Source organism: Temnothorax americanus, unplaced genomic scaffold (genome assembly GCF_048541705.1).
Source record: "Temnothorax americanus isolate GAGA-0224 unplaced genomic scaffold, ASM4854170v1 Scaffold86, whole genome shotgun sequence".
NCBI lineage: Eukaryota > Metazoa > Arthropoda > Insecta > Hymenoptera > Formicidae > Temnothorax > Temnothorax americanus.
In genome coordinates, this window is record NW_027509809.1 from 75,725 (window position 1) to 146,235 (window position 70,511).

Below are 70,511 nucleotides of genomic sequence, written 5' to 3' on the forward strand. Positions count from 1 at the left end.
AAATTCGATAAATAAATCACGAATAGCCGGTGGCGGGGTGTCGAGATTCATTTAACAGAACTAATATTACTGCGGACGCGAGACACCCACGGAGTATTAATCGGGTCTCTAGTAAACCCGCTGAAGGTTCTATTCTCAAACAATTAATAATATGATATGAATAATATGAATAATAATAAGACGCTTAATATCACTCACGAGAGTGAGGTTCAACGCAAAATGTCGCGAGAGAAGGGTACGTCACGCTTGGATTGCGTGGAAACCACGTCCGGGACCGTACGAAAACTCTGTCGCAATGGTATCTTAACTTAACGCGAGATATTCGACTCGGGCGCAACGGGAAGGCGCCGAGTCATTTAACCAAGCAAGTCGCGATATCGCTAATAATGTTGGGCGCCAGGTGTGGAGAAGGCCACACCACCTTTGACTCGAAGTGCGTATCTCATATCCACGGAACGCCAGGAAGAACTACGCAATTAACATCTAAACGCACGAAGCGTGTGAACGCCGGTAATTTCTTAACGCGAGTATAGGACGCAACGCAAGTAATACCGGACGCAAAGTTTCTCAACGCGAGAGCACAATTATCAACCCGTAATAACGAAAGTCGAACACCGATCGATACGCTAACACCGACGCTCGAACACCAGAACTCCCCGACGCGAAGAAACGGAACGCAATTGACGAACTACCGGCCCGTATGCGGCCGTATACCAAGGTCGCGAGGACAACGCAATATACTCGCGATACCGAACTCATTAACGCCTATCGCGATCTCCAGGGATTCGCCACAACGCTTGTACCACGGTTCCGCGGCCACGATACCATCCCGAGGCCCTTCGCTCTCGTTATCGATCGCGAAATTACACTCAATCTTAACCGACGTTATCCCGAGCGAGAGCGTGTACCGGAGGGCGGTGTCGTGGCTTTACATATCGCGATTTACGGGCAACCTCACCGGGAATACGCCTCCTCCTGGGCTCCTCGCCGTCGCCTTCCACCACGATCCTCGATCCTCCATACGAATATCGAAATACCCGACTCGGGGTGGCTATCGCGTATCTTACAAAACGATTCTCGCCGACGGACGACCAGAGAGTGAAAACGCTAGACCCGCTCGATTGCGGAATCGATAAGGTACCCCTTCCTGAGGGGCGCGCGAGCCAATCGGGCGCGAGCTTGCAAGCCCGCGGTGTCCCGGCGCAGCGCTGTCGATACGAGATCCTTCGGGGGCGTGCAGCGGTCCCTCGGCGGCGTGCGACTCCTCAATTCTGTCCTTAGCAGCGGACGGAATTCGGTTCTCGCCGGTGTGTCTCCGGTTTGACCCTGGGGCGGTGATCAGTCACCCCGTAGGTCGATGTTTTGTAGAGATCCTTCGTTGCAGCCGGGTGTTCACCCATGCGCTTGGGGCCCCGCTATCGGCGGCCTCGTCCGTCGCTGCCGTACGTGCCGCCCGCCTGCCGCGCTGCTCTCGCCAGCCCGCGATCTCTGCTGCTTCCGCGTTTGCCACCCCTCCCGGGTCATCGATCGTCCTTGATTTTCCTCGCCACGTACTCCCTCGGCGGTGTGCCGTGGTGTGGGTGAGGTGCCGCGCGTATTACATTGCAAAAAAAAAGGAACGTCATCAGAACGTGGAAACGCAATTAATTATGACCCCTGGAGATCTCGCCGTTGCCTCCCTGGTCCGTCCCCGGGCGCGAAATTCCGCGTCTTGTGACGGCGGCGGGGCGCCGCGACGATGCGGCGAGCCGCAACGTCACAACACCCCACCCCAAGAAGAAGCATACCGGGCGCGGCTGCCCCGTTTAGCCACTCGCCCCCCCGGGGGTGACCATAGGAACGCCACGCAATCGAGATCTCCAGCTCCGGGCCTCAGGACAACGGAACGAACACAAGTAGGACATCACAACAGAACTAAACAAAAAAACTGTCGCTGGAAAAAAAGAAATTACTAGCTAATTCTATCCTAATAACCCTTAGGCCCACCCCCACGCCTTGTAGAACCTCGGAGATCGTAATCCGGGAACGCAATCCATTATCTCCCCGTTACCCCGTTTCGGACCTGTCCACGCGGCGCGGTCGGACTCCTGTACGACAGCCTACGACGGCGAAATGCCTCCCGCTTGTTGTCGACCGTCTATCCAAAACCAAACCTAACACCAAGGCGGAGGAGTTACCCCCCTTTTGGTCGAGTACGCCGGCAGTACTCGGCCATAACTTGCCGGGTCGTTTTCGACCAGCGGCCCTAAGTTTCGCTACGCCGCCCTCGGCGAGCATTCCAAAACCAACCTAACGCGAAATGACGTGTCGACCGCAGAACGAGAGCGCGAATATGTTCCATCGTGGCCCTATTACGTACGGTCGGACCGGCGCGGTATCTCGGACGCGACGGCCGTTCACGGCGGGTTTCCTGCGATACGGAAATTGACGAAGGACGGAGGTCTTTGGGTGGGTTACGAACTTCGCTTACAGCTTGCTTACAGCAATTTATTTACACACAAAAAGACACTTAAAAGCGTGAGCCCCAAAATACTAACAAAGGAAGAGCGCGAATATTATTCATAATAAGGTTTTAGATCCTTAATATGAATTTTTCCGATCGAGTTGCCTAATGAATCGGCAAACTCGTATACAACTGGCGACATAATTTTTCGTACGGAAAAGGGGCCATGAAATTTGGTAGACAATTTCGCGGAAACGTGCTGAGCGGCGGACGATAAGACGTGCTGTCGTTTCAATACGCGGTCGCCCACCACGAACTGGCGATCTCGCCTACGCAAATTATAATATTGGGTTTGTTTCATTCGAGCCGTCTCTAAATTTTCGACAATCCATGTCCGTAACTGTTGGATCTTTTCCATTCTTTCCCTCCAAAGGGTAGGATCAGAGGTCTCCACCGCGACAGCTTCGGCTTCCCGTCCGCGAGATAGATTAACAGGTTGAGGTTCCCTCCCGAAATTCAGAAAAGCGGGTGTCGCCTGCAGCGAAGTATGGTGTGCGGAATTGTACGCGAAACGAAACTCGTTAATATGTTGGTCCCATTCGCGGTGGTCCCGTTCCAAGTAAGCGGTAATCATCGTTTTCAATACGCGATTGACTCGTTCGACAGGGTTCGCTTGTGGGTGATACGGCGGTACCGTTGTGTGTTGAATGCCGTACTGTTCCGCTAACGTGTGCAATTCTCGATTCAAAAACTCGGTGCCGTTGTCAGTTAACAGGACGCGCGGGGCTCCCCAACGAAAAATAACGAGGTCTTCGAGAGCCTCTCTGATTTTCTTGCCGGTAGCCTTACGTAACGGGCAACACTCGATCCACTTCGTGAAAAGATCCTGCGCCACGAGAAGATATGCGTGCCCTGATTTACTGGGCGGGAGTGGCCCCATTATATCCGCGGCAACGACCGTCCACGGAGCCTCTATTACGCGTTGACCCATTAACCCCGCGGGAACATCTTGCTCTACTTTAGTCCGCTGACAAGTGTCACACCGGCGCACGTACTGGGCGATCTCTCTATACATCCGCGGCCAATAATATCTTGTCGCGACACGGCGGTACGTCTTCTCGACGCCCAAGTGTCCGGCCTGAGGCGGATCGTGGTTTTCCCGAATAATATCCCCCCGCGAGTCCTTCGGCACGACTAATTTCCATCGATTAAGGTCCTCCACGGTTTCGTTTATTACGGGGTGAGGTCGGCGAAAGTATAGCTGATCTTCCTCTACTTTCCATCCCGGGAATCTACGCGGTTTCTCGAGAACTTCTCGGAATCGTCTAACATACCAGTCATCGTCAACCGCGGCGACAGCGCACACCTCGACATCCTGCTCATATATTCGCGAAAGCGCATCCGGCACGTGGTGCATCGCACCTTTCCTATGTTCGATACTGTAGTCGTACTCGAGAAGTTCGAGGGCCCATCTGGCTAGACGTCCGGTAGGATTCTTTAGGTTATGGAGCCAGCGTAGACTGCTATGGTCCGTAATAACCGTGAAGCGATAGCCCTCGAGGTAGGGTCGGAATTTCTTAATGGCCCACACGACCGCTAGGCATTCCTGCTCGGTTGTCGAGTACTTTTTCTCCGCGTCGGACAGGGCTCTACTCGCGAAAGCCACCACATGCTCGTGACCGTCAATCTGCTGTGTTAGCACAGCGCCTAGACCCACGGAGCTTGCATCTGTTTGCAGCACAAACGGCACGCTAAAGTCCGGGCACGATAGGGTTGGCGGGGAGGTCAGACACTCCTTTATTGTGTCGAAAGCGGACCTTTGTTCTTCGCCCCATTCCCACACCTGATTCTTTTTAAGTAACCGCGTTAACGGTTCGAGAAGAGTAGCACACTGCGGGATGAAACGACGGTACCAAGAGGCCATACCGATAAAGCGGCGTAACTGTCGGAGGTTACGCGGCGCGGGATATTCCCTAATCGCAACAGTCTTGTCGGGATCGACCTTCAAACCCTCCCGTTGGACTAAAAATCCGAGGTACTTTACTTGCGAGCGACAGAATTTACTTTTCTCAGGATTAATCGTTAAGCCCGCCTCGCGAATACGCGCGAAAACTCGTCCCAACCACTCGAGATGCTCTTCGAAAGTTTCGGTGGCCACGACGATATCATCCAGATACGCGAACGCGTAAGGATCCATTTCTGGTCCAATTAAGCGATCTAATAACCTCTGAAAGGTGGCGGGAGCTCCCGTTAAGCCAAACGGCATTCGCTTAAAATGAAATAAGCCTTTTCCCGGTACCGCAAAGGCCGTGATTTCCTTGCTCTTTTTTGATAACGGGATCTGGAAGTAAGCCTGGCTGAGGTCGATGGTCGAAATATACCGTGCCTTACGCAGTTTGTCTAAGATCGCGTTCATATACGGTAGTGGGTACGCGTCCTTTTTCGAGACATTGTTCACGAGTCGGAAATCTAAACAGAAGCGATACGTCCCGTTAGGCTTTTTAATCATGACGATAGGCGTCGACCACTCGCTCTGCGACGGCTCTATTATACCGGCCTTTAGTAGGCGATCTACTTCCTCGTAAATGGCTTCCTTTATTTTCGGTGACACGGGGTAACAACGTTGCCGAATTGGAGGGTGGTCCCCTACATCGATATTATGCTCGGTCAACGTGGTGGCGCCGAGTTCCTCTGTACTTCCCGCAATTTGTGACTTTAGGAACGATTGTAACTGTTTTTCTTGTTCGGGAGTTAACTCGCTTAGTCCGCAGCAAACGAGAGGCGACGCTTCTGGCTTTCGCGTCCCTTCTCCCTCCCCCGTTTGACCTAGCTCGATATCCACGCTGTCATCTCCGGCCACTATCACTCGAACGCTCGCGAGAGAGCTAGAAGATCCCTTCTCGAAAGGGTAAGATCGCGAGGAATCTTCAACGAAATTCCAAGTACCGTTCGCGAAATTGATATTCACTCCGAATGCCGTCAGGAAATCCACACCCAAGATACACGGTAACGCTAATGTCGGTAGTGAATAAACTCTCATGTTCAATGTTTTACCGTGCACGCTAATCGGGACCCTCACTTCCCCCTTTACTCTCGCCGTCTGATTGGTCGCGGTCGTCACGCGCCTGCCGCCGGCCGGATTGAACTTGAAACCGAGCTGCTTAATTAAGGCGATAATTTCCGGACCCGCGAACGTACGGCTAGAACCCGAGTCTACTAAAGCGCTGATCTCAAATCCCTTGATTTGGATGCGCAGAAACTTGAGAGAGGCCGAGCCTCCCTGTTCGTTAAACGCGCTATACGCGGCATCGCGGTGCTCTATCGGTAACGACTTTTTAGGGGCGGAGGGGTTAGGAGTCGGGTCGCCCCTGGTTTGCGACTCCCTTACTCGTTTCCCGAACACGTCGGGCAAGTGCGGGTGGTGTATTCGGCCCTTCCACACCGATAACAGTGTTTACGCGGCGGGGCCGTGCAATCACGCGCGAAATGCCCAGTCGAATCGCAATTCCAACATTTTGCGGCCTGCGTCGCGTTTGCGGTGACCGATGAGGTGCTCGGCGCATTCGCCGCAGATGCGGCAGTCACGGCCGGGGTATTCTTATTCGGCCCGCGGGCATTGGCCCTCCTCGCGCCCGCCCCTGCTCCGCTCGAATTTGCGTTAGTCACGCCGAGAGCAGCCACGGAATCGCGATGTTGCCCGCCCCCCTGTCGGTTCGCGCCCTTCGGCGCTCGGTAAGCGAGATCTGGGAAGAAGGACCGTTCCGGCGGAGGCGGAGCACGATAATTCTGTGCGGCGCGGTAGCTAGCTTCCGCACGCGCAGCCCATTGCTCAAGCGCGTCCATATTGTCTACCGCGTCCCGAGGTATTAAAGTCTGCAACCGGGGCAGCATGTGTCGGTGCGCGTACCCGACCTTCTCCTCCTCGCGCCACGGCGGCGATAACCGATCGTAAAGGGTGTTTAAGCAAGTCAGGAAGTCCGTTACGGACTCCTGTTCCCCCTGTGTTCGCCGCATAATTTCGTCGCGAAGGGCGAACTGAAAATCTGGGTTTCCGAAACGTGTACGCCACGCGGTTTTAAACGCGGCCCATGTCGTCAGCCGTTCCCTCTTCCCGCGAAACCAATAAAGCGCTATACCTGAGAGAAAGAACGGGAGACATCGTAAAATATCCTCATCAGCGACCGGAATCAATTCGCGGCCCTCCTCAACGCGCAACAGAAACGTTTCGGCATCCTCTCCGCGCGCGCCCGAAAACTTTAAGTCCCATTTCCGCATGATATTATAAATGGTCGTCGCGGAGTTTTTGCCCGCCTCGTGAGAGGTTCGATGCACGTGATCCCGGGAAACGCCCGAGTGATCGAGGTGCGAAGAGGCAACCAACCCCGCGGACGGACTATCCGGGCGGGTGTCCCCCACAGGAATCTCAAGGTATCCTGCATTAACCGGATGACTCGCCTCGGCCCCCGTCAGCTGTATTAATTCGACGTTCGTCGCGCGGTTCGATTCGAAGTCGGCCCCACGGTTCGACTCGGATGCCCTTTCGGAGCCGCCGCCGCGACGCGCGGTCGTCAGCAAGCGTAACAAGCGAAGCGCCAGCTCGGGATCGGACCCGTCGGTGGCTAATCCGCGTCGACTCAATTCGGCGATCCGTTCCTCGCGCGTAGCGTGGAGGATCCACTCATCGGTAAGCTCGGTGGAATTCATTTCGTCGTTCGAAATTATTCTCGAAAGCGAAACCTATATTCCGCGCGAAAGCTACGGAATGTTACCGTATTTCCGAAAGAGAATAACACGCGAACAATAACACACGAACAATAACACTCGCGAAAGGAATGTAACGGTAACGCGAAGTAGGCAAACAGTTTTTCTGACGCGATGGTCCGCTCGATGTAAACACCGAATTCCGGTGTTATCGCGATCGCACTTTCACCAAATTCCAACGCGTCACACGGCACCGAATAATATCTCCGATTTACCGAGTAACCCACCCGAATACATTTACTTCACTAATCAATTTTCAAATAATATTTCCCACAAAGCTGCAAGAAAGAGGTTAGACAAAACATAATATGGCACAGCACAATTAAATAATATCGCAATCAGAAATATATCATATATAGTATCGCATCAAAACATGAAATAGGAAAGGATTAATTCTTTATTCCGACAAACACAAGGAAACGAAATCAGCAAGTAATCCGCGAGACTCTTGTCACCCGCACGAAAATATCGTAGCGCCGTACCGAGCCCTTTACGTGCCTTTCGGCGATCTTTCGGCAGCCCCACGTTGGGCGCCAAATTTTGTCACGACTTTTTGCACTCCCGGACCGCTCCGGGACGTGAGCCGGATCAAAAGGACTTAGGAGAGCGGGATGGTTGGCCTCTCCAGTGACTTCCTCGCACCTCCGATACTCCACGAAATGTTCCGAATGTTGGACGCGTACCTTCGCGTCCACGAAATCGCGAAACCTAAACGAGACGCAAGACGAAGTGTGGAGGTGCGTGGAATCGGCTAGCTTGACCTAATCACAGGCGGGGTTAATGAAGGGCGGCGCGGTACTCGGCGGGGTGACACGTTAATTTCATACTCAGTCAGATAACAAAGAATATAATATTTATTGAGTACTGGTTGTCGGGAAAATAACAACGTTTATCCATCCGGCTTCGATCAAACACAAGATAATTTCGATAACTAAATCAAGAATGCCGGTGGCGGGGTGTCGAGATTCCTTTAACAGAACTAATATTACTGCGGACGCGAGACACCCACGGAGTATTAACTGGGTCTCTAATAAACCCGCTGAAGGTTCTATTCTCAAACAATTAATAATATGATATGAATAATATGAATAATAATAAGACGCTTAATATCACTCACGGGAGTGAGATTCAACACAAAATGTCGCGAAATAAGGGTACGTCACGCTTGGATTGCGTGGAAACCACGTCCGGGACCGTACGAAAACTCTGTCGCAATAATATCTTAACTTAACGCGAGATATTCGGCTCGGGCGCAACGGGGAGGCGCCGAGTCATTTAACCAAGCAAGTCGCGATATCGCTAATAATGTTGGGCGCCAGGTGTGGAGAAGGCCACACCACCTTTGACTCGAAGTGTGCGTCGAATAACCACGGAACGCCAGGAAGAACTGCGCAATTAACATCTAAACGCACGAAGCGTGTGAACGCCGGTAATTTCTTAACGCGAGTATAGGACGCAACGCAAGTAATACCGGACGCAAAGTTTCTCAACGCGAGAGCACAATTATCAACCCGTAATAACGAAATTCGAACACCGATCGATACGCTAACATCGACGCTCGAACATCAGAATTTCCCGACGCGAAGAAACGGAACGCAATTGACGAACTACCGGCCCGTATGCGGCCGTATACCAAGGTCGCGAGGACAACGCAATATACTCGCGATACCGAACTCATTAACGCCTATCGCGATCTCCAGGGATTCGCCACAACGCTTGTACCACGGTTCCGCGGCCACGATACCATCCCGAGGCCCTTCGCTCTCGTTATCGATCGCGAAATTACACTCAATCTTAACCGACGTTATCCCGAGCGAGAGCGTGTACCGGAGGGCGGTGTCGTGGCTTTACATATCGCGATTTACGGGCAACCTCACCGGGAATACGCCTCCTCCTGGGCTCCTCGCCGTCGCCTTCCACCACGATCCTCGATCCTCCATACGAATATCGAAATACCCGACTCGGGGTGGCTATCGCGTATCTTACAAAACGATTCTCGCCGACGGACGACCAGAGAGTGAAAACGCTAGACCCGCTCGATTGCGGAATCGATACGGTACCCCTTCCTGAGGGGCGCGCGAGCCAATCGGGCGCGAGCTTGCAAGCCCGCGGTGTCCCGGCGCAGTGCTGTCGATACGAGATCCTTCGGGGGCGTGCAGCGGTCCCTCGGCGGCGTGCGACTCCTCAATTCTGTCCTTAGCAGCGGACGGAATTCGGTTCTCGCCGGTGTGTCTCCGGTTTGACCCTGGGGCGGTGATCAGTCACCCCGTAGGTCGATGTTTTGTAGAGATCCTTTGCTGAAGCCGGGTGTTCACCCATGCGCTTGGGGCCCCGCTATCGGCGGCCTCGTCCGTCGCTGCCGTACGTGCCGCCCGCCTGCCGCGCTGCTCTCGCCAGCCCGCGATCTCTGCTGCTTCCGCGTTTGCCACCCCTCCCGGGTCATCGATCGTCCTTGATTTTCCTCGCCACGTACTCCCTCGAAGGTTTGCCGGGGTGTAGGTGAGGTGCCGAGAGTATTACATTGCAACAAAAGAACGTTATCAGAATGTGGAAACGCAATTAATTACGACCCCTGGAGATCTCGCCGTTGCCTCCCTGGTCCGTCCCTGGGCGCGAAATTCCGCGTCTTGTGACGGCGGCTGGGCGCCGCGACGATGCGGCGAGCCGCAACGTCACAATATATATATATATATGTTTTGTCTAAACATAAATATTTATATAATATGAACAACCATATCTCTCTCTCCATTATAATTGTAACGTTCTGTTTTCATATGACAAAGATTTAATTGACTATTTTTATAGACTTCTCTACAAAGCTTTTCTACCCAAAGGCAAATTAACATATTCAAAACCTTTGTCATATGACAAAAACAAAACAAGATAATATTAGCATTTCCTTAATCTAAAATCTCCTCGGTGCAGTGCATGTTTTTATCTTAGTTCACTTACAGTACACTCTTCAGGAAAACTGTCAGGTACATTGCACAATCCTTCGACATAGTCTTTTCCTATAATTCCTAGTACTCGTTTATCTAATTCAGATAATTTAATATTTATTGGATTATTTCCTGTCATTCTTCTTTCTTTTCTTAGTTTTTGTATTTTCTCAGAAACTTTTGATTTCAAATCTCTCCATGTCTATAAAAAAACTTTATTACTATTCAAATATAAAAATGCTATCAATATATCACATACTTACAGTCTTCCAGGACTTTACATCTTTTCCTTTTCCCTTGTTTGACAACATATTTATAGATCTTGAGCTAACTCCTCCCAGCTACCTCTCAAATTTTCATTACCATGTAGTGTGGTAAATTTTCCTGAGGCAACATGTGGATTCCGCTCAAAATATGCTACCATTGCTTTAATTTACCTTTGCGTGGCACGCCCTTGCCTTTTTGATTGTCTGAAAGAAGCATTATTACATTAATATATTTATTATAATCGACTTCACTGTCAAGAAAGACATTTCCGACCAAAGATTTTGGTCCGCCCCCCGTTGATGTAATATAAATAATTTTTAATTACAAACTGCTACCTAATTGGCTGTATTCAATTGCCAATTACTTGTCAGTTAAGTCGATTATATTAAATATATTTCTTTATCATTAGTTTACAAACTACATTTGTGGTCCATTATTACATTACTTTAAAATGTTAAAATATAACCATCTCAATCCCCTAACCTTCTTATGATTAATATTTGCATAGTTTTAAAACTGTAAATAAAGAATTTTATATATGAATTATGTACATACATTGACAGATTTCCATAATTTGGGCTGCGTTCCAATATTCACTACGGGTACTGAAAATCTATAGCATAATACACGTGACGTGAACTATAGATTTTTAGTACTCGCAGTGAATATCGGAACGCAGCTTTGATCATGATAATTTAGTTATGCATAAATAATAACAGTACGTTTTCTTTATGAAAATACTTACTCTGTCATATTGTGTTCTCGTTAAGTTTACAATGTTTAGCAATCATCAACATCAACCATCAACTTTCTTACCTTATGGAAAAGAACTAGCGAGAAGAGAATTTGATTGGTTACATACCCTTATAACTCGTTTCGCTATTGTTCGGTTACGTTACCGGCGCTTGCACTATAAGTGACATGTTAACGATAAAGCTATATTCTGTAACTTTTGCTAGCGACGGATATCGATACAGAATAGATTACCGACATTTCGTTATAGTGTCGATACGCTTCCTTAACGATAGCGACACCGTCGTTATCCAACGTTAACGAGTTACAGAATAGGCCTACAGGTTATAACAACACGATCGAGCTGCGAGCACACGGAACGAGCCCACGGAGCACACCGAGTAGATGACTGTTAGCGCCAACTAGTGGATTAGTTTCGACGGCAACAAAATGCGGCCCATTTTATCGTCGTGATTTGACTCAGTGTCACCCCCCTGCTCACCGCCGATCGAAAAGGTCTCATATTATTTAGCGGTTGTCGATATAGTTGAGCGATAATGATCGCATAATGATAAACGCGCTTAGTCCGAAACGCCGACACAGAGTTACGGCGATAACCCGTATTGGAGGCACGGAGGAACATCCCCCGGACCCAGTACGCGCGTCCATGAGGTGGGCGCCGAGAAAATCCTAAGTTCTCGGAAAAACTATCTTCTCCAGGGAGAATGAGATTCAACCATCTCCCAAGGACCTGGGATACCCTCCCAGGGGGTCGGCGTCAAGGCCCGGTGAAATCCCCGGGAAACGCATCTTCTCCAGGGAGAATGAGATTTAACCATCTCCCAAGGACCTGGGATACTTTCCCAGGGGGTCGGCGTCAAAGCCCGGTGAAATCCCCGGAAAACGCATCTTCTCTAGGAACTAAAGGGTCCAACCGTCTCTCCAGGACCTGGGACGCCCACCCAGGAGGGGGACGGCGTCAAAGTCAGACGAGTTTCCCGGAAAACACATCTTCCCCGGGAACAAACGACGGAATCCGTCACGAGAGGACCTGGGACACCCGCCTAGGGGGTCGGCGTCAACGGCCGACGACACCGACGTCACCCGGACGTCATCTACAGGAAAAACACCCGAATTCACTATCAGGGGCATTTCCGAGGAGGTGCGCAAGGGTCGGCGTCGTCCGCGTCGAGAAATTTCCGGGAGCGGAAACCTGGTGCAGCAGTGCCAAGGAAGGAAGGTTCTCGCACTGCGTTGCGCGTGGAATTTTCCATGGGAACCTTCTAGAACGGGCATAAACGAGAGATGCGCAAAAGGGCACGCGAGAGGGTAATGAAAATCATCTTGTTTTCGCGTGAGCGCGCCAGATGTGCCGGCCGCGAACAATGGGCAAAAGTAAAAGTTCGGAGAGTGGAAACGATCCGACCTCTATAGGTGGGGAACCCAAGCGAGAGCCACCGCTCGAGGCAGTCTCTCGGGTATAGCCGTGGCGAACACACGTATCACACTCTGTACGATCGGCATACGCGTTATACTTTACAACCGAGAACTCCCGCGTACTATCGCGTTAAATTACTCGTCTCAACAATAGCAAGGGGCAACTAGTTGCCAAATACAATCGAGTGTTAGCAACAATACGTAAAGTTGAAATTCGGCTACATTGTTAATTAACGGAAGTGCATATCGAGTATATAACAACCACGGGCATTGGGTCACGCGGATACGGAATATTGTACGGACATTGCTAATAAGTGTATACTACAACCGAATACTCTTGCGTTAATTAAGCGCACGAACATTGTATAATAGAGTGATGGTCATAGCCGAGTGCATGATCATAGTTTAACAATCGTGGGGCACAGAGTCCTCCAATCGGAATAATTATCTGGAATAAAAGCATCGTAACGACTAAACAAATAAGCCGAGATACGCAATTTAAACCATTGTGCAACTTTTATTAAATAAAGCGACATCCACACCGAGGCGAGAAACTCGCATTATGATATTGTGAAACGGCATGTAATGTTTAAATGATGATCTGGAATTAAAGATTAATTAATTCAGAAACAAATTTTCCTGATTAATTATGAAAAATTAATAAATACTTACCTTCTACTTACCTTGTACTTCGGCGATGATCCAACGTTGTCCAGCGGCAATCCGGTATGCGATGTAAAGCGAGGATCCGGGGAAGCAGAGCAGCAACAGCAGCGATCCATCCGAGGCAGGAACCTGAAAGAAAAGAAGAGAATTAGTATATAATTAAACATAATTATCGGGACTTACCTTTATCTGGTATGCGAGGTAAAGTGAGGATCCAGAGACGGGTAACAGCGATGGCGATCCATTCCGGGCGTCGATCTGCAACAAGTATAAAATAATTATCATATAATTATTTTGCAATCATTTTCTTCTATCTGGTATGCGATGTAAAGCGAGGATCCAGGGATGAGAAGCAGCAACGGTGATCCATCAGGGACATCCTTCTGAAACAAAATTCTAACAATTAGGATATAATTAATTTATCCTTACTTATCTCTATCTGGTATGCGATGTAAAGCGAGGATCCAGGGACGAGAAGCAGCAACGGTGATCCATCAGGGACATCTTTCTGAAACAAAGAAATTCCATTAGCGTCTTGCGAATAATTGTGGTGTTGATGCGAACTTACCTTCTCGGTAGTATAAGGTTAAACCGAGTGGCGACCGTTTGATAGGAATATTATCCGCCGGAATCGGGCTCAACTCGTGCCGTCCGGTCACAACCTAACCTAAATCGAGTCCAACCGCACTACTATTGTGATATTTTTTTAATTAATAAATAATTAAATACGATTAAATCGTGCGTGTAAAATCATGTTATATTATTATAATTATTGGGATGTTGTGTAATGTTTGTCACTATGTTTGTTTTCAATTACCTCATGATTGTTACTTGACTAGCTGGGTCCGCGAAAGGACCACCTTAAACATTTGAAATTCGTACACACTTTGTCGATGTAATAAAGGTTTTGTTTTCTCTAATCGTACATAAAACAAATGCATAACAATAATTACATCTATATCGAGAAAAAAAGTAGTTTATAATGTTCTTTTTACTCTTATTAAATCTATATTAGCTATTAATGTTTATAAGCAGCCACGAGCAACAATTTCTTAAATAAACAATACACATGGTTAACGTTTTGACTGTACTTAGTCTTCTTCGGAACGGATTACTACGATAGAAGAAGATAAATATAAAAAAACATGCTAATTAATGTTCAAGTTTACATACTAAAACATTAAACATTAGTCTAGACTAAAATATTAAACAATCATCTAACAATATAAACAAAGTAAACAATAATCTATTTAAATTACAATTATAAAAACGCCGGAATAATCGAATAAAACCATAACAAGATAAATTTATATTTATATTGAGAAGTGGTAAAATCTTTTCCGTCAGTAACAAAAATGCTCTTCTTTTCTGTTATATCCTGGTCACTATAAATGACAGACGGTGTAGTAAATAATTCTAGCTGTTCTAGGTATCTGAAACGCAAAAAGCTAAAATTTTCTTATTCAGAAGAAGTATATGTGGCTATCGTCTGAACTAGAACTAAACCAATATTTCCATTTTAAGTTCTAGACGGCCTTTTTATCAAAAATATTATTAATCAATATTAAATAAACCATTTACAATCTGAGCTTAGATTTTATAGTAACCTAATAATATATTTTATATACTATATTTACATATTTTTCCAACTTTAATCAACTACGCGCCGACTAACTTGTCAGACTTACAACACAGCTCCTATTGGTCACACCCCTCTAATTAAATCGATTTAAATAATAGTAAAGAATTTACTACTCCAACAGGAGCTGTGCTGTATCTGACAAGTTAGTCGGCGCGCAATTTATTAAAGATTGGAAAAAATATACGTGTAATACACAAAAAATATTATTAGGCTATTAAGATCCAAGCTCGGATCGTACACGGCTTATTTAATATTGATTGATTGTATAACGGTCATAAAACGGTCTTATTTCTCTTATATTATTAAAAATATTATAACTCTTTTTTCAAAATTTTGTTAATATTTTATTAAAAGAAAAAAACTAATAAACGTATAATATATGTTTATTATTCTAGTTCAGACAATAACCACACTTATTTTGAATAAGAAAATTTTTTGTTTTTGGGTTTCTGATACCTATAGAACAGCTACAATCATTTACTCTGTCTGTAATTTACACCTTCTAGTGATCAGGATATAACATAGAAAAGAAGAGGATTTTTCTTACTTAAAAAATAAAAATATATTCTTAAAATAAGGTTAAAAAACATGCAAAGTTTAACGTTATTCGCTTTCTTTGTTCCCCTATAAAAAATTCCTATGTATAAAAAATACTTATTTTTAAGACCTTTCAAACCAGAATACGCCCTTAATTTATTATTTGTTATTAATATATTGTTATTAATTATATACATGTAAGTATTAGAAAGCGTATGGTATAAAATAATTTCAATATTCAAAAATTACTGTAATAATAATAAAGAAATCAATTATCTACATTTTCTTCTGTGTGAGTATGTGTGATGTTATCGACAATAGTTTTTTTGCTCGTTTACATTTTTTTGCAGATTTTTACACGCTTAATTTTCACAAATGTGATGCCAAATACAGACAAGATTTTTGTTTATCTGTTATAAGCGGTTATAAGCGTTATTTTGAATGCAAGATTTTAATAATATGTGTTGCAGCAGGAGAAATTCGTAATGTCGGCGGACAAATTATACGCTAGTGGTTAGTACTGCTAGAAAAGATCGTAGTATTTTAAGACTACATGCTGTAGATGATATTGCTTGTCCCTCGCTTGCAGTTTGAAAATGTTTGATTATTAAAATCTTACATTTAAAATAACGCTTATAGCAGATAAACAAAAATCTTGTCTGTATTATTTGGCATCACACTTGTGAAAATTAAGCGTGTAAAAAATCTGCAAAAGAAATGTAAACGTGCAAAGAAACTATTGTCAATAACATCACACATGCACACACAGAAGAAAATGTAAATAATTGATTTCTTTATTATTACAATAATTTGAATATTGAAATTATTTTGTACCATATGCTTTCTCACACTTATATGTATGTGATTAATAATAAAATATGTTAATGACAAATAATAAATTACAAGAGCGTATTCTGGTTTGAAAGATCTTAAGGACGTTCTCCGGAAAATCGATTTTCTCTAAATTTTCTTGAAACTGTGAATATACATTAATTTATAGGTGTGCTTTATGTGTAGTATAAATTTTAGTACCTTTTGCGGTATTAAAAATCGAGATACTGAGGTTCAAAGTTTTAACTTTTAAGGGGATCCTAAAGTGAAGGTTGAACTTCCTCGACGTCGGTAATGTCAACATTTCTAATCCTGTTTTCTATGTCATATATCTATATCTGTTCTTGTCTAACGAGAGGCATCTGTCCTTGTTTCGATTGCTGCGCCATCTCTCGCTACACGCAATATCAATCTGAATGTGCTTTTGCACATATAAAAGTTTATTTAAACTAATTTTTTTTCTAGGCTTTCAATCTTAGATCTAATTGCACGATATTGTTCTTAAATGTTGTCTCTAGGTCATTCCGGTCTAATTTTGTGGATATTTATTGTGGAATTTTTGTACAAAGCAAATATTGTCGTCACGTATACCAAAAATTAACAAAAATATTAATTTTTTCTTGTTTTCGATATAAATTCGACCACCATGACCTAGATTTTGCTGCGTACTTTAATTCTAGACAATAATTTTGCATTTTTATAAAGCCAATTAAAAGATTAGTGCTAAGAAAAAAAGCCGGTATTACAGACGGCTTTAGGATCCCCTTAACACGGAATTCCTATTCCGAGGCATTGTGAAACGGACATTTTAATAAATTGTGAAAAAAGTTTTTTTTAAATGTTTTTGAAAGACTAGTATTTATATGATGCTTTATAAAAATAGAAATTAATAATATGCGATAAGTTTCAATATCCTTGCGGTACTCGTTTTCGAGAAATACTTTTGTAAAGTACGCGATTTGAAGTTAACTTCTAATTTTTTAGTTGTTATGTGTAATATTTAGTAAATTAACTTTAGTAAAATAAATTTTTCTTTTTAAGCATGAATACAAGTTGAGTATGACTGGAGCCGGAGAAGGTCTTTAAAAATAGGTATTTTTAGGTATTTTTTATAGGGGAACGAAGGAAGCAAATAACGTTAAAGTTTGCATGTTCTTTTAATTTTATTTTAAAAATTTATTTTTATTTTTTAAATAAGAAAAATATTCTTTTTTCTTGTTACTTTTATGTTATATCTTGATCACTAAAAGACGTAAATATGAGAGACGAAGTAAATGATTCTAGCTGTTCTAGGTATCAGAAACGTAAAAACCAAAAATTTTCTTATTCAAAATAAGTGATATGGCTATCGTCTGAACTAGAATAAACATTTTCTTTTAATAAAATACTAATAAAATTTTGAAAAAAATTATAATATTTTTAATAAAAAAGCCGCTCAGAATGGAAATATTGATGATTTAGTTCTAGAAAATTTTAGCTTTTTGCGTTTCAGATACCTAAAACAGCTAGAATTATTTACACCGTCTGTCATTTGTAGTGATCAGGATATAACAGAAAAAAGAGCATTTTTGTTACTTAAAAAATAAAAATAAATTTTTAAAATAAAGTGAAAAAAACATGCCAAGTTTAACGTTATTCACTTTCTTCGTTTCCGTATAAAACATTCCTGAAAAATATATATTTTAATGATCTTTTAAATTAGAATATCTCCGTTAATAATTCTTTACATTCTTTTCCTGACGTGTGTGTGAAGCTATCGTCTCATTTTGCAGAAACTCACAAATTATTGAGAGTTCTGGCTTCCTTTTTAATAGTTCTAGAGTTCCTGATAGTTTAAACAAATAGTTCTGGCCATTAAAGCCAAAAAACGCGTCAGTACAAACTGAGACGCTAGGTTCACGCAGCGTCTCACTTTGTCCTACACAAGTTCCATCACTGTATCTCATCAGATTTTGCAAGATCTATAGTTGTATAACAGTTCTATAAAGAGTTCTGCCATATAAAAGCAAAAAAATTAATTATAAGGTACTAAAAAAAAATTACAATGCAACGAGTATACCGAGTTGAGACGCCAGTTGAAATCTCGGAGTTCCGGTTTATGTAAAATATTTTTCAAGTAGTTTTGAGCATGTTGAAACATTTTCTAAATAGTTCCGAGCGTTAGAATCTTTGTGTTATATTTAAAAAAAATTAATATTAATCGAAAAGTAATCATGACAGAAGAAGATGAGACGCTGTGCGAAATCTTGGAGTTTTGGCTTATATAAAATATTTTTCGTATAATAGTTCTGAGCATACTAAAGCATTTTCTAAAGAGTTTCCGCCACTAGCTACGTTGTATATATATGTTTATTAACTTTAGCAAACACTAGCTACGTTGTATAATTTTTAAATAAATTAACTCTCAGTTACCTCACCTGGGTCTGAGATTTGCACATTGTTAAAACGCGTGCAGGGTTTTTAAGACATTCATAAAACCCTTGTATCTTTTTTAGTCAGTACTACATCAATTTGAAAAAAAGCAAAATTTTTTGTTTTTTTTAGAAAAACACGTCTTCCTTTTTTTTTTAAATAACATTTACATTTTTTAACTTGGAATAATCTAACTTGCACAGTCTTGTAGATCTTTAAAAAACGCATCGATTAAAAAAAAGACACTTCAAATTGATGCAATTGTCTTGAAGATACAAGCTGGAGAAAATGGCAGGGGTTTCTCAGACCTTATTGGTGAGGTAATATCGGGGTGTAAAAACGTAAGGTAACTGAGGGTTAATACCGCTCGAAAATCAGGAATTTATCGAAAATAAGGTGAGACGCTGGCCGTATTTCGACAGTTCTGTGAGTTCTGTTATAATTCTCGTGTAGTTCTGAACGTGTTCTAACGTTGTCCCATTTTATTTTGGTAATAAGCATTATTTATTCATTTTTTAAATAATTCTTATCGCTCGAGGAAGACCCTATTCTCGATAAATTCCTGACTTTTGTGCGTTATTAATTTATTTAAAAATTATACAACATTGCCAATGCCCGGAACTCTTTAGAAATTGTTATAGTATGCTTAGAATTGTACGAAAAATATTTTATATAAGCCAGAACTCCGAGATTTTCTACAGCGTCTCACCCATATACCCGTAAATGCGTCTTTCTTGGGCGGTAAAAATTATTTAAAATATGAATAAATAATGCTTAGCGTCAGAACTCTTTAGAAAACGTTAGAAGACGTTCAGAACTATACGAGAATTATAATAGAACTCACTGTTACCCATGTGTATTGTTTATTTAAGGAAATGTTTTTATTTTTATCCAATTATCCTTCTGTTGTTGCTCGTAATTTGGCCGCTTGAACATGCATTAGGTAAAATAAATTTAATAAGAGTGCAAGAAACATTATAAAAAACTACCATTTTTTTTCAATATAGTTAATAATATAATTATTGGTATGCATTTAAATATTAAATTTAAAATTTATTATGCTAAAGTAAAGGTTTTTAATGTAAGACTTTTTTAGATAGAAAAGGATAGAACTGTGATTTCTATACATTACATTTACGAATTTTAGTTTTTATGTTTATAAATATTTATTTAATTAATTAGATTTTTGCAATCTTTATATATTTATAAATTTCAAATATATATACATATATATATTGTGACGTGGCAGTTTCGCTGCACCGTTGCAGCGCCCCGCCGCCGTCACAAGGCGCGGGTTTCGCGACCTTTTAATCCCCGAGGACGGTTCAACGAATCGATGCGAGATCTCCAGGGGGCCTATCCTAATCGCGTTGCGTTATTATTAATCCTATTTTATTTTGTATTATTTACGCGGCGCCTCACCGAGCCGAAAACAGGAGTTCCTGAGATCGGACCAAGGAAAAGCGGAGTAGACGACAAGGACGGAAGCGATAATTGGACGACGGCAAGCGGATTTCGTGATGCTTGCGAGCCGCCGAGCACAGGGGAGAGCGAGAGGATACGCGCGTGGCGCGTGACGCAGCGGCGGGCGGATCCGTACGGGCAGAGCCCCGGGAGACGCCGGGGCAAAATCAACTCGCCTGCCCTTCTTGCCATACTAACCGGATCCCGGGATGGATGGCCACCATTCCCGGACCGAAAAGGAGGAATACGGAGGCAATCACGTCCCGTCCGCTGCCGGGAAGAAACCCGGAAAAATTGCCGCGCGAGCGAAGGGCCGTTGAGCGCCCTGCGAAAAGCCGTGATTAACGGCCCTGTGCGATGAAACACCGCGAGCCTGCCAGCTCATCCCTTATTGATCCGCGCGATAGCTTCGCGGGGCCGCGTACGCCCGGGGTGGGGTACGCTATCGATTCCGCCATCGAGCGAAAATTTCGGGAGCATTCCTGGATTGTCCTCGATAGCCGAAACACGTTCCACTAAGTCGCGAGTATTTTGTGTTGCGCACTTTCGCTTTTGTACGAGGAGCTTGTCGACTCCGAGCCACCACCTTTCGACCCTTGGGACGACGGCGAGGATCCTCGGGAGAGAAACGATCTACGGTGAGGTTGCCTCGCATAACAATTAACATGTAAAGCCATGACACCGCTCCCCGGGTCGCGCTCTCGCTTGGAATGATTCGCGATAATTAACGTTTTCGCCGACAAGGCGTACTTAGCGATCGATACGAAAGCGAGGGGCCCCGGAATGGTCTCGTGACCGTGGGATCGCGACCGAAAAATAAGAACTGGAGATCGCGGTAAGCACGTCGATGACGACGTTTAATATCGCGAGTGCGCCGTTGCTCGCCCCCTTCGCGTTCACGCCCGCGTATCTCGTTGTGCGTAGTAATTCACCCGGCCGAGCATTAATTGCGTGATAGCATTCATTGCGTCAGACGGAGGTTCGCGCTGGTTTACTTACGTTATTCGCGATTCGCGTCCGGACACTTAGATTATCAACGCGGCATCGGTTGTGCCGATACATTATTTCCGTGATTGCGTCCCGAGATTTACCGTCTTGCGGTTTCGTTCGCGCCTGGGTCTCGCTTTCGAGCACGTGCGTAGGATAATAAATGCGTAAGAATATTGTCCGCGTTGACATATTACTTGTGTGAGAATATCGTCCGCGTCGACATATTATTTGCGTGAGAATATTGTTCGCGACGGTCGACCCCTGGCGTTGGGATGTTATTCGCGTTATTACTGACGGTAAAATACTGTTCGTCCCGACTGATTAGTTACGTTCAGATAGTATTCGCGTTATATTAAGAAGATTATTCGCCTTAGATTAAGAATATTATTCCCACTAGATTAAGACTATTTATTATTCGCGGTAGATTAAGATTATCCCTTGCGTTAGATTAAGCTTACTAGCGACAAAATTTCTACACGGCCTTGGGCCTTAGCGTTCAAGCGCTCCGAGCGTGACGCGCAATTATGTCGTGCCAATTCACGCCTTATTATTTCACGTTACTCCGATTATATTTTGCCGATGTTGCCGGCTCTATTATCTTGAAGCCTTCGGGAAGTTAGTTTTCTTTTCATATTAGATATAAATAGATAGATATGCTTTATTGTATTTGCCTCTCGGCTTTACAAGGCGTTTTTACGGAACGTACCCAAACCGTTACATACTTTCTGCTCTCCTGTCCTGTCCTCTTTTTGACTCTATACAATCCAAAGGGGTCCACTTTTACATAACCTACTATCTGTTTTGGTAAAATTTTACAATATCGTCTATTAATCTCTGCTCTCTCGACTGTTAGATACTGACTCTATACCCTCCAAGATGCCCCCCTTGGCCCGTTCCTCCCCCTTTTTCTTCCGGTCCTACCAGTTCTTTTGACTTTTCTCTTCAATTCCTTCCTCCTTTTCCATCCCGGATCTCGTCCCGCGTTTTCCCTCCCGACTTCCCTCCTCTCGTTCCCTCTAATTCCATTTACTGCTTCCTTGGTTTCTTCCTTGTCGGTTTACATCCTCCTCCATCTCCCTCCCTCTTCGTCCCATTTCACCTCCTTCCCGTCGATCCACAGCCTTCTATTTGTTAATACTGCCGATCTTCCTTTTGATCTTTCCTCTCTTGCTTTGTTTACCAGCTTGTGTCTATAGGCCCTCTCTTCCATTGAAAGTTCCTCATCTACCCCCACTTCCCATTTCCTCCATATTTCCCCGCTTTTTTCGATTATCTCTTCCTTGTCCTCTTCTTCCTCCAGCTCCATAAACATCAGTTTGTTTTTGTCTGCTCCAATTGCCTCTACTACTCCTCTTACCGGGATTATTCTTCCTGTCACTCTTTCCATTATTATCTCCACTAGCTCTCTTCTCTCCCTCGGATCTTCCCCTCTTACTTTCTTCCATATTATTCTTCTTTTCTTCCTTTGCTCTTTCTTTCTATTTTCTTTCTCTGTTTTTAGCTCCTTCTCTCTTTCTTTCTTTTCTCTTTTTCTTCTTACATCTTCCTCCATGTCTTCTGCTATTCGTCGCGCTTTTCATGGTGGTTCGTGATTCCTGTCTTTTTGCGCCGTCATCATTTCAACGAGAGACCGAGTGAGATTAGATTAAGGTAATTAATGTAGAATTCTATATGCTAATGTTTTGAGCAGAACGTTCTTTGATTTTTAATAGCGTTTTTCACTGGCAGAGCTGGTGCGCATTTAGTGCAAGCCGTCGTACACAAATCAACGTAATGTGTATGCTTAGTATAAACAGGTTAAATCATGATTGCATTATTTGATAAAAAATGTACTGCGTATTTTATCAGTCGAAATATTTGCATTTTACTTTGAATATTAGAGATTAAATCAGTGTACAACAGCTTTAATGTGCACTGAGTGCGTACCAGCTCTGCCAGTGAAAAACGCTATAAGAGGATTTATATTTTATTTTTTCTTGCATAGAAAAACAGAATGTTATCGGAAAGTCATCTAAGCATTTTTAGAAGAATCTTCGGAAAGATGAACGTAGAAACCAATTGTTGCAATTAAGAAGAAAGAAGCGCGAGCAAGTATTTGCGCAGAAGACAAATCTTGGTGGTTTTTCTTCGTCACCTGTTTTTATCTGCGTCATACCGTTGCAAAGTGACGTGGACATTATTAATTAGTTACAGCAGATACAATTTAAAGAACATTGTATCTGCTGTAACTAACATTGACGAAACTGCTTATGTTGCTAATAGTCCAAATGGCATTATACATATTGGGTACGTTATAAAACAGGAAAAGAACTTGTTTATTCTATTATTAGTGAGGTAAATTAAAAATTTGTTAATATTATATATATATATATATATATATATATATATACATAATTATATACATACACGTGTAAATATGTATACATAATTTACATTAAAACAACATAATACCTGATATGATACTCTTTGATCTTTCATGATCGTACAAATATAACAATTTCAGTATCTAATATGAATTAAACTATCGAAATAAATATTACATATTACAATTAAATTTACATTTAAGCTATCTTAATTTCACGATTGTTACTTTTTTCTTATAATTTATCAACAACTTGTAACAATTCATTTAATTCTTCAATATTTACAATTACAATAAATTTTGAAAGAGAATGAATTTCATTATTTATATAAATATTAACCTGTCTATTTGATAAAAAAAGCAATTCTTTTTTTTACACTATAATCACTTTCTACTTTTTGGAAACCAAAAAACTTTTCATTTCCTCTTGAATAACTCCACTCTGTAGACGGAAGAGTTATCAACTCCAAATTATCTTGCAAATATTTAAAATATATATGTCTATTCTTATGTTCCATTGTGTTTTATTCTTAAGTTCCTTATGTTTCTCTACTTGTATCCGGGATTCGTCTTTCTGAAATATATTTAATTATATTAATTTTAATTAAGGTAAACGTATTTAAATTATATATTTCATTTTAATTTTAACATTTATTTTTGCTTATTTATAATTATATAATATATATTTACGCGTATTATTATTTATTTTAGTATAGGCCCAATGAAAAATGTTTTTATACGTTTATAAAATATTATATTTACTTATGAAACACATTTCTGATATATTTTACATTTATTACCGTATACACGTGTGATCATGTGTTTCTAACCTTTTCGTGTCTCAACAGCTGTCACAATTTCAAGATGGCGACGAAATGTTGCAAGCTATTCCATTTAGCGAACATTCCTCCATACGGAACATTTTTTGTGACCACTTCGTGACTACGGAGTTATGTCTCCTTATACTACTTCATGATGTCTGCCCTTCTCTCCCCGCTCGAAGCTTGCCGAGTGCCTAGCGTACACGGACAGAGGAGGGGCTTGCGCGACCAGCATATCACCTCCATCTGAGTAGTTCGGACACGAACCATAGTATGGATACGAACCCATGTATCGTTACCCGAGTCCTCTCTGATCGTTACCGAGCGTAACGCCGTAGTTGACGTCCACTTTCTCTCACTTTCAGAGGGCAGATTAGAACAAACGTCCCCCGAAGCCGGATGGCCGCTCTCAGGTTTATCTCTGCTAAAGCTAAGGCCGAACTTCCTCGACGCGGCGTTGCCGCGTCTAGCAATACGGCCTGAACCTGAAAATGCTTTGGCTGATGGCAGAGAACGAGACGTAAATGTCGTAGTCGTGGACATATATGACAGAGAAAAACGTAGTTGTAAGGTTATTGTAGGCAATAGGCCTTACGACAGTTACGACTACGTTTTTCTCTGCCTTACCCTACGTCCACGACTACGACACTTACGTCTCGTTCTCTGCCATCAGCCTTTCTGGCCGTCCGTAGCAGAAGACAGTAACGTATCAAGGCTAATAAGCATCCGCTTTTTATAAATTACATATATTTCTTATGCACACATGTGCGTTATATATAATATAATATATATAATATATATATTATATTATATATAACGTTATATATAATATATATATAATATGTATCTAATTATTATGTGTATGTTTATAATTTTCTGATGATAAATAATAACAGTAGCATAATTGAGAATGTGAATTAGTATACATAGTATGTATTGACGCGGGTACTTAATATTAGACTTGGCAATTTACTGCATCTCTTGCACCTCTAATAATTTTTTTCTTGTAATGTAAATGAATGATGTAAAACTCTTTCAAAGGATATTCATTCTTGATGGGGTAAAATAATAACTTCTATAACAAATGCAATAAATATTAATTAAAGTATTGATTTATATAACTAATTTTATTCCCAGGTAGCACCTATGGGTTTCAAAAATATTTTACAAATGTTTCTTCGAAACGTCTCATAACGGTTAAAATGTCCACTTAAAAAACGTTAAAGTATACATTTATTTTCAGGTTCGGAGAATCTATAATAGATTCTCAAATGTGAAATTTGACCAGAGACAGTACATAAAGTCTTACGGCAAAAATTTGTCACTCGCTGTTCTATACATCATTGCAATTAAGCCACATAAAAAATAAATAAATAAATGAATAATAAATATTGAAGTAAAATGAACTTTTAGAGAAGTAAACTAATTATTGCTAATTATTTAGTCGAAGAGCTGACAACACTTTTGGCCAAGTGATTTTGTAAAATACGATTTTCCGTTTTAACCTGCGTGGACGACTCTCTTTCGATAATCCAAACACCTGGCTGGCCGTACCTGGGGGGTTTAAAAGTACGCAGGTGAGAAAAAGACAGATTTTCAAGTCATAGTATAAGTCTCAATTTTTATCAGATATTGATAATAATTAATTGGTCACTCAGGATATTTTACAAAATCACTTGGCCAAAAGTGTCGTCAACTCTTCGACTAAATAATTAGCAATAATTAGTTTACTTCACTAAAAGTTCATTTCACTTCAATATTTATTATTCATTTATTTTTTATGTGGCTTGCAATGATGTATAGAACAGCGAGTGACAAATTTTTGCCGTAAGACTTTATGTACTGTCTCTGGTCAAATTTCACATTTGAGAATCTATTATAGATTCTCCGAACCTGAAAATAAACGTATACTTTAACGTTTTTCGAGTGGACATTTTAACCGTTATGAAACGTTTTAAAGAAACATTTGTAAAACGTTTTTGAAACTCATAGGTGCTACCTGGGTTCTGTCTTTATATAGAAAAATATACCTCAGTCTTAGCATCAGGAGTAGAGGGTAACGGCAGCTGATGAACAGTATAGATAACAAACTGAATAAAAATCTTAATTATTTATAACATAATCCCAGTAAACCAGTTTGTAACTGTTATGTAACTTAGGGAGCACATGGAAAGAACAACTCTTCATTAGTACCTATACTTTACTCCTGTAAAAGGATTTTGCGATCTATAAAGCCGTTTCAAAGAACGAACTTTGACAAATATATATCGTACAGATGCCTCGTTAGACAAGGAGATATCTCTCGTATTATTCTTTTCTCTCCTATGTAATTTGCATGCACCTATTTATTCTTCTCTCTCTCTCGCTCTCTCTCGCTCTCTCTCTCTCTCTCTCTCTCTCTCTCTCTCTCTCTCTCTCTCTCTCTCTCTCTCTCTCTCTCTCTCTCTCTCTCCCTTTCTCCATCCCTGTCCCTTTCTCTCTTAGTACACTGGGTAGCGTACACTTAGTATGGTAAAACAGGATTTTTTGGAAGTGTGGTGTTAGGATTGTAGGGTATATTTGAAGAAAGAAAACATCGCGACGCGGCCCATCCTCCCTCGGTCGACAACCAGGGCCGACCTTCACTTTCATTACGCCTTTAGGTATCTCGCCCAAGTCCCAATGACTCGCGTACATATTAGACTCCTTCAAAAAAGTCGACTTCTCTGCCAAGTCAGTTTCGGTAGAAGTCGACTTCAAGTCGACTTTTTGCTCTTAGGGAAAGTATCCGGTAAGTTGATCTTTACCTCGTTCCCTCTTTGTCTATATGTTACTGGATAGAAAGAGGCAGCTTGGCCTCTACCAGTCGCTATCTCTTTTCTTCCACTGGTGTGAGTCACCGGTCATATTTTTCTATATCTGAGCGCAGTCCATACTATATATGTCGGAGTATACGTACATACACACATACTTGTATATCATGTAAAAATATTTTGGTAAAATACTAATTAATTAGTTGCGCACGCATATAACCATAAAAACTCAACAATCGAGATAGTCTCGATAAAAAAGAGAAACAAAGTGGAATATTTTCTTGCATAGGAAATAACGATATATTCAAACATCATACTCGGCTCCGGATATTTTTTCGTCCGTAATCCACCAAACTAAACTCGCGCAAGTCTCTTGTTTCAGATATATATATCCTATTAGCAAACCTTGGAATATACCAAGAATTATTCCTGCCAAAATGTCAATTATATGATGTTTTCTCACTAGTAGTTTGGACATGCATACTGAAAAGGACCATGCTAACAAGAATGGTACACATATTAAGGGTATAGGCCATAAATTAAGGAAAAAATATGTGATAAATGCTGCGCGAGTCGAATGGCCGGATGGAAATGAGTCTTTTTCGGGAGCCAAACTGCCATTGATGGTAGGTCGTCTCCTTCTCGTTATTGCTTTTAATGTAACAACTAGAATAATATCGAGCGTCAGACCTGAAATAATTTTCGTCCTTTAACATAATTTTTAAGAACGACAACGTGTCATTAGCTTTAGTTTGGATATACCTATTAAAAGATTAACTTGCATCTGATATAAATTTGAGTTGTTAAAAACCCAGATTAACATGAGATTAGTTACCAGCCACGCTATGCTATGACACGATATCTAAAAGAAAGATACATACTCATTATATGGGCGCCACTTCTAATTTTCTTCTACTTAAAAGTACAGCGATTATTCTTAATATAAAATGGTTTCACATGGGTTCTTAACTTTTCATGCAACCCGTACAATGATAGACTATCTTGCATTGCAAGCACCAGGCGTGTTGGACTTCGCTTCAAGTGCAAGTTGGAAACCTATATAGAACCATTTTAATATAATGAATTGTGTACGAAATGAAACTAGAACCATGACCTCAATCTCAACAACATGTGTTAAAGTCAAGGCCATTGGAGCTAAACTTCAATTAAAAGTAGTGCCCATATAATAAGTATAAAAAAATAATAGTAAGTAAAAAAAAAATACGTATATATTATATATATATATATATATATATATATATATATATATATATATATATATATATATACACACACACACACACACACACACAATATATGCACAATATATACACAATATATATATATATATATATATATATATATATATATATACACTATATACATATATTATTTTTTATTTAATGAACAAAATTAATAATCTCACGTCTAAGGTTTTGTTATGTGCTTTAAGTCGTCTCAAAAGTAAAACTTGCTCTGCCCACTTAACAAATGCATTAGTTAAATAAGCGTCAACGGCTAAAAACTTCCTTAGCATTGATGGTATTTCTCTTTTCTCCTCCTTAAATGTAAAATAACATTTTAGTCTTATTACAAACTTGAAAAAAAAAAGACAATGCAGTTTCAATAAAAAAGGTAATTATTCAGTTTACACCCCTCACCTCCGATTTTAGAAATTAATTAATTAAGATAGAAATTAATTAATTAAAAATATGTATAATACAAATATGTGAGACTATTGAATGCAATATAACAACGAATAAAGCAAACATGAGAATAAGAGGTTATAAATGACGGATGTACCATTATTCCGTTGCTTCCCAACTGGCCAGAAAAATTAACAGACGAACGTCCAAATGTTGCTATCGTCACAAAATCATGCAATCTACTTGTTTTATATCTATCCTGATAAACAGTAATCGAAAAATTGCCATATGCCAAACACGAAGTTAGAACTCAGGGTGCAAACTCATGCAGCGGAACGCAGAAAATCGCCGAACGAAAGCTTCGACCAATCACAAGCGTTTCGCTGCATGGGTTTGCATCCTTTTAAGGTGCATTTTCACGCGCCGCTGAAACTGATCGTTTGAGCGACAAAAATGATCACGTGACGACTTTTGTCGCTAAACTCAGTGGCAGCTTGTGCACATGAAAAAAGATTGCAGCGACAAAGTGGTGTTGTAGAAAGCAATAATGACAGCTTCAAAAAAAAAAAAAAAATATTACAATTGGATTTCTAATTGTAATCAAATAATTCGACGAAAAAACGTCAAATACAATTTGAAAATGATATCGTTTTTGTCATATTGCTATCGACATATCAGAAACAAAAAAGACATTATTCGAAAAAAAAATTTTGGGTCGCACCACTTTTTCAAAATCATAATAAATATGGATTTTACAAAGCTATTTTACCGAATGTGAGATTAGAAAGTGCAAGATTTCTGAATTATTTTCGTATGTCATCAACGCAACTGGAAAATTTATTACAAATTGTTGGACCGAAACTTCAAAAGCAGACACATATTAGAGAACCTATCAGTGCTGAAGAACGTTTGTGTTTGACTCTAAGGTTTGTTTTATTACATTTTTTAAAATAATTGCATAAAAATATAAAAGCAATGCATTAGACAATACAAACTATAAATGATTTGACTTATATAGTTATCTTTCACATATTATAGATATTTGGCTTCTGGCGACTCAATGGTATTAATATCATACCAGTACTTATTAGGATGTACAACAATAAGTAATATTATATCCGAAACATGTGAAGCAATTTGGAACATGTTGTGTCCAGTTGTCCTTCCATCATCTTTAACAAAGGAAGATTGGCTGCGGCAGATTTTGAAAATCAATGCAATTTTCCTCATTGCATTGGTGCCATCGATGGAAAACACATTGTTATTCAAGTATGTATTTTTATACTATTATAAATTCATTCAATTTGACAATATTTGCATTCAGTTTTACACCTCTGATTTACAAATTGAACGCAACTATTATAATAATGTATACTTATAATAATGTACTTTTTCAGTGTCCTGCTAATGCTGGCTCTACATACTATAACTATAAACACAGCCATAGTGTTGTTTTAATGGCAATATGTGATGCCAATTACTTATTTACATTTGTTGATATTGGAGCCTATGGAAGACGCAGCGATGGTGGTATTTTTAGAGAATGTCAATTTGGCAAAAAATTTGAACAAAAAAAGCTAAATGTACCAAATGCAGAGACTATTTTTGAAAATGGTCCCATACTACCATATTGCCTCGTTGGAGATGAAGCATTCCCTTTGAAGGAATATTTATTGCGACCATATCCAGAAAGGGGCGGATTAAATAAAGAAAAAAATATATTTAACTATCGATTGAGCCAGGCGCACTATTGAAAATACATTTGGTATTCTTGCCTCTCAATGGCGAATATTAAGAAAACCAATAATCAGTAAAGTAGAAACTGCAGAAAAAATTGTGCAAGCCATTGTGTGCTTGCATAATTGGTTAAGAAAGCAAGACATAAACACTAATGAATATATATCTGCAAGTATAATTGATCATGCAGATCATAATGATTTTTGTACCGCCTATCGTGAAATTCGTCGTACAGGATCATATATGAGTACTAAATCAAGTATAGAAATAAGGGAAAAGTTTTGTACATACTTTAATAATGAAGGATCTGTACCTTGGCAAAATGATTATATCTAAATATGTTTTTCATAATATACAAAAATATGTAACCTCGCGTATATTCTTTATATATCTAGATATATTCACTATTGTTTATAAGCATTAACAATAAAGAAATTGCAAAATAATTGAAAAAGACGTTTACTTATTATTTATATTATTTATTATTATTTCATATAAAAATAAAAGTATAGACTATGTTGCATGAATATGTTTATAATAGTATTGCTTAGTAATATTAACTCTATAACATAGCAAATGCTTTATATCACGTATCATAAGTACAAATAAAAAACTTAAAAATAAAAGACTATATTGCATGTACATGTTTATGATAGTATTGCTTAGTAATATTAACTCTATAACATAGGAAATGTTTTATATCACGCATCACAAGTACAAATAAAAAACTTAAAAATAAAAGACTATATTGCATTGTACATGTTTATAATAATATTGTTTAGTAATATTAACTCTATAACATAGGAAAAGTTTTATATCACATATGACAAGTACAAATAAAAAAATTAAAAGTAAAAGACTATATTGCATGTACATGTTTATAATTAATAATATAAACTATAACACAGAAAACGTTTTATGGCCCGTTTCTATCATCCACGATTAATCTTTAATCTTGGGTTAAACTATCTTTGTGTTTTTTAAAGAATGTATCTGAAAAAAACAAAGATGTTAAGATAGTTTAACTTGAGGTTAAAGTTAATCGCGAATAGTAGAAACGGGCCTTTATCATACATAAAAATATAAAAAACTTAAGCTTAACAAGTGCTTAATTAAGTAACAAACGCTTAACATGTTTGATAATGCATCGCAAAAACTTTTTCAAGAAATATTTTTTATGAGTTTGTACGTTAGTTGAAAAAGTTTCTGCGCTGTATCATCCAATATGTTTCTTGGAAGTTTTCTCAGTCTTGTTTCCACTACAGCTACAATTGCGTCCACTTCATCGTTTTCTGGAGGATTAGGTAAAACAATGGGTGCCTCCGTATTTCTTTTACAGAAAGCATCAGCAATTCTCTCCAAAGCTGAATTATCTTTTTTATTATTGCTTTGTTTTCTCGTTTCTACAAAAAATGTTTACATATAATATATATATATGTAATAATATATGTAATATTATATTTATTTATAATGAATTAGATTAAACATACTTTATTGTCTATTTTGTTCCACATCTGTAGAACTGAGAATTGAGTCTTCATCAGTACTATCTACGCCGCATGATACATTTGATTTTGTTCTATTATAACATGTTAAAATGTAAATTTCCACAAATCTATTATGTATATGTATATATATTTTTTCACATTGTTTTATTTATATTGTTTTATATTATTTCTATTATTGTTTTATATTATTGTCTTATTTTATATTTTATGTTAACATTCTACTATAAGTATTGTTCTGAAAGAATGATATAAAAAAATACTCACTGTTTTTGTAGACATGAGTCACGCAAAAACGATAAATTATCGTAGTGTTGCCATTTGCTCGTTTTAGCAGGTCTTTCTGAACCACTAGCCAATGATTAATTGTTTACAATTCTTCTGTATGTATCCTGCAGGGATTTAAATTTTGTCTTTGCTTCTTTGTCGGACAGTTTTCCTGGACAACATCATATGTTACAAATTTATATTAATAATTATTGAGTTGCATACTATTCCTATAATTATTTTATTATTGAATGAGTATTTGCTTACCATTTAATGCTTCAGAAATTTCTTTCCATAATTGTGCCGTTGCTTTTCTGCTACGGAGTGGCAAATCCAATTGTGGATTCCATAATGCTTCGCGTTCCTGTACTTCTAAAATTAATTGTTCTTCTAATTCTAGCAACTCCTGCTTTTCTGTTATACTTAATTTTTTCCTTATATTTTTTTTTATTTGTTGTTTTCTAAACTTTCTTGTACCGTTACTTCTTGATCATCAATTGCACTTTTTCTTAAAATACTTCCATCTTCTACAAATTATTACATGATATTGAATATTCTTTTAAATTTCTTTAAATAAATAAGTTTATTTATATTACTTTTACATACCGCATATCGGATAAAAATAATAAGAATTTGGGTCAGTATAATAATTACGATATCCTTGAAGACACTCATGTTGGTTGATGTAATCTGCATCACATATAGTTTCGCACAGTCCACATGTCTGTACTGGTGTGAGGTCAAATGCCTACAAAACATTAGAAATAGCATATATATCTCACAAGTTATATATTGTTCTAAAATACTTAAAATACTTTTACGTTTCAAAATATATACCTTAATTTATTAGTGTATATATAGAAAAGAAATTCATATAAAATTTTGTTATTTTGATTAAATAGAATTTATTTTATATAAAAAATTACTTTTTTGTACATATACTTACGTCATCATTTTCATTTTCTTTATTAGAATCTTGCATTTTGACTACCTATTTTCAGGTTTCACTACGTTTCTTTTCAGGTTATGTGTTTTAAGTACATATAATTAACACAGCACGGCAGCACTGTCAGCAATGTATCAGCGTTTGACACTATAGTTGAACCCATGATGGAAGAATACTAGGTGTAACATTGCGCATAATGGCGGCTGAATACAAGAAGAGCCAATAAGAAATTAGCCCCGAAATTGGCGTGAAATTCAAACACGATATTAATGAAAATATGTAATACAGTTAATACAAATACAAATAAATTAATATGTGGAAGAGTAAAATACAAGAAACTTGGAAACTAATAAAAACTTGTGTTATAAGTAAAAAATGATAATTATAAATGATTATCTACGTTAATTAATATTATTCTATTACATATTATATTATTTATGTACTATTTTATGCACTATCTTATTACACTATAATACTATATTATGTCTTTCATAAATTGCGTTCCAATATACACTACCAGTACCTTACCTGGAATGCACATGGTAATGATTCCCACACTACCCTCGTCCCTCGCCCAAGGGATGAGGGTGTCTTTGGAAGATTTCCCCATGTAAGAAAAAAAAGTATGAAAGGTAAGTATGAAAAGTAAGTATATAAGGTAAAATAAGTATGAAAGGTAAGTATGCAATAAATTGCAAGGTAAGTATAAAAAGCAAGTACGAAAGGTAAGGTAAGTATATATATGTTCCGGATGCATAATAACTGTTCCCGGGCGCCCCCCATAACAGTGCAGCGAAAGACACCGTGAGGTTTTAGTCGGTAGGCCATGCATGCAGTATCGTGGGCGATGTGCATGCATGGAATCCGACACTCCCCCCCGTTCCTCTGGCCGGAGGGCGGGAGGGGGTCTTCCCCTTTGGGGCTACTGGGTAAATTGGGCTCTAAGCCTGGGATCCCAGTAGTAGAAGATTTCCTCACGTTAAAAAAAAAAGGTAAAGTAAGTATGAAAGGTATGTAAGATAAGTATGAAAGGTAAGTATGAAAAATAAGTACGTAAGATAAAGTAAGTATGAAAGGTAAGTATGTAAGATAAGTATGCAAGGTAAGTATGAAAGGTAAGTATAGATAAGGTGTATAAACTAAGACAAATTACAGCATGTATGGTTTCTGTTTATTTATTATCAATATTTATTAATGTCTTGATTTTCTTTATTACATAATTTATATAACTTTCTGTTTCTTTTCTTCATCAAATTGTTTTGTGTTATATCTTTATTCACTTTTCTTAACCTGATGTATGTTCTAGTACGCACTAGACAGGCAATAACTTGTTTGGGAAACTTATTATTAGTTTTTGTACATATGATATCTGTTAATGTGTCAAAAATTTTTGGCTGCTTATTAAAGAAATTGCCATGAAATTTATGAAATTTGTGCTCCATTATATTAGCTGCTTCTTGGAAGCTTGTAGAGGGATATATGCAATTTCCTCGTGAAAACATGCAAAGCCAATCATTAGGTTGTGGATTCGGAAGGTCTTTGGTAGGGATTCCTAATTCACTAAAGTCGTTTCTATATCTATGTGCAACATATCCAGCAATGTACAATAGTGCATTTCTTTCAATAATATCAGTAGCTATTATTCGCTCAAAATCGTCGACCAACTTCATTTCTTGAGGACTAGGCTCATAAGTACTTAAATTTAACACTAGAAAGATGAAAAATGTATGTGAAGTAACAAATAATCGTTATGTAATATTAACAACAGTATACTCTTTATGTAATATTAAAAACAGTATACTGCTCGTTGATTCCTCACTAAGAAAAACAAAAATGTTTACTTTCTCTTGTATATTTTTTTCCATTTTTGTAATGATAGGATCATTTTGCGTTGTATTTGTTTGTAATTCTTTTACTTGTATGTTTAGCTGTTGATTTATTTTCGTTAATTCTTTATTTTCGTTAAGAAGTTCCTTATTTCTTTTTTCGGAATCCATTAGAAGTTCCAATAACGTATTTGTGACAACAGTTTCGTCATTACCAACTTCTTGGTTTCTAAAAAACAAAATAGTATATTATTTAGTATATTATATTGTCATTACAATAGTACACAAATATTGATACTAAATAAGCATAACTTAAACGCATACATACATGTTTCGTTTTATTGCATAATTGTGGCCTTTCTTTTTGTCTTGCACATTTATTTTACAAGCTTTCTCTTCCCTTTTTCCTTTTTCTTCTGTTTTATTTCTTTCAAAAGTCTCTTGTACTTCTATTTCATTTGGAATACATGTTGGACTAACTACTTCTTCTTCTTCTCTTTCTTCTTCTTCTTCTCTTTTACTTGTTTCACGAGATTCTTTTTCTTTTCTTTCATTACATTTCAGAAGATCGGAGTATGTTGGTATTCTGAAGTTTTGTCTGTAAATAAATAATATAAGTTTAAATATTTTTTATGTACACACAGTAATAAGCATGTATACAGGGTGTATTTTAGAAATAAGTGGTCAAACTCTAAGAGCACGTTCTATTCATCGTAAGAATGAAAAAAGATCATATAAATATAGGTTCAAAAGCCCGAATCTAGAAAAATATTGCATACGATTATTTCATGAATGTTACTCTAAAATTCATAAAATATCGTAAGTATGAAAAGTAAGTACGTAAGGTAAGGTAATTATAAAAGGTAAGTATGTAAGATAAGTATGAAAGGTAAATATGCAAGGTAAGTATAAAAGGTAAGTATGCAAGGTAAGTATAAAAAGTAATTATGTAAGGTAAGGTAAATATGAAAGGTAAGTATGCAAAGTAAGTATAAAAGGTAAGTATGCAAGGTAAAGTATGAAAAGTAAATATGTAAGATAAGGTAAGTATGCAAGGTAAATATGAAAAGTAACAATGTTACAATATTTACAAAAATTTGTAAATACATATTTATAAAAAGAAAAGAAAACTCACAATACTTTAATTCTCTTGCTTGTGATTGCCATATCACTGTTGGACATTTTTCTTTTTCTCGTTTTTTCCAAAGTTAACATTTTTGTAGGAATGGAACCTACTTTTAACCGCCGCAGTTGTTTTGGTGGTGCTTTTATTGAGTCTGTCCATTTTGTTATAAAACAATCGTCATCAAAATGAAGACTGCATATTCTTGCTACAATAATACAAATAAAATAAAAAATATCTAATACTGATATAATTTATAATATTATACTATAGGTCATTTTGTTATATTTTACTATATAAAAAATATATATATCAACTTACCAGAATCAATTTTTATACTCTTTTCGCTCCTTTGACAAGCATTTATCCATGCCTGACGAATGTTTTCTTCGTTTGGGAATCTATAAAAGATTATTCCTTTCTTCTCTGCATAATATGTCCGACTTTTGCAATTTATTATGCAGCATGAAGGCATTGTGTCTGCAAACGAAAACAAATATGAAGTACACTCATAAAAAGCTGATACACTATTTACAATTGCTTAATTTTTATCATTTTTACAAGCTATAGGTATTTTTGTGGTTTATTCATTTAATTCAGTGATATTCACACACAACTTACCTTACACATTGGTCTTGCTCCTGCTTTAAATAGTAGCGGTTTTGCGTTTGACAGTGTGGCGGTCGGATTATCGTGCGATTATATGTATTCACGAAGGACCCAAGAACGAAGGCGAGAAGAGAACGACGTCAGGATCACGCGCGATGTGAACAAGAGAGATCACGTGTTCACGACGTGTTTGTCGTTGATTCACGTTCCGAGTATTTAATAAACTTATCGAAATTGCGATAGGAATCTCGTGAAAACGAGGTTACCTCTGATAAAACTTTCTCTGCCACAGCGGATTGTTGTCGTCGATCACGGCCTAACAGCTACAACCACGTGAACCACGATAACACATTCGGTAACGTCGACGACGTCGACGACAACGAGCGCACTAAGGCTCTAAGCGTACCTGGTACATACACGCGCGGCAACGGCGATCATGGGTTCCACTAACCTAACTTGTAGCGGTGGCCATATTGGTTTTTCAAGTTTGGGGCTAATTTCTGATTGGTTCAAGAGCGGCCATTACTTTGAACGACTGCGCATCCACGGGAATGTTACACCTGGTATTCTTCCATCATGGTTGAACCGATCTAAACTACAAAATTGTAGCTGCTAGATTACGAGCGACAAATCTGTCGCTTCAACTATTTGTTCCAGCGGCATGTGAAAATGCACCTTTATGGTGCGATCCCATGGTACGGAACGTATGCGCAATGCGGAATTGGCGGAACGCTCGTGATTGGTTCGACCTCTTTTACGTTCATTCCGCCGACTTTTATCCACAGTTTCCGCACTGATCGTGCGAAAATGCAGAGGTGAGTCCGCCTTGAGCCGGCGTCCGGTACCGGTACCACGGTCTTCTTCTTCTTCTTCTTCTTCTGTGAATGGCCTGAGAGCTATACAGCTCAAATACGGCCAGGACGAACCACTTGTCGTAAAGCCGTGAGGCGTGTCTATTTTCACATTGCACTGACGCGAGTATGTGTAGTTGTGTGTGTATGTCCGCGGTGTCGGGAACTCGGGTTAATGCCGTGGGTTCGTTAGGCCCAAGGAACTGCGCGGATCACTTCCCCCTGCGGCCCGGTACCACGGTCGTATACACAGGTCTGGCAACTCGGGCCAAATTTTAGTGGTAGGGGTAGCACACTTAAAATTGAAGCAGGTTTTTTAATTTATGATTTCGCCACCACGTGTCGCTACTATCTAGTATACATTAGAGTCCCTTTATAAGAGTCTGGACAGACTTTGGGAGTGCAACAACATGGCGTGAATGTCACGTATATAGGGACTCTATTCTAGACGCCCTAGATGGAAGAAAAACACTATGGCGTCGATGACTACACGTAATCGTTGTATTGTTGTGATATCGTGAGAGAATTCTACAGAGGCTGTGAGAAAGTGTGTTTGTCTATATTTTTATTTTGACTTGATAGAGATAAGATAACCAAAACTTTAAAATACCTGAAAAGAATATTTCAATAAAATAAATTATAATAGTATACAATTTATTGATAGAGAAAATTACGAGATGTATATATAGATAAATGCATGACATTGTCATTTTCATTTTTTATTAATTTTGTAATTCTTTATTTCAAATTCTAAGACACCTATTCTGTAAATGTTAACGACATCATTTCGTGCTTTGCGCAGGTATGTATCACTACAGTGCTACAGCAAAGCACGTAACAATATCGTTAATGTGTACTGGCACGTATTATGCACGTAACTTTGCGGAATGGATTCCTGTCGAAATTATACTGTTTTCCCTAAAAATACAATAGAAATGTAGGAAATAACAATTCCAATCGGAATCCATTTCGAAAAGTTCCATAATACGCACCTTGAGAGAGACTCCTAAGGCTCGTTACTTTACCGCTCGTGATTGGTTCCGCCATGGTGTTGCACGTCCAATGAAAATAAGAACCAGTCTGTCCAGACTATAAAGGGACTCTAGTATACAATAGAGACCCTCTAATCAGAGTCTAGACATCAGGGGGTGTGTTCAGATTCCCAACCCGACGACTGGGGTTGAGTTGTCTAGAGTTTCGACTCTAACCCGAACGATTTACTCTGAGTAAGGCTGTGGCTCTGAACGGTCCGAGTCGCTTTTTGGGTTAAATAAAGCGGCGAGAGGTATACAAATAAGTGTAAGAGTTTGGTATAAAATAGTTAGAATAGTTTTCTTATTATATCTACTTGACATTTTAGTCGTCACATTCTGCCGCTTACATAAGTTATGGATGGCCGAAGAAATGCCATTCTTACGGTTATTTATGCGAGCAAACAACTGTTCACATTATTGTTCAGTGCAACGCTGGAAAGTGATGACGAGGAGGACGAGTTAGCCGAGGCATTTTTATTGGAAGCCCATTTAAGGCTACGTGGCCCGTCGAGGAAAGCTGTGAGAATTGAAGGTTATGTGGAAAACACAGTCCCAAGATTTAATACAAAACAGTTCCGTGAAAATTATCGAATGCTGCCTAGCACATTTGCACTGCTAGAAAATCGTCTTGGACCTATTTTGGCAGGAGATACTGGTAATAAATCTTGCATCCCTGTTCGTACGCAATTGCTTGCTTCGCTGTGGCTGCTAGCAACACCAGATTCTTTCAGGTAATGTATTTATATAAAATTAAATGCATGAATTTAGTAATCTAACAGCTTATATTCAATATAAATGCTGATTGTGCTGTTCTTATACCAGGTCTGTGGGTCTGAAGCATGATCTCGCAAAGTCATCTGTGAATGCCAGCATCCAGCGCGTTGTTGCAGGTCTCAACGACATGGCAAAGAATATCATTAAGTGGCCAGCAGGAGATCATCTTGATTCTGTGAAACAAAAGTTTCAGCGTCTTTCCAATATGCCCGATGTAATTGGTGCGATTGATGGCTGTAATATAAGCATTGAAGCTCCTAAGGTTTATCTTTTATCTTATTACATGTATTATCATACTTTCTGTATTGTTCATATGGTATATTTTTCTGTTTTGTGCCTTAGGAACACTCACTGCATTATAAGACAAGGAAAAGAGATTATGCTGTAGTTCTTTAGGCAGTGTGTGATTCAGAACTGAGGTTTACTGACTGTTTTGCTGGTTACCCTGGTTCAGTAAGTGATCGACGCATTTTCCGGAACTCTGACTTGTTTCTGGATGCAGAGCGTAATGTGAATGCTCTCTTCCCAAATGGTGAATACATCATAGCTGACAAGGCATACCCTGTATTGTCATGGTGCATTCCTCCCTACATTGACAATGGTCGCCTAACACGAGTAAGTTTCATCGAGAATTTATCTTGAGTCTGTTAAACAGAACTGTCTGTACCTATCAGTACTTTTGAACTATTGTGAATTTTCTTTTTCAAGCACACAAACGTTTCAATACAGTACTGTCGCAGTCAAGACAAGTCGTTGAACGTTCTTTTGCACTGCTGAAGGGAAGATTTCGACGACTGAAGCATTTAGATATGAAAAAGGTGGACTTAATTCCAAGTTTTATTCTTGCTTGTTGTGTGCTGCACAACATTTGTCTGGATGGGCTAGAAGAGGACCAGGTAGAAGAAGATAATGTTGATGATTTTATTGGGAAAGGTCTTGAAATTGTAAGGCAACAAGAACGGGAGAATGATGATGATGATAACAACATACGCTTTCAAGAGGGTGAAGCTAAGAGAGCCCACTTTGTGGCCCTTCTCGTAAGAGATAATTGACAGATCAACTGTTTACCTATAAATACAGTTGTAATAAGGATTGTAATAAATAATATACAAATGAACATAAATTTCTTTATTCTGCAAACATCTTCTATAAACATCAGTTATAAGTAGAAAAAGACGCATTTTCGCAACAGAACTAAAAATATAATAATTAAGAAACAAAATTAACTTCTTTTATACTCTAAACAGACTAGAGAAATCAGAATAAACTGTAGAAAATCTTTCTCTCTTTTAAATTAAAGATATTGATATTAGGACAGTACCTATATCTAAACAGGAAACAAAAATAATATTAATATTAAAATTTGATAATACTCTTTGTATCTTACCTTACTATAGGATAATTCTTAAAAATATATTTGGATAATGACAATCACATGTATCAGGTACAAAATGTACACATAAAATTATCACAAATTAATTGGCACTTTCAGGTAAGTACAAGGCACATACTACGTTTACGCGAGCGTTATTTCTGTAGTAACTTACGATAATTCACTCGTTTACGCGAAGGAATTATCGTAAGTTACTACAGAAGTAACGCTCGCGTAAACGTAGTAACAGAGTCACAGTTGCACTACTTATTTATGAGCAGTTTACTGATGTATACTAAAAATATGTTCTGATATGTGTCGGATGTCTCTCGGACATATCACCATCGCCGATGCTCGTTCTCCTCAGGGCCACGAACACGTTACCGAAATTTGGATCGAGATTGTGCCTGTCGAAGCTGCGGCTACTATGAAAGGTCGTTCCGTTGAGCTTTCGTTGCCGAGTGATACTAGACAGTTTCTCCGTGATCTCGTTGGTCTTTTTATCGACGTGAGACGTCACTTTAACATTACTCCTCGAGTAGGTATCGCGATTATTCCCGACATCACCGGGCCTCCTGGTGAACCGCTGCGCTTTCATTGGGCTTCTGTTATTTTCCTCATTCACCCGCGACCCCATGGCGATCGAGCGCAAGTGCTCGGATAGCTTGATGATCTCCTCGGCCAGAGCGATCTGGCTGGCGGGATCGCGACGGTTTCGCGCGACCGTAACTTCGGAAGCTCTCCTCTTCAAGAACAAGCTGAGACTCGGCACGGACAATTAGTGGCTAGAATTATCTCTCACGGTTGCAGGGTCCGTCACCCTCTCCGATTGCGTGCTGCTGCTGCGAAGGCTGTCGCAGGGTGAAGGACTGTGACCCCACATGGATATGGATTTGTCGCGACTGCGAAGCAGGTTCCTCGGCAACGCGTGATACGAGTCGATCGTGTACGGGCTGTCCGGATGTTCCCGCCAACGCTCGACGAACAGTCTGAGATTGTCCTTGGTCACGTCCAGCTCCTCTCTGCCGTCGACGACACCGATGACAGGACGATTCTCGATAAACCTTTTTTCGTCAGGCATAGTATATTCTCCGGCTACACAACAGACATAATTTTAAAAAATTAAACAAATTACTAAATAAAAAGATTACATATAGTTAAAATAGTACTATTAGATGCATTTGCTGCTGACCTAGCAAATTAAGCAATTAAGAAAGAGCACACATCAGAACATATCTGTAGCATACATTAGCAAACTGCTCATAAGAAAGTAATGCAACTGATTCATAGCTTCTCTAGAAGCTTATTCATAACATCAGTAAACGCTGCAATTCCTTTATTCTGCACAGCAATCACTGCCTCATGTCGTTTTTCCCTTGTTAATTCCCTTTTCTCCGCATCTTCGCGAAGGGTCTTAGACCAAGCCTCTAATTCTCTATTCAGTTTGCTCTTCTTTGCCTTCTTACTTTTCTTCTCAGAATGCCTGTCAGCCTCCATCTCTTCAGAGGTCTCATCATCACTATTAAAATTATTGCCTACAGTTGTAGAGGCTGATCTCTTTCTTTTTGAGGAGGCAAGAGCAACAGGTGCGACACTTGGTGATTTTGAAAATATTTCATCCAACTCATCATAAAATTTACACGTCTTCGGAGCATTCCCAGACTTAGAGTTATGGTCCTTAACAGCCATGTACGCCTTCCTTATGTTTTTCCACTTGTTTTCAGTCTGAGTGGCAGTAACTATTAACCCTGTTTTTTTTATGTCCTGGGCAATCATATTCCATACTGCATCGTTCTTTACAGTAGTGCTTGCAAAATTTGGCTGATTAGCTTTCCAGGATGTAATTAGTGCTAGAACAGCATTCTTCGTCCACTTAACTAAAATTTACATAGACCAAGAGTGTACTACACTGTTATGCATACAATTTGACTGACTTAACAACCCATACCTACCTTTTTCTTTACTGGTTGCCTGGTTTGAACATTCTGTCTCTAGTGTCAAGCATACTGTATTATCAGAAAGTGAGCCTAAGGTCTCTGATGATGACATGCTCGTTTCAGGAACTGCAACGTACAAGAACAATGTAAATTCTTTCAACTATTGGAGCAGTCACAAATCACCTGGCCTATATGAGCCAAATTCAATACATATAATATATAACCTAACCTGTATCAAATTGTAAGGCAGTTGGTATGAGACCGAAGAGCCGGAGATTTCTCTCATTTTCGAGAACGCAGTACATATTTTTATCTGTTAACAGAGAAAGATTATTGCAACAAAACCAATAGAAGCTAGTTCGACACCTAACTTCTCCCTCGCAATTCCCGTTCACAACACTCGAGTCATATACTTACCAATATTGTCGAACACGACAATAGTGTCCCTCGGCACGGACAATCTCCCCATTTTCTGACCTCACCAATTCGTGGCGAGTCGGGTCCGCTTCTACAGCATTAATCTGATTGTCACTCATGTTGAATTATTCTCGTCACTCAATTTCAAACTTGCCGCTGAAACACGCCGAGTTACTTCTTAACCGATGAAAAATGGTAGGTTGAGAAATCGACTCTAGAGTTAACTAATTACTTCAACCCAGCGATCTGAACGCAGTCTATCGAGTCAAAAAATACTTACTCGGATGCTATCTGAACCGCATCGGGTTAATATTTCTACTCAGAGTAAGAGGGAGCACGCTCTGATTGGTCCGCCATTTTTCTGCAATTTGCGCCGGTTTTATGAAATTTTTATTGCTATGAAATATAAAAACTTATTAATTATTAATAAAAATACATTAAAATTTTAATTTAAAACGTTTTAAAATATTACAAGAGAAAGAGAGAGAGAGAGAAAAAGAGAGAGTAAATGAGTTGAAAGTAGAAACTTTGATAGTAATTAACAGTAATAAATTAATATTTAAAGAAAATATAGTAAAAAAGTAATAAAAAAATAGGGAATAAATAACATATATATATATATATATATATAAACAGCATATAAAAAATATTATTGTATATATTAATACTTATGTTATACATGTAAAAAGTATTAGATTATTTTATTTTAAAGAATGATGCATCATCATCGATTTGCTATCATAATATTTACGATTAGCTAATACATTTCGTTTGTTTTTAAATTTTAGTCTTAAAGTAGCAAATTTTTTAAATAATTTTTGACGCAAATTATGACAATTATTAAGAATATGATCTGCTGGAACAGAATTAAATTTATCAAGTAAAAATTCATTTAAATTTACTCTCTGCATGATGTTAAAATAGGGACTATAATGTCTGTATATATTTTCTAATTTTAAGAATACCTCAAATGTTGGTTTATTAATGAAGTATAACGTATTTTTCTTATAACATTTAAGTGTCACAAATCTAGAAAATTCCAATTTTAATGATTTTTTTGACCCAACAGATTGTATGCAATTACAACATGTAGTACATGTTTTCTCAACGGATTTTAAACAGTATCCTGCTATGCTATATAAACTGTTTTTTTCTTTACTATTTAATTCTATTACTGTATTGTTATTAAAAGGGGGAATGTCATTTGTAATTGTAGCTGAAGCATTAGAAGTAAAGGAAATATCAGCTGATACATTATCCTTTTTACCACTTTTTGACAAGTATTCTAAAAAGTCAGAAATATATTCGTCTTCATTTTCATCATAAACATAATTTCTATTGGTCTCATATACATTGATATAGCAATTAGTTTTAAATTGTTTTTAAACTGTAAACAATTTGGAATTACATTTTTTTGACGTATAACTGAAAATAGGTTTTCCATACAATCCTGTGTCAGACGTCCAGTTAACACAAATTTAAAATTACGATCTTTTAAAAGATATTCTACAAGATTAATGATTGATGTCGTGGATAATATAATTCCTCTTTAAACAAGTTTAAATGTTTCTTTCTGACCGATTTTTGTGTTATTAAAGAGATCAATAACTTCGTATAAAAATTTAATGTTATCATTGTATATTTCTTCATTTTTTAAACCCAATGCTTTATTACAATTTCTTGAAGTCATTAACGAGAACCATCTAGAGATAGTTTTGACAAACCAAGCAGTAGCAAGAAATTCTGGCTTAGAATTTTCATCCAGAAATTCTAATGAACTACTGACATCTGTTGAAAACACGTTTCTTGCTTTATTCACCCGCATTTTACTAAAAGTATTAGTACTTTTAATATCATCTATACATAATCTTGGCGTTAAAAGTAATTCTGAATCTTTTTGAGATTCAAGTAAATCATTAAAATGTGCAATTTCAACCCTGTTCGATGGCAAGTTATATTTTATTACAAATTCTTGGGGCAAGATAAAAAATTTGTTGTTAATTAATGCTTGTTTTAAATTTTTCAACAGATGTGCAATATCCGCAATAAAATATAAAAATCTACTAGAAATAGATGGATGTGGTATATAATTTCTTAGATTAGAATATCGCCCTACGTTTATTCCACAAGCTTTCCATAGTCTCTGATTTCCAGGACCCATGTCGCAGGTTACATAATTAATATGTAAACCAATATTCTCAACTTTGTTTATGATCTGAAAAATGATATCTTTTAAAATTTCTCCATCAAATGAATCACCAGTAACCTTCAACCAGCAAAAGAGTAACCTTCAACATGCTTCCATTGACGAGCTGTACCTACAATCATAAATGTTAAAGCATGCGTTGCTGTACCTTTCTGATTTGGATATGTTATGTTTCCAAGCATTGTTTTTGTTGATGAATCGTCAATATTTTTCGGTGTTATGCTCATTTCATCCATAAATAATCCGCACTCTTTGTCATTATCTTGTAAATGAGACGCTTTCAATTTTAAAAAGTCAAAAATTTCATTTGAGATGCCACTTTCAAATTTTAAGTTTTCTAACTTTCGTCGTAATGTACGCAAAGATGGTAATGGCATTCCTTGTAAGATAAGCTCTTCATAACCGGTGGTTCCACAAGTAAATTGTAATTTAAGAGCACGTTGAATGGTCTCATTTGTCCAATTTTTGATACGCTTTTTGGTAAATAGAGTCCGAATTTGATCATTAGTTAGCATCTCCTTTAACATTTGCCTATACTTATTATTATTAATCATATTTTTTAATTTTTGATTCGTATTTCTCAAAATATTATTTTGTTTACGTAAATAAATTAAGTTTTGTAGAGTTTTTTTTTATTAATTTTACAACACTTTTGATTTTTAATTTTTTTCTCTTCAAAAATTTCATTTTCACAAACTGTATTGCTTGTAGATGCATTGAGAGATTTATTTGTAGTAATCTGAAATAAATTGAAGTATACATTAAGAAAAATTAAAATATATATGTTATTTTTTTATTATTACATTTCATTATCTCACACCTACTTATTGTTCACTTTGATCTTGATTTTGAACATCATGAATAATATGCTCTCTCTCTACTAGGTTTTCTGTAGGTTTCTGTAAGTTCTCTTTATGTATAGGTTCTTGAAAGGATACTCTTTTTGTTATAAAAAAAACCGAAAATGGTTAGTACAGCGTGTGGTTTCAATTTTCTTTTATTATCAATTCTGTTCGGCTCCCACATTTCAGGAGCAAAATGCACCTATAAAAAGAAGTTAATAAAATATAACTATCAAAGAATAAATAACTTTATTTTATAATGTTATTTATTAATGTTTAATATTTTAGTTTAACATGCCAATAAAAATAAACAGATTATATTAAAGTACAAAAACATGCTTCTCATTCATAGAAAACAATATTATATTTTAATACAAAACCATGCTTCTCATTCATAGAAAACAAGATTATATTTTAATAAAAAACCATGCTTCTCATTCATAGAAAACAAGAAAGCAATAGAAGAATAGCAAGATTAATGTTAATGTTAAAGTATTTAAATTAAAAGTAATGTAACTTGATTTCATGTACTTTTATATATACATAACCTGTGTTTTATGGCTTTCCTTTTTTATAAAAATATTAATTTAATGGTATATACTATTTCTTTATATATTTTTTAATTAAATGATAAAATATTTAAATAAACTATTATAAATTAAATGAATAAAAAAATAATTTACCTCGCACAAGTAAGAACTATTTGTTGGCGTCCAATTTGGACGATTCATATTTTTAACCCAAAATTCTGCGGCACATCTACCCATTATTACAATTTACTCTACTTGACCCAGTATGCGCAGTATAAGCAGGTTAGGAGGCATTAACTAAGAGAGAGTGAGGTAGCACTAGCACATATCTTTCTCTCAACCACTTGCTCACCACCTTTGCCAGCATTATCTCCTTCCTACGCTGAATTGGGCCCGGAACCGGCCGTCCTTCACAGTAATAACCGTCATAATGACGACGTAACCTATAACGACGCTATTGCTGCTGTGGCTAGCCGTCTCCCTCGGCATTTGCATCATCACCGATTTTTCCTTCGCCCTGCTCATAACCCTCCTGACCTTCGCGTGATCTACGATTCTGCGGTCGATCATTGCTACGTCGGATACACCCAGTGGATACCGCGATATCTGCGACGTTTGTTCGCGGCTTAGAGTGAACTTTTTACCTTTATTTACAATTAGTGCGAGTAAAGTAGTGCAAAATGGTTATAACGTGCGCAGTACCGAAATGTAAATCGGGTTACAAAAGCCAGAAAGAGAAATTGTCTCTGTTTAAAGTGCCGAGAAATATAGAAATGAGAAAAGAATGGGAAGCCGCTATTCCTGGTATAGTGGCATTTAAAGAAACGTACTCTATTTGCGAGAAGCATTTCGAACCATATTATATTATCAGGAACTACATCAAACATGATGCAAATGGAAAGATTATTGCTAACGTAATTCTTTAAGGTGGCTCTAAAGTGACATCGTTAGTCAATAATACAACTCACATAAAACTTGATAAAATACATTATGATTTTTCCTAAACATCTTATCTAAATAAAAATTATTAATATTGATAATGTTCCCATTGATTTTTATAAGTAATTTATAAATTTATAATAACTATAAAAGGTCGATTGATTAATGTTGTCTTGATTCTTTCGCGTCAGTGCGCAAGTACTGTGTAGATAGTGTAGATCTAGCAGCCGACTCGCCGTCTCCCCGCTGGCGTATATAACCTCTTAGCGTGTCCATGACATTTTACTTCCGTGACACGCACATGCATCATCACTTTCTCGATCAAATATTTCTTAAAAATCCATGGCAACACACAACTTTTCATATACCACTGGAAAGCTTGTGATTTCATCTTTCAGTGTTCAGTTTTTTATTAACATCTCTAGTTTTTCTTAAAAGATATTATATTATTTCCGGTAAAAATTCAATAACCTCCCATAAGAGCTATGTTAAAAAGTGATTTTTTATATTGCTCGTTTGCAATAATTTACATGGCAACAGGGTCTCAAATTTTAAGAGATGGTTTATTATATGTTAAAGAACAACCTTCCAAAGTTTTATTTATATGGCTAGTCTTTTAGTTTACCTTAGAACCACCTTAATATACGAAAACTAGCTTATTGTCCTTTATTTCCATTTTTATTTCATGTATGTTCTTTTTATATTTCCTTTGTTGCATATTTCTTTTTTCTGTCAGGTTCTATTTTAGCGTCCTCGTCTTCACAGTTTCGCTGTACCAACAATATTTAATAACAATACATATTCCATCTATAACAAGGTCGAACTGGTACCTGAACTGGTTCACATTACGGAAAGTTATCAGTCCGTTATAGGAAGTATGTATTGTACACACTTACGTACACACTTACTGTGTAGTGTATATTATCTTTAGATTTTAAACATTGCTAATAATGTTGGATAATATTTAGCTTCAGATAAAGTTACAACAAAAAGGTCACGAATCGGTTTAACCTCAGACGAAGTTACAAAAAAAGGCCATGCATCGATTTCGAGGATAAAGTTGTACATGTGGAACTGTCAAGTTCTTGTGATCAGCAGAAGTCTTTGGAAATAGTGTCAACTGAAATTGAGGTGTCAGTTAATGACAGAAGTTTCTTGACATTCGCAATTGATCAGAGAATTATTATATATGAAGGTGAGTTACTAATTGTCAAAGTTCATTAAGACCCAGTTTCACAAGTGTCAGTTAACTTTTAACCTTAGATTAAGTCACTCTTCATCTCTTTCTAATGTCCCCCTTATGCCCGTTTTCACCAACGTCGTTTAACTTGAACCGTAGTTCAATTCACTCTTTGTCTGTTTCTAAGGAAGACTGTTAGAAAGAAACAAAGAGTGAATTGAACTAAGGTTCAAGTTAAACGACGTTGGTGAAAAAGGGCATTAGAAAGAAACAAAGAGTGAGTTAATCTTAGATTAAAAGTTAACCGACACTTGTAAAAAACTGAGCCTAAATAATCCCCTAAATTAAAATCCAATAAAAATACCTATTTAAATATTCTAATTTCACGATGCAATTTAAACTTAATGCACATATGTAATATAAATTTAAACCTTAAATATCATACACTACAATCTTTTTCATTTTTATAGTTTTAATTGAATTAAAATTTTACAAACATTCCAAATTTTTTAACTAATTTTTTTTTAAATATACAACAAAAATGTGAAACATAAATTTTTTGGTATGACGATTATGTTTGTCGTAAACAACATTTGATAAAATATAGGTAGGGATGGACATGCACGCAAAGAAATTACATCGTTCATTTAGCTGTAAAAAAGCCGGTAATTATGCAGTATAGGGGAAGCACCTCCGATGACCTTGACCTTGACATATGTTGTCAAGGTCACCCTCCTAAGTGACCTTCAGAAGGTTTTAGCCGTCGCTCGTTTTTTATTAAAAAGTTATAAACAAAAAAAGTTTCGAAAATATAGCAGTTATTTTAAGTACTGAGAAGCATAAACGACTAATATTACGTTTTTCTTTAAAGCAGAGAATAATTTATTTCGCGAGAAAGTCGCTGCTTTACCAAAACACAACATTTAAAGCAGTAAATTGTTGATAAATTGAAATTTTTTTGTTAAAGCAGAGAATACATTATTTTGCGAAAAAATCGCTGCTTTACCAAAACACAACATTTAAAGCAGTAAATCGTACCTATGTAGGTTAGTGACGCGCTTTAAAAGTATTTAAGTGTTTAAAGCGCGTCAACTAACCTATATATGCACCTATATATGCTATACTTTCCAAACTTTTTTTGTTAATAACTTTTTAACGAATAGCGAGCGACGGCTAAAACTTTCTGAAGGTCACTCGTGGTCATGACCTTGACAACATATATCAAGGTCATTGAAATCGGTGAGGTCGCCAAACTTTTTTTTGTTAATAACTTTTTAATAAAAAACGAGCGACGGCTAAAACCTTCTGAAGGTCACTCAGGAGGGTGACCTTGACAACATATGTCAAGGTCAAGGTCATCGGAGGTGCTTCCCCTATACTGCATAATTACCAAGAAGCCTGTTTATTTAACTCTTTTTTTTTACATAATATATATTACATACTAAAAAACTAAAGCTGCGAGCTCACAATCGACGATCTGATTCGTATTGAACGCATCGCTAGCGTATATTACTTTCGACGCTTCCTTGGGATCCTTCACAGTGGACGCGATATAGGAGAACTGCGCAAACTTTGCATCGATCGTCGCAAGTATTCTGATCAAACGATCGAATCTCGCATCGATGCACCGATCGAGATCGAACATACGATGCATCGTCGATTCGGTCATTCTCAAGCATACGTTTGCAGATTCGAGACGTATGAGTTTGATGTTATTAACCGTACAAACTCTCACCATTAGCGGTCCAACGTTTATAAAACTATGGATATCTTTGAAGTCATTGCGAAAGAAATTCTGAATATTTTGCCGTTGCTCGTATAGTGCCTTCCACGTTTCGAAAGACAACAGCAGTTCCTTTTCTCGGCGAGGATCTCCAACGGCGATCTCCACGTAGCTCGGTGGACCCACGTTGATACCAATTTCGAGGAATTTGTATTCCGTAACTGTCAGCGCGTATTGTCTGCTGAGTATACGAACCGCGCGACGATCCAACGAACAACGACGCCGCTAGGCGACGTACAATGGGTAAGACTAACTCGATAGCGCACGGCGTTGGGAGCGTGTTTTGTCGATGACGCATCGAACCTGTCGGGACATGTTCGTCGTAAACAACATTTTTCTAGGAAAATGAGGGGTGTTATCTCATAGACTAAACAATTTCGCGCTATTTTTTACGACGCAATTATAGTCATATTTATAATATTCTGCGTTAATATAAATATATTATGCAGTAATTAAATCTGAGGAAAGAAGTATTTTTATGTTCAATGTTAAACTAAAAAATTTTTACTATAGGTAAATATATAAGATTTTATTTTATTTATCATCATTGGCGGAACTGCCCTTTGTGGACCAGCGTCTGCTCATTATATTAATTTATAATATTAATAAATATTTCTTTCTGTATTTATTATTACCTATAAAAAATGAGTCCCTTTGAAACGGCATCATGTTGAAAACCAGGTATTGCGACATGCGATAAATGCTTTAAATTTTGCAAATACATTCTTTGCGATTTGAAATATTTTGTGATTTTTTCAAGAAAAAGAAATGTAAATTTTATGTAATGGAAGTGAGGAGTTATTAATTCCCATCTGAGTACAATTAAATTGTGAATATCATGTATTTTAATAGAACAGAAATGTGGTAACAATACTGCTGAGACATGATAAGTGGGTATTTGAAAAGTTTTCTTAAAAAGTGTCCATATGTCAGTATCATAAGTATTATATGTTTCTTGAATTGGCATATTCGACAAAATTTTGTAAACTTTTGAGGATGTTTTATCACAATGCTAAAATTCGTCTGAAATACCGGATCGTACGTGTGTGAAGTTAGCATCTCAAGTGTTAGCATCTCACAAATAAACTGCAAATTCACTTGCATCCAGCATAGTTCTACAGTTCCTGATAATTTTTAACAATAGTTCTGATGAATTTACTATTAAAATCGCATTTTTAAGAAATGAGATGCTAACTTCCAAAAACACCTGACAGCATCTCATCGTATTTCGAATACATGATCACGGAGGAGTAAGATTCTATAGAGTTCTCCAGTCTAGACACATTCTGTCAATAGTTCTGACGATTAAACTCCGCAGAAAATAATTTATAATTACAAAACCCATCTGATCCCATGTCTATGAAGCTGGCATGAAAACTCACTAATTGTTTACAGTTCTAGAGTTTCTCTATGAGTTAAACAAATAATTCCGACCATTAAAGCAAAAGAATTGATTCAAAGTTGACTAAGACGACAACTTCACGTTGCGTCTTAATTTGTCTTACAGCAGTTCCCTCACTATATCTCGTCAGATTTTGATTTGCAATTAAAAACGAGTTCTATAAAGAGTTCTGCAGTTTAAAACCAAAAACATCGATTAAAATAACGTGAAAAACACACGAATATAGTGTAACAAATATATCAAGCTGAACGATTTTTCAGAGTTCTGGCTTTTCCAACATAGTTCTGTATAATTATGAATACATTTATGCATTTTTTAAAGAGTTCTAGACACTATCAACGTTGTGTTATCAAAAAAATTAATACTGCCCGGAAAACGCATTTTAATACAGATAAAGGTGAGATGCTGGACGATATTCGCGAGTTCTACTGATCGTAAAATTTTTCGCGCAATTCTAAATGTATTTAACAATTTCCTAAAGAGTTCTGGTCACTACCAGCGTTGTTATTTTTTAAATAATTAATACTGCCTAAAAAACGCATTTTAAGACAAATAAGGGTGAGATGCTAGTCGATATTCGATAGTTATGGTCATCGTAAAATTTTTTCATGCAGTTCTAAACGTATTTAACAATTTCTCGAAGAGTTCTGAGCATTACCAGCGTTGTGTTATATTTTAAATAATTAATACTGCCTGGAAAACGCATTTTAAGACAGATAAGGGTGAGATGCTAGTCGATATTCGATAGTTCTGGTCATCGTAAAATATTTTTCATGCAGTTCTAAACGTATTTAACAATTTCCCGAAGAGTTCTGGCCACTACCAGCGTTGTGTTATTTTTTAAATAATTAATATTGCCTGGAAAACGCATTTTAAGACAGATAAGGGTGAGATGCTAGTCGATATTCGATAGTTCTGGTCATCGTAAAATATTTTTCATGCAGTTCTAAACGTATTCAACAAATTCCTGAAGAGTTCTAAGCATTACCAGCGTTGTGTTATTTTTTAAATAATTAATACTGCCCGGAAAATGCATTTAAAGACAGATAAGGGTGAGATGCTAGTCGATATTTGATAGTTCTAGTCATCGTAAAATATTTTTCATGCAGTTCTAAACGTATTTAATAAATTCTCGAAAAGTTCTGGCCACTACCAGCGTTGTGTTATTTTTTAAATAATTAATACTGCCCGGAAAATGCATTTAAAGACAGATAAGGGTGAGATGCTAGTCGATATTTGATAGTTCTAGTCATCGTAAAATATTTTTCATGCAGTTCTAAACGTATTTAACAATTTCTCGAAGAGTTCTGGCCACTACCAGCGTTGTGTTATTTTTTAAATAATTAATACTGCCCGGAAAATGCATTTAAAGACAGATAAGGGTGAGATGCTAGTCGATATTTGATAGTTCTAGTCATCGTAAAATATTTTTCATGCAGTTCTAAACGTATTTAACAAATTCTTGAAGAGTTCTGAGCATTACCAGCGTTGTGTTATATTTTAAATAATTAATACTGCCCAAAAAACGCATTTTAAGACAAATAAGGGTGAGATGCTAGTCGATATTCGATAGTTATGGTCATCGTAAAATTTTTTCATGCAGTTCTAAACGTATTTAACAATTTCTCGAAGAGTTCTGAGCATTACCAGCGTTGTGTTATATTTTAAATAATTAATACTGCCTGGAAAACGCATTTTAAGACAGATAAGGGTGAGATGCTAGTCGATATTCGATAGTTCTGGTCATCGTAAAATATTTTTCATGCAGTTCTAAACGTATTCAACAAATTCCGGAAGAGTTCTGGCCACTACCAGCGTTGTGTTATTTTTTAAATAATTAATACTGCCTGGAAAACGCATTTTAAGACAGATAAGGGTGAGATGCTAGTCGATATTCGATAGTTCTGGTCATCGTAAAATATTTTTCATGCAGTTCTAAACGTATTCAACAAATTCCGGTAGAGTTCTGGCCACTACCAGCGTTGTGTTATTTTTTAAATAACTAATACTGCCTGGAAAACGCATTTTAAGACAGATAAGGGTGAGATGCTAGTCGATATTCGATAGTTCTGGTCATCGTAAAATATTTTTCATGCAGTTCTAAACGTATTTAACAATTTTCCGAAGAGTTCTGGCCACTACCAGCGTTGTGTTATTTTTTAAATAATTAATATTGGCTGGAAAACGCATTTTAAGACAGATAAGGGTGAGATGCTAGTCGATATTCGATAGTTCTGGTCATCGTAAAATATTTTTCATGCAGTTCTAAACGTATTCAACAAATTCCTGAAGAGTTCTAAGCATTACCAGCGTTGTGTTATTTTTTAAATAATTAATACTGCCCGGAAAATGCATTTAAAGACAGATAAGGGTGAGATGCTAGTCGATATTTGATAGTTCCAGTCATCGTAAAATATTTTTCATGCAGTTCTAAACGTATTTAACAAATTCTCGAAGAGTTCTGGCCACTACCAGCGTTGTGTTATTTTTTAAATAATTAATACTGCCTGGAAAACGCATTTTAAGACAGATAAAGGTGAGATGCTAGTCGATATTCGATAGTTCTGGTCATTGTAAAATATTTTTCATGCAGTTCTAAACGTATTTAACAATTTCCCGAAGAGTTCTGGCCACTACCAGCGTTGTGTTATTTTTTAAATAATTAATATTGCCTGGAAAACGCATTTAAAGACAGATAAGGGTGAGATGCTAGTCGATATTCGATAGTTCTGGTCATCGTAAAATATTTTTCATGCAGTTCTAAACGTATTTAACAATTTCCCGAAGAGTTCTGGCCACTACCAGCGTTGTGTTATTTTTTAAATAATTAATATTGCCTGGAAAACGCATTTTAAGACAGATAAGGGTGAGATGCTAGTCGATATTCGATAGTTCTGGTCATCGTAAAATATTTTTCATGCAGTTCTAAACGTATTCAACAAATTCCTGAAGAGTTCTAAGCATTACCAGCGTTGTGTTATTTTTTAAATAATTAATACTGCCCGGAAAATGCATTTAAAGACAGATAAGGGTGAGATGCTAGTCGATATTTGATAGTTCTAGTCATCGTAAATAATTTTTCATGCAGTTCTAAACGTATTTAACAAATTCTTGAAAAGTTCTGAGCATTACCAGAGCGTTGTGTTATATTTTAAATAATTAATACTGCCTGGAAAACGCATTTTAAGACAGATAAGGGTGAGATGCTAGTCGATATTCGATAGTTCTGGTCATCGTAAAATATTTTTCATGCAGTTCTAAACGTATTTAACAATTTCCCGAAGAGTTCTGGCCACTACCAGCGTTGTGTTATTTTTTAATGTACAATAGTTATTTTTCGAGATAATATATACGTAAAAGTGGCGTAATTTAATGATTTCATTAAATTGGAATACAAAAGTTGCCTTCCATTTACATCAAAACTCAGATAATTTTCACTTGTGACGTCATAACTCAGTTAAATGCACGTTCTTTTTGCATGCTGGAAAGTGAGATTCAACTGAGTTTTTATCCACAATCGAGACCATGTGCTTTAATGAATCTAATAAACTCACATTAAAAGTGAGGCTATATATATGGACCTGTGTTATTATGCGATAGCTTTGTCACCAAAATAAGTAGGTAAATACATATCTTACTTGAGTATAAAATATTCACGTAACTGAGTGACTCAGATCACTTGAGTGTAAATGGAAAAAGCAACTAATAATACGTATCACTTGAGTTTTTTTATTTATTTATTTTTTTTAAATAAAGATACTACAACTTGGGTTTATTAAATCTTAGTTACACGATATCTCTTACACTCAGCATTACCCAGAGCCAACGACGGGGACGTGGTAAGACTTGGCTCCATTCTTTTTTTTTCTTTTTTATAAATTTTTATGTTTTTTTAATATTTTTTGTTTTTATATTTTTTTATATTTTTTATTTTTGTTTTATATTTTTTTTGTTTATTTATATTTTTTATCTGCTTTTTTCGTATTTATAGTGTTTTTTGTATTGTTGTTTTTTCTTTCTTATAATGTTTTCAATGCGTAGCCTTTCTTTTAAACGTATTTTTCTTAGTGCAAAAGTAATTTTTTGTTATAAAATGTTGGTTATAAAATGTTATAAAATTTAGAAAATAATCACAAGTAACCTAATTAGGAAAATTATCTGCATAATCAATAGTTATTTTCTTTACTTAACGATTTTCTTTATATATTTTTAATCTTAATATTTTTTAATCTTAATATGTCCGTTATTCCTATTTGTTAATGTTTTTCACCTACAAACGTATACAAAATCAGATGAGGTTGGATTGCTTTGATTGGATTAACGCTTTCACGAGATGGTCCCACATCATTGTACTCGTGCCAGTACATCCCAGATTTAGTGTATCCAATGTAGTGACCCGCCGACCAACTTACAGCACCGGCTAATGAATACATTCTATTCTTTATCTCGATAATTTTTGTTATTGAATCAAGTGTGCAGGAAATAGCTTTGGTCCTAGTGTAACTCTCATCAGTTACAACACTTGTATCAATGATCACGTGCGGCCCATATTCTATATCGTCTTCAATGAGCGTGCTGCACCTTCGACATGTCCGTTTTGTTTTATGTCCATCATCTATTGCCTGCTGCATGAAACCAAAACCGTAACACAGTATTAAATCAACATTGATGCTGAGAGCATTGCTTTGCGTGTTAAAATTATATCCGCATTGGCAGAAAACTTTTGTTTTGTGGCTTGGTATATCTTCAAAAACATATTGAGCTAAGTGGGCAACGTTACACTCAGTATCCAGGCGCTTTATTGTTCTTGTGAACGATTCCATTTTGAACAGTCCCATTTTGGAAAGTATGTCTGCTCTCTCTCGGTAATCAACCATCGTGAGTTTTTGCTTGCCTGTTAGTATTTTCAGAGCCAATTGTATGGTCTGATTATTCGATTTCTTAAGTATCTCGCAATAGACTCGATTTGATGCCATCGCGCTCATGATTACTTGAAACAACGAATCATACGCACAAGTTTTCTTTAGGTTGAGCCTAAACTTTTCCAGAATTACAGGCTCGCAAAACAAGCCATTTTTAAATACAGGAAGTTTTGAGACCTTGGTATCTTTAATATATTCCCATTCCGGGCATATATCTGATTTTGTATACGTTTGTAGGTGAAAAACATTAACAAATAGGAATAACGGACATATTAAGATTAAAAAATATTAAGATTAAAAATATATAAAGAAAATCGTTAAGTAAAGAAAATAACTATTGATTATGCAGATAATTTTCCTAATTAGGTTACTTGTGATTATTTTCTAAATTTTATAACATTTTATAACCAACATTTTATAACAAAAAATTACTTTTGCACTAAGAAAAATACGTTTAAAAGAAAGGCTACGCATTGAAAACATTATAAGAAAGAAAAAACAACAATACAAAAAACACTATAAATACGAAAAAAGCAGATAAAAAATATAAATAAACAAAAAAAATATAAAACAAAAATAAAAAATATAAAAAAATATAAAAACAAAAAATATTAAAAAAACATAAAAATTTATAAAAAAGAAAAAAAAAGAATGGAGCCAAGTCTTACCACGTCCCCGTCGTTGGCTCTGGGTAATGCTGAGTGTAAGAGATATCGTGTAACTAAGATTTAATAAACCCAAGTTGTAGTATCTTTATTTAAAAAAAATAAATAAATAAAAAAACTCAAGTGATACGTATTATTAGTTGCTTTTTCCATTTACACTCAAGTGATCTGAGTCACTCAGTTACGTGAATATTTTATACTCAAGTAAGATATGTATTTACCTACTTATTTTGGTGACAAAGCTATCGCATAATAACACAGGTCCATATATATAGCCTCACTTTTAATGTGAGTTTATTAGATTCATTAAAGCACATGGTCTCGATTGTGGATAAAAACTCAGTTGAATCTCACTTTCCAGCATGCAAAAAGAACGTGCATTTAACTGAGTTATGACGTCACAAGTGAAAATTATCTGAGTTTTGATGTAAATGGAAGGCAACTTTTGTATTCCAATTTAATGAAATCATTAAATTACGCCACTTTTACGTATATATTATCTCGAAAAATAACTATTGTACATTAAAAAATAACACAACGCTGGTAGTGGCCAGAACTCTTCGGGAAATTGTTAAATACGTTTAGAACTGCATGAAAAATATTTTACGATGACCAGAACTATCGAATATCGACTAGCATCTCACCCTTATCTGTCTTAAAATGCGTTTTCCAGGCAGTATTAATTATTTAAAAAATAACACAACGCTGGTAGTGGCCAGAACTCTTCCGGAATTTGTTGAATACGTTTAGAACTGCATGAAAAATATTTTACGATGACCAGAACTATCGAATATCGACTAGCATCTCACCCTTATCTGTCTTAAAATGCGTTTTCCAGGCAGTATTAATTATTTAAAATATAACACAACGCTGGTAATGCTCAGAACTCTTCGAAAAATTGTTAAATACGTTTAGAACTGCATGAAAAAATTTTACGATGACCATAACTATCGAATATCGACTAGCATCTCACCCTTATCTGTCTTTAAATGCATTTTCCGGGCAGTATTAATTATTTAAAAAATAACACAACGCTGGTAGTGGCCAGAACTCTTCGAGAAATTGTTAAATACGTTTAGAACTGCATGAAAAATATTTTACGATGACTAGAACTATCAAATATCGACTAGCATCTCACACTTATCTGTCTTTAAATGCATTTTCCGGGCAGTATTAATTATTTAAAAAATAACACAACGCTGGTAGTGGCCAGAACTCTTCGAGAAATTGTTAAATACGTTTAGAACTGCATGAAAAATATTTTACGATGACCAGAACTATCGAATATCGACTAGCATCTCACCCTTATCTGTCTTAAAATGCGTTTTTCAGGCAGTATTAATTATTTAAAAAATAACACAACGCTGGTAGTGGCCAGAACTCTTCCGGAATTTGTTGAATACGTTTAGAACTGCATGAAAAATATTTTACGATGACCAGAACTATCGAATATCGACTAGCATCTCACCCTTATCTGTCTTAAAATGCGTTTTCCAGGCAGTATTAATTATTTAAAATATAACACAACGCTGGTAATGCTCAGAACTCTTCGAGAATTTGTTAAATACGTTTAGAACTGCATGAAAAATATTTTACGATGACTAGAACTATCAAATATCGACTAGCATCTCACCCTTATCTTTCTTTAAATGCATTTTCCGGGCAGTATTAATTATTTAAAAAATAACACAACGCTGGTAGTGGCCAGAACTCTTCGAGAATTTGTTAAATACGTTTAGAACTGCATGAAAAATATTTTACGATGACTAGAACTATCAAATATCGACTAGCATCTCACACTTATCTGTCTTTAAATGCATTTTCCGGGCAGTATTAATTATTTAAAAAATAACACAACGCTGGTAATGCTTAGAACTTTTCAGGAATTTGTTGAATACGTTTAGAACTGCATGAAAAATATTTTACGATGACCAGAACTATCGAATATCGACTAGCATCTCACCCTTATCTGTCTTAAAATGCGTTTTCCAGCCAATATTAATTATTTAAAAAATAACACAACGCTGGTAGTGGCCAGAACTCTTCGGAAAATTGTTAAATACGTTTAGAACTGCATGAAAAATATTTTACGATGACCAGAACTATCGAATATCGACTAGCATCTCACCCTTATCTGTCTTAAAATGCGTTTTCCAGGCAGTATTAATTATTTAAAATATAACACAACGCTGGTAATGCTCAGAACTCTTCGAGAAATTGTTAAATACGTTTAGAACTGCATGAAAAAATTTTACGATGACCATAACTATCGAATATCGACTAGCATCTCACCCTTATTTGTCTTAAAATGCGTTTTTTAGGCAGTATTAATTATTTAAAAAATAACACAACGCTGGTAGTGGCCAGAACTCTTCGAGAAATTGTTAAATACGTTTAGAACTGCATGAAAAATATTTTACGATGACTAGAACTATCAAATATCGACTAGCATCTCACACTTATCTGTCTTTAAATGCATTTTCCAGGTTAATTTTTAAAAAAAAACACAACGTGGGGGGGCCCGAACCTTTGAGAAATTTTAAATAGTTTGAACCATGAAAAATTTTTTGAGACCAAAAATAAATCGAAGTCTCACCCCTTTTCTTTAAAAAGTTTTTTTTTGAAGTTTTAAATTTTTTAAAAAAAAAACAACGCGGGGGCCAAAACCTTTCCCAATTTTTTTAAAACGTTTAGAAGCATGAAAAAAAATTTTAGATAAAAACTAGAAAAGACTAGATTCACCCTTTTTTTTTTAAAATGGTTTTAGGCAATTTAATTTTTAAAAAAAAACAACGTGGAATGCCCAAAAACCTTTTAAAATTTTTAAAAAAGTTGAATGCATAAAAAAAAAATTGTGACCATAATAGAAACGTCATCCACCCCATTTGTCTTTAAAAGGTTTTTTTGGCAAAAAATTTTTAAAAAATAAAACGTGGGTTTCCAGAACTCTTTAGGAAAGTTTTAAAAACATTGAATTGGCAAAAAAATTTTCGCAGTGAACCCCAATTTGACTTCCCCTTTTATAAAAAGGGTTTCCGGGGGGTATTAATTTTTTTTTTAACAAAAAGTTGAGGGTTGAACTCTTTAAAAATGAAAAAGTTTATAATTTAAAAATATGTGGAAAAACCAAAAAAAAAAATGTTTCCTTTTTATATTTTAACTTATTTGTTAGTTTTTTTTCGTTTTTTAACGATGTTTTTGTTTTTTTAAAAAGAAACTTTATAGAATCGTTTTAATTTAAATCAAAATCGAGGATATAGTGAGGGGAAAGGCCCCAAGAAAAATTAGCCAAAAAAAAAGGAAAATTTTGTTAGTTAATTTTAACAAATTTTTTTCTTTTTAAGGTCGGAATTTTTTTTTTTAATCATAGAGAATCAGGGGAAGAAAAAAGGGGTTTTAGCCGCCCTGACGGGGTAGAGGGTTTTTAATTTAAATTATTTTTTGGGAGGTTTTAACGTAGAACATTTTTAAAAATGGAGGTGGGGAGAACTCTATGTTTACTCCTCCTGATATGTATTTGAAAAACGATGAGATCTTTTTTAGGTTTTTTGGAAGTTAGATTCCCTTAAAAGCATTTTTTTTAAATTCATAAAAAAATTTTTAAAAAAACAGGAAGTAGAAAGTGGTGCAAGGAATTTTCGTTATTTGTTTTGTGCTAACAATTTAGATGCAAAATTTACCACCGTACGCCGGTTTTCAGACGAATTTTTTATTTGATAAAAACCTAAAAGGTTTAAAAATTTTCGAATGGGCCCCTAAGAAAAATTAATACTTTTGATAAGCCTTGGAATTTTTAAAAAACTTTCAAATACCCCCCCTTTTTAGTCTCAGCGTTTTACCCCCCTTTTTGTTCTATTAACACATGTTACAATTAATTGTATCAGATGGAATTTAAAACTTCATCCATTAATAAAAATTTTGTTCTTGAAAAAAATCACAAAAATTTCAAATAGCAAAAAATGTATTTGAAATTTAAAAGCATTTAGCATGTCCCCAATCCCTGGTTTACTTTGAGGTTAAAGGGACTATTTTTATAGGTAATAAAAAAACGGGACGAATATTTATTAATATATAAATTAATATAATGGGGGGACGTGGTCCACAAGGGCATTTCCCGCCAATGATGATAAATAAAATAAATCATATATTCCCTTAAGTAAAAAATTTTTTGGTTTAACATTGAACTAAAATATTTCCCCCGATTTAATTACTGTTTAATATATTTATATTAACGCAGAATATATTATAAACTATGACTAAAATTTTGGTCTTTAAAAAAATAGCGCAAAATTTGTTTAGTCATGAGATAAAACCCCATTTTCCTAAAAAAAAAGTTGACGACGAAATGCCCCGACGGGTTTCGATGGTCATCAAAAAAAAACCCCGCTCCAACGCGGGTGCGCTTCGGTTAGTCTTACCATTGTACGCCCCAGCGGGCGTGGGGTGTTTTTGGATCGGCGCGGTTAGTGTTACTCAGAAAGCCCAATACGGGGCTGACAGTTACGGAATCAAATCTCAAAATGGTATCAACGGTGGGTCCCCGAGTACGTGGGGGATCGCCGTTGGAGATCTCGCCGAGAAAGGGAAAAAAAAAAAGGGGGGGGGGTGTTTTCGAAAGTGGAAGGACTATACGAGAAACGGCAAAAATTTCAGAATTCTTTGCAATGATTTCAAAAGTTTTCCAAGTTTTATAAACGTTGGACCTAGGGTTTGAGAGTTTGTACGGTTAATAAAAACAAATATAGCTCGAATCTGCAAACTTTATGCTTGAGAATGACCGAATCGACGTGCATGTAGGTTCGATCTCGATGGGGGCATCGATGCGGGGTCGATCGTTGATCAGTACTTGGGGACGATCGAGCAAATTTTGCGCGTTCTCCGATACGCGTCCACGGTGAAGGCCCAGGGAAGCGTCGAATGTAAGATTACGCTAGGATGCGTTCACTACGAATCAGATCGTCGTTTGTGAGCTCGAAGCTTGTGTTTTAGTATTAATATATATTATGAAAAAAAAAGAGTGAAAAAAACCCCAGGCTTTTTTACAACAAAAGAACGAGTAATTCTTTGGTGCATGCCATCCTACCTATTTTTATCAAATTTTGGGTTTACGACGAAAATTTCCCAAAAAGGTCGATGCGTACGGATCGATCATCGTCCCGATGACGTCATTTTTCCTGTGGTTTTACGTACGCGTCGTAAAAAGTAGCGAAAATTTTTTAAGTTACGAGATGAAACACACCTTTCTAGAAAATGTGTTTACAAACGAACATGTCGACGGGGTTCGTTGGGTCATCGACAAAAATACACGCCCCACGCAGGGGCGTATCGACTTAGTTTTTACACATTGAAACGCCGCTAGCAGCATCGTTGCGAACGAGGCTCCCGGGACCCGAGGGACCCCGCGCCGCAAACGGGACTCCACGCGGCCCCCCCCGGACCCCGCGGACCCCCGCGAACCCCACGCGAACCCCCGGCGCGACCGGGGAACGGAATGCGGACCCCTCCCCGCGCGAAACAAGGCGGCGGGACCAGGGCGGGGTGAGTTCACCCCGGGACCATCCCGGTGGAGTCATCCCGGGAGTTATCGTGAGTCATCCGGGTGGTTGCAAAGTCAACCCCTTCTCCCCACCCCGCGAAAAATCCGATATTTGGGGTAACCGATACCCGCCCCTCCCCCACCTCTACCCCGCGTTATTTCTTGTAACCTAATTTCCCTGTGTTAAAACGTACTCCCCCCCCCCCTTACCCTGCGGGAAAACCGATACCCTTCCCCCCACCCCTCCCCCTTCCGCGTATCCGTCCCCCCTTCACCCCTGGAGTTCCCGGTTTGACTCCCCTTTAAACACTCTAGCAAATATTTTAAATTTTTTGAGGATTTCTCCTTATTGAAAAGGGGGGACGCAATATATTAGGTGTTGCTGTGTATGGGAAATAATTTTAAAAGCAAATCTAAAAGGGGTATCACTTAAAAGTAGGTCAAATGGCTTGGACTTTTAAAATTTAATCGTAAGGACGGTTACATTAAGACCTTTAGCCCCGACAATGTACTTTGCCGAGACAAGGGCAAATTAAAAAACGAAATAAAACTATAATTATCATGAATTACATTATGAACAACACTGGGCACCACTGGAAAAGGGTGTAGGCGAACCCAAAAGGGTAGAGAGGGATAGTAAAGGAAAGTACTATGAAGAAAAATTGTGTATATGGTTTGCAAAGCCCCAAATGCGGGCATTTAGGAGACTAGACCCGGAATCCCCCCGTTTTGGCTTGACTTAACATATGCACTAAAGTAGGTAACAAAATCGAACCTAAAGAAAATTTTGTTTGTATGTGAAATAGTTCGACAAAAACCCCTTTTCTTTTTGATTTTTTTCCTTTTTTGGTAATTTTTAATCCAATAATCAAAAAAATGCTAATTTTATTTTTTAATATAAAAATATAAATTTTTAAAAATAAATTTTTAAAAAAAAAATAAAAAAAAAGAATATTTTTAATATAAAATAATATTTAATAAATTTTAAATTTTACAAAGTCAAAATAATTGTGCTTTTTTAAAAATTTGGTTTTTTTTGTTTTTCATAAAAATTCAAAATTTTAAAAATTTTTCTTTTTTCCCCCTTTTTTTTAAAATTTGGGGAAAAAAAAAAAACCAAAAAAAAAAAAAAAAAAAGGAAAAAAATTTAAAAAAATTAATAAATAATAAATGGTTATAAAAAAATTTTATATACATATTATTAAAAAAAGGGGAAAGGGGGAAAAAAAAATTATATTAATTTTGAATTTTATGCGGTAATTTTTAAAAAAACGCGGAACAACAAAGAACTAAAATTTTTTTGATTGGTAAGTGTTAAAATTTTTTGCCTTTTAAATACAATTGTACTTTGTTTGATAACCTTTAAAATTTTTCGCGTGGAGTACGGTTGTCTGCAAGTTGAAGAAATATAATTTTAGGCGGGCGACGAAAAAGATTTAAAAATTGGGGGGTTTTTTCCGAAAAAAATTTTTTAGAATTCTGATGCCCAAATTTTATACAATTTTAGATTATGGTATACGTGGTATATTTTAAATATCAAAAAGGGGAAAATAAACGAGGGTTAAAAGTATGGGCAAAAAATTCGGTGAAAACCAATAGACAATAGGAACCGGGGGAAATTTGCAATCGAAACCCATTACTGACAAATAAGATGCTTCGCGATTATTTTTAATGTACGCCGTTGGGGAAAAACTGACAAAATTTGACAAAAGTTTCAAATCTCGAGCCCCGTTAAACATAAAAAAACCCATGCCCAACGTTTTTCTTTCCCCCGGGGCCAGTAATTTTTTTTTAAAATTATTTTAAATTTTTTAAGGTTTGTGAAAACGGGGCTAAAAGAAAAAATTTAGCGAGTCCCCGCATCGGGAGTTTTCAAAAAATTTAAAGGGGGCCCCCTCTCTTTTTTCGTTGGGGAAACGAACCCGGCAAAAAAAAAAATTTCCCAAAAAAGCAAAAAGGGTTGTCCTTCCCCCAAAAGACTGATACATTTTGGGCGTCCCTTTTGACGGGGAAAAAGCAAAGTGTTTAAGGGTGAAAAAAATACTCCCCAAAAAAATTTCAAAAAATTAAAAATGATAAAAGAGAGTGGCATTTAGGCTCCGTTGTATTCCCCATCTACAATTTGCCAGTGTTTCAGATCCGTTGGAAAGGCACCACAAAAAATTTTCACAAAAAAGAAGAGGGGTTATCAGTTTTTTAAGAAAACTGCAGTTACAAAAGGAAGTGGGGTTTTAAAGCGAAAAAGTGTTCGATTGAGAGCCTTCCCCCCCAGTCAAAAAACATAAAGTGTGGCAAGGGAAAAAAATAATAATGAAAGATAAATACTGTGCAAGCGGTCCTAAAAATTTTAACCGGCGACATTTAAAAAAAGCTGTGAAAAATTGATTCCTGAGTCGAGTTTCAGAAACCCAAAAACGCTAAACAAAAGATGTATAAAAATCGTGGTGGCTTGATTCACGCCAACCTAAAATTTTTTAATCTTATCCGTCAGTAAAGCGTGTTCGCAAAAATATGCAATTATGTGAATTTTTGATTAATATTGTGACGTTTTTTACAAGATGATTTTTGTTTCTGCAAAAAACCGCGAATACTTTCCTTGCATTTGGGTTTTTTAATTTGGGAGGATGAGGAACCAAAAGCTCATCAACAAAATTAAAAATTTAAACAAAAAAATTTTTTGTAAAAAAAAAGCTGTCAAAATTTTACAAAGAATAAATGCTTAAAATAAAGTTTAAATTTTCTTTTTTCTTTTCCAGTAAACCTTAAAGGTTTTTTTTTTAAAATGATAAAATTAAACTTTCATGGGAAAAATTTAAAAAGTTAATGATTATGGTAATGATTTTCCGAATCGAACAAACATCAAAAAATTGGGCCCTGTAAAGAACCCACTAAAAATTATTTAAAAAAACCGTTTTCGACGACGCGGTCCCACGGTCTCCCGGCCGGGAGGGGCGCCGCGTTTTACTTTAAACTCCCAATATTTGGTATGCTTCCAAACCCCGATGGTAGTCGAGAATTTGAAGTTATGTGGGCGCCCGGTGCGATTTCCCCGCACCCGTTAAGAGATGCAGTATTTTCAGGGGGGTTTTTTGAAACCCGGGAAAAAGGAGAGGGGCGTAGGCAAACCCCCTCAAATAAAAAAAAAAATTTTTTGGTTAAGGCAGATAACAAGGGGCGATAGGGTTCCCGGGAACAAGAAAATTCGAGACCCCCCGTGTCCCCCCCAAGCGCGTCTATTGTCCTGAGCTGCACGGCAAAACCCCACAAAATTGCACAAAAGTATTCCCCGAATAAGTTCAGCGTTCCCCCGGCGGTAAACGCGAGATGAACAAAAACCAACCATCCCTTAAACAATTCGAAATTTTTTTCGGCCCGGAAACCCGGGGATTTCCTCCCCCCAAAAGCCGAAGGGGCCCCCCCCCTTAAATCGACCCCAACCCCGGGGGGCCTTTTTAAACCCCATAAAAAAACGCCCGGGAAATACTACAAAAAAAGGCATAAAAAAAACCCGGGCCCCAAGAAAAAAAAAGAGGCTCTTCAGCGCAGAACCCCCTTCTCAAAAAGGGGAGGGTTTTAACCCAAAGGGGGTTTTAAAATTTCCCAAAGCAGAAAAACACCCCCAACAAAAATTTCGGAACAAAAAATTTCCCAAACCCAAATTTTCCCCCAAAGAAGACAAAAAACGGGACAAAAAAAAAAGCCCCTGGACGCTTTACTTCGGGGGCCCCTACGTTTTTATCCCCGGGGGGGCCCCCTCGCGACACTTTGTCCCCGGGGCCCCCCCGCGGTTGGCATTTTGTTTTTTTTTAATTTCGGGGGTTTTTTTACTTTCCCCCGGGCCCCCAACCCCGATTCCCCCGGGGGGCCAGGTACCCCCCGATCTTATTTTGAGGAAGGGGGAGCAGGGGCCCTTTAATTTGGGCCCCCTCCGGCGGCTCGACTCGTCTTAGGGTGGATGTTCCCCGGGGTGGGGGCTCGCTGGGAAAAGGGCCTTTTCCCCCTTGGTCCGGCGGGACCACGCGGGGGCCCCCCCCGCCCCCCCCGGCCCGGGGTTTTTCCCCACCCCGTCGGTGCTCCCCCCCTGGGGTCCCCGGGGGTCCCCCTGGGGGATTTTCGCCCCGGAGGGCCCCCCGCACTGCCCCCATCCGCCGGCGGTATTTTTAAAAATCCCCCTTTTTGGAAAACCGGGGGTGTCCAGGCCGGTTCATTTCCCCCCGGGTTTCCCCGACGGCCGGGGGGAAAAAGGGCCCTGGCTGCCCCCGGGGGGCGGTTTTCTAACGGTGGGGGCCCCCTTTTCCCTTTAAGGGGGGCCTTTTGTCGGGGGCCCCCCCGACCCCCGGGGGCGTTTCGCTGTGCCATCCCGGGGCCCCTTAAAAAGGGTTTAAATTGCCGGGGGGGCCCCCCGCGTGACCCGCCCCCGATCTTTCCCCCCGGGGAAATCCCGGTTGCCCCCCCGAAATTTTCCCCCGAAGGGGGCTTTGCCGTTACACTGGGGCGGCCCCCCCGGGCCATTGCCCCCGCACTCCCTGACCCGTAACCTCGCAAAAGGTTTTAAAAACCAAACCCAAAAGGTTTTTCCCCCCCCGCCCCGGGCGGGGGGGCCCCCTCCCCGGCCCCCCTCCCCCGGCCGAGCCCTTTTTGGGGGGAAAGGGGCGCGAAAATTTTTTCAAGTCAAACTCCCCGCCCCCGACGAGGGGCCGAGGGGGCGTCCCCCCCATTTCCCCCGGAGACCACCCCTCAAAACCCCTTTTTAATCCCCCCTTCATTTCCCTTAAAACCTCACCTTTGGTGAGGTTTCCCCCCTCCCACCCGATCAGTCAATGCGTTTTCCCCTTTCCCAAGGGGGTAATGTTTTCAAAAAACACCCCAACAAAAAAATTTTGGGAAATTTTTCCCCAATTTTTTCCCCCCAAAAATTTTAAACCCACCAAAAAAGCCCTTTTTTGTTTTTTCCCCTTTTCCAAAAATTTTCCAAATAGTCCCCCCCCTTTTTTCTCGCCCCCTTTTTCCCCAAAACCCCCCGCGGGGGTTTTTTTCTAGGAACGGGAAAAAAAGGGGGGCAAAAAGGGGTTGACTGCCCGTAATTCCCCCACGTAGGTTTTGGGAGACATTTTTTTTTTGGGCCCCAAAAATAAAAACGGGGGGGGGGGGGTCTCCCAAACCCAACGGGGTATTCGTCCTGGGAGGAGGCCCCCCCGGGCCCCCGGGTCCCGGTTACTTTTTTCCCCCTTTAGGGCTTCGGTCCGATCGCGGCCAAAGGTTTGCGGGACCCCCATTTTTTGTCTCTGGTAACCCCCGGGGGGGGTTAGGGGGGTAGTAGGGTTTTAAAAATCCTTTTAAAGCATTTTCCCCCAGGTTTCCCCCTCCGCTGTGTAAAAAGTACCCCCCGGAGAGATCCCCCCCTTTCCCCCCGTAAAGGGGCCCGGGAAATTTTTTGGGGGCCAGTTTTCCCGCGATTCGGCGGCGGGGGCAGAAAAAGCCCCGCCTTTAAAACTAACCCCGATCGGAATTTGCGGTTTGCCTAGAAAAATTTTTTAAAAAGGCCCGGGCCCCCTTTGGTTCCCCTTTGGGTTTCCCAATTTTCCCCCCCCCCTTTTCAAAGGGCCCCCTTAAATTTTTCCCCGGGGGAAAACCAAAAACCCCCCGGGGGTTTTCCCCCGGCTCCCCCCGGTCACTTTCCCCCCCCCGGTCACGCAACAAGTTGGGGGGCCCCCAGCACCCCCCAAAAATTTACGAACGGGGGGGTGACGTCCCCCCGCTTTAATTTTATCTAGCATTTTTTTAACCCTTTGGGGGGGCCCCCAAAATTTTCCCCTCGGGGGAAATTTTTCGTTTTTGGGACGCGAAAAAAAAAGGGCCCCCCTTTTTCCGGGCCCTTTTTAAAATTTTCCAAATTCGGGGAAAAAGCCCCCGGGGGGGGCCCCTTAACCGTATGGGTTTTTGGACAAAAGAAAAACCCTTTTTTCCCGGGGGCGCTAAAACGCGGTAATCCCGGCTAAACTTTATTCCCCGGAAACTGAAAGAAAGGGCCGGGAAAGGGGGGGTTTGGGGGAAAAAATTTTTGGGCCAAACCCCAAATTATTTAGTACCCTCCATTGGTGGTTTTCGGGGACGCGCCTTTTTTTGTTTCTTTTTTAAATCCGCGGAAACCCCGGAAAAACCCGGGATTTTCCCTTTTGTTTTCCCCCACCTCCCGTTTTGGGGGGGCCTTGGGCGTGACGGCTAAAATTTTTCCGGCTGCTAAAAATTTTATCCCCTCGCCGGTTTTCTTCTTTCCCCTTTGGCGGACTAAGTAGCAGCTTTGGGTTTGCGGGGGAGGGTTTTCCCCCTTCTATTTTTTTGGGGTTTTTTTGGTCAACCCGGGGGGCTCCCGATGGTGCTACTTTTTTCGAAAAAAATTTTTTAGATGTTTTTTTCCATCTTTTGTTTTGCCCCCCCACCCCCAAAAAGCGGGGGTCCCCTTTCTTTCAATTTAAACTGGTGCGGACACGAGGCCCATCCCAAAATCCCCCTCCCCCTTTTTCCAAGTTGCCATACCGAACTTTTTCAAGAAGTCCATCCCCCGAAAACGGGGAAAGGGCCCAAACCCGGCAAAAGCCCACCGAGCTTCCGGGTTTCCCGGGCCTTTTTTGGAAGAAAAAAAAGGGTTTTTTTTGAATTGGGGGTATTTTTCCGTTTTCCATTCCCGGGTTTTTTGGGGGGGCCCCCCCTTTGCGTGGTTGGGCGGGCCCCCAATTTTTTTATTTGCATCCCCTCGCCCGAGGAGGTAAAAATTTGGCCCGACCACCCAACCCCCCCAGGGGGGGCCGGCCCCCCTTTCCCCGGGGGGAAAAAAACCCTTTTCCCGGGGGGTTCGTCGGGGGAGGTAAGTACGAGAAATTTTTTTTCCGGGGGAATTTGCTTCCGGGGCCCCGTTTTTTGATAAATTTGGGGGGGTGGGGCCCCCCCCCCCCGACCCCCCCTTTGCGTTTTTCCCCAAACCCAGGGGATGTCCCCGTCCCTAAACCCCGGGTTCCCCACCGGTAAAAAAAAGTTTTCCGTCGAGGCCCCCCCCGGAGGTCCACCCCCCCGGGCCCCCCCCAAAAGCAATTCCAAATTTTAAAAATTGGGGAAAAAACGGAAAAAAAAACTCGGGATGGTTGGGGTCGGTGGGGGCTGCCCGGGGTCCAGGCCCCCCTAAAAAGGGGGCCCCCCCTTGGCCCCGGGGGGCCCCCCCCGGCAACGGTTTTTTAGGAGATCGGGGGTTTTCCCCCTTTTTCGCGGTACGCTAAGGGCCCGGGAAAAAAAAATGTTTCCGGGAACAAGGGGGGCTATACTTTTCCCCGAGGAGGGGGTTTTTTTCCCTCCGCGTAGCCAAATCCCCCAA

General features: G+C 38.3%; 6 protein-coding genes and 3 long non-coding RNA genes across 14 annotated transcripts in view; 2 read left to right on the forward strand and 7 right to left on the reverse strand.

Annotated features, from left to right (window-relative positions):
* The window catches only part of LOC143907667 (uncharacterized), a 2,441-nt gene extending 1,427 nt beyond the window's left edge, over nucleotides 1–1,014 (reverse strand). The window contains exon 1 of the mRNA XM_077424556.1: nucleotides 959–1,014. The gene's annotated coding sequence lies outside the window, so the exon portion shown is untranslated. The remainder of the gene's footprint in view (nucleotides 1–958) is intronic.
* A 25,652-nt stretch (nucleotides 1,015–26,666) lies between these two features.
* Nucleotides 26,667–29,061, reverse strand: LOC143907663 (polyisoprenoid diphosphate/phosphate phosphohydrolase PLPP6-like). Its single transcript, XM_077424550.1, has 4 exons — nucleotides 28,900–29,061; nucleotides 28,523–28,657; nucleotides 27,859–27,958; nucleotides 26,667–27,786 (listed from the first exon to the last, which is right to left on the reverse strand). Exons 1-4 carry the CDS (start codon nucleotides 28,900–28,902, stop codon nucleotides 27,401–27,403), a joined length of 624 nt encoding a protein of 207 aa, XP_077280676.1. The 5' UTR covers nucleotides 28,903–29,061; the 3' UTR covers nucleotides 26,667–27,400.
* Nucleotides 29,062–29,258: 197 nt separating this feature from the next.
* On the forward strand, nucleotides 29,259–30,280 carry LOC143907665 (uncharacterized). Its single transcript, XM_077424553.1, has 3 exons — nucleotides 29,259–29,668; nucleotides 29,781–30,011; nucleotides 30,140–30,280. The coding sequence occupies exons 1-3, from the start codon at nucleotides 29,556–29,558 to the stop codon at nucleotides 30,198–30,200; spliced, it is 405 nt and encodes a 134-aa protein (XP_077280679.1). The 5' UTR covers nucleotides 29,259–29,555; the 3' UTR covers nucleotides 30,201–30,280.
* A 1,367-nt stretch (nucleotides 30,281–31,647) lies between these two features.
* On the reverse strand, nucleotides 31,648–32,325 carry LOC143907672 (uncharacterized). Its single transcript, XR_013259943.1, has 3 exons — nucleotides 32,252–32,325; nucleotides 31,970–32,058; nucleotides 31,648–31,882 (listed from the first exon to the last, which is right to left on the reverse strand). It is a non-coding gene; the product is annotated as an uncharacterized LOC143907672 (long non-coding RNA).
* Nucleotides 32,326–32,553: 228 nt separating this feature from the next.
* Nucleotides 32,554–33,354, reverse strand: LOC143907669 (uncharacterized). The gene is made up of 3 exons (XM_077424558.1): nucleotides 33,198–33,354; nucleotides 32,858–32,999; nucleotides 32,554–32,778 (listed from the first exon to the last, which is right to left on the reverse strand). The coding sequence occupies exons 1-3, from the start codon at nucleotides 33,231–33,233 to the stop codon at nucleotides 32,699–32,701; spliced, it is 258 nt and encodes an 85-aa protein (XP_077280684.1). The 5' UTR covers nucleotides 33,234–33,354; the 3' UTR covers nucleotides 32,554–32,698.
* A 1,002-nt stretch (nucleotides 33,355–34,356) lies between these two features.
* LOC143907659 (uncharacterized) lies at nucleotides 34,357–37,337 on the reverse strand. Of its 3 annotated transcripts, none has more exons than XM_077424546.1 (6): nucleotides 37,162–37,337; nucleotides 36,768–37,078; nucleotides 36,468–36,626; nucleotides 36,159–36,354; nucleotides 35,352–35,621; nucleotides 34,357–35,252 (listed from the first exon to the last, which is right to left on the reverse strand). In XM_077424546.1, the coding sequence occupies exons 3-6, from the start codon at nucleotides 36,619–36,621 to the stop codon at nucleotides 34,946–34,948; spliced, it is 927 nt and encodes a 308-aa protein (XP_077280672.1). In that variant the 5' UTR covers nucleotides 36,622–36,626; nucleotides 36,768–37,078; nucleotides 37,162–37,337; the 3' UTR covers nucleotides 34,357–34,945. The 3 variants fall into 3 exon arrangements, with proteins under 3 accessions (XP_077280672.1, XP_077280673.1, XP_077280671.1); XM_077424547.1 differs by having other exon boundaries at nucleotides 34,357–34,905; nucleotides 35,039–35,252; nucleotides 36,768–37,336; XM_077424545.1 differs by having other exon boundaries at nucleotides 36,768–37,337.
* A 4,224-nt stretch (nucleotides 37,338–41,561) lies between these two features.
* Nucleotides 41,562–45,523, reverse strand: LOC143907660 (uncharacterized). 4 transcript variants are annotated; one of them, XR_013259927.1, is made up of 8 exons: nucleotides 45,495–45,523; nucleotides 45,257–45,355; nucleotides 43,421–43,536; nucleotides 43,141–43,296; nucleotides 42,953–43,036; nucleotides 42,739–42,849; nucleotides 41,979–42,663; nucleotides 41,744–41,881 (listed from the first exon to the last, which is right to left on the reverse strand). XR_013259927.1 is itself a non-coding variant. In XM_077424548.1 (5 exons), the coding sequence occupies exons 2-5, from the start codon at nucleotides 43,190–43,192 to the stop codon at nucleotides 41,565–41,567; spliced, it is 564 nt and encodes a 187-aa protein (XP_077280674.1). In that variant the 5' UTR covers nucleotides 43,193–43,296; nucleotides 43,421–43,508; the 3' UTR covers nucleotides 41,562–41,564. The 4 variants fall into 4 exon arrangements, 1 of the variants encoding a protein (XP_077280674.1); XR_013259928.1 differs by having other exon boundaries at nucleotides 43,421–43,501; nucleotides 45,495–45,514; XM_077424548.1 differs by lacking the exons at nucleotides 41,979–42,663; nucleotides 45,257–45,355; nucleotides 45,495–45,523 and having other exon boundaries at nucleotides 41,562–41,881; nucleotides 43,421–43,508.
* A 320-nt stretch (nucleotides 45,524–45,843) lies between these two features.
* On the reverse strand, nucleotides 45,844–47,133 carry LOC143907674 (uncharacterized). Its single transcript, XR_013259945.1, has 3 exons — nucleotides 46,872–47,133; nucleotides 46,171–46,390; nucleotides 45,844–46,085 (listed from the first exon to the last, which is right to left on the reverse strand). It is a non-coding gene; the product is annotated as an uncharacterized LOC143907674 (long non-coding RNA).
* Nucleotides 47,134–47,341: 208 nt separating this feature from the next.
* Nucleotides 47,342–48,871, forward strand: LOC143907673 (uncharacterized). Its single transcript, XR_013259944.1, has 3 exons — nucleotides 47,342–47,522; nucleotides 48,394–48,532; nucleotides 48,626–48,871. It is a non-coding gene; the product is annotated as an uncharacterized LOC143907673 (long non-coding RNA).
* Nucleotides 48,872–70,511: the final 21,640 nt, after the last annotated feature.

Bases quoted from the DNA above. Each gene is read 5' to 3' on its own strand.
- LOC143907663 (XM_077424550.1), bottom strand. The intron at 27,959-28,522 runs GTGAGATTATTA...TCTTTCTTTTAG, and splicing joins CACATAACAAAACCTTAGAC to ATATCGTGTCATAGCATAGC. The intron at 27,787-27,858 runs GTATATCCAAAC...AAATTATTTCAG, and splicing joins GCAAGTTAATCTTTTAATAG to GTCTGACGCTCGATATTATT.
- LOC143907659 (XM_077424546.1), bottom strand. From the start codon at position 36,621: ATGCCTTCATGCTGCATAATAAATTGCAAAAGTCGGACATATTATGCA. The intron at 36,355-36,467 runs GTAAGTTGATAT...GTATTATTGTAG, and splicing joins GAGTATAAAAATTGATTCTG to CAAGAATATGCAGTCTTCAT. The intron at 35,253-35,351 runs GTATGTATGCGT...TTTGTTTTTTAG, and splicing joins TATGCAATAAAACGAAACAT to AAACCAAGAAGTTGGTAATG.
- LOC143907669 (XM_077424558.1), bottom strand. From the start codon at position 33,233: ATGCAAGATTCTAATAAAGAAAATGAAAATGATGAC. The intron at 33,000-33,197 runs GTAAGTATATGT...AATGTTTTGTAG, and splicing joins AAGAAAATGAAAATGATGAC to GCATTTGACCTCACACCAGT. The intron at 32,779-32,857 runs GTATGTAAAAGT...AATAATTTGTAG, and splicing joins TTATTTTTATCCGATATGCG to AAGATGGAAGTATTTTAAGA.
- LOC143907660 (XM_077424548.1), bottom strand. From the start codon at position 43,192: ATGGGGAGATTGTCCGTGCCGAGGGACACTATTGTCGTGTTCGACAAT. The intron at 42,850-42,952 runs GTTAGGTTATAT...TGTACGTTGCAG, and splicing joins TGCCTTACAATTTGATACAG to TTCCTGAAACGAGCATGTCA. The intron at 41,882-42,738 runs GTAGGTATGGGT...TCTGTTGTGTAG, and splicing joins GGCAACCAGTAAAGAAAAAG to CCGGAGAATATACTATGCCT.
- LOC143907665 (XM_077424553.1), top strand. From the start codon at position 29,556: ATGTCATCAACGCAACTGGAAAATTTATTACAAATTGTTGGACCGAAA. The intron at 29,669-29,780 runs GTTTGTTTTATT...CACATATTATAG, and splicing joins CGTTTGTGTTTGACTCTAAG to ATATTTGGCTTCTGGCGACT. The intron at 30,012-30,139 runs GTATGTATTTTT...GTACTTTTTCAG, and splicing joins GAAAACACATTGTTATTCAA to TGTCCTGCTAATGCTGGCTC.